Below are 52,142 nucleotides of genomic sequence, written 5' to 3' on the forward strand. Positions count from 1 at the left end.
CAACTATCAATCATAATTATTAATTGATTATTCAAAAGTTTGTGGCTGCTTATATAGTTTGTGGACGTGGTACTCTGCCTTTTCAACACAATTTAATTACAACTTCTAGTCAAGAACTGTAAAGGAAAATTATTTGTCACATTTTTTTACTGATCAGATGGATACCATTAAAATTATAAATGGACCTCGTCGGTCTAATTTTTATCTCGATACAGAGAATTTTAACAGAATAAAATTATAAGATAATAAATTTGGTGTGTTAACGATGGAATTCCTAATACTTTTTATTGTATACGCGTTGAGTATGCTTCATTTACTGTTATATATATAATATTGAATTTTTCTTTTTTTTTTTTTGGGGGGGGGGGGGGGGGGGGGTTTGGGGGGGAGCACATGATAAAACTTGGAAAATTTCATGGATCTTTATTCTGAACCCAAAATGTGAACTACCAAAGGTTGAAAATGATAATCTAATATTTTGATGTTAGATAGAAATTCCTCAAATCTCGAATGGATTATAAATAGCCGCTTAGTTACTAAAAATTATATTAATATCTTTAAAATAGAACAAACGAAAAATATATTTTGACAGTGTTTGAATAGGCGTAATGCAAAAATGCTTTGATTGCGGAGTTTGACAATGAAATTTGAAATTATCATAATTTTCTATTCCGATGAAATTTTGGATGACCAAACACTTCACATAATTGTTGGGAAGGGTTATTGTTTGTTGCAAACTTTCATTATTTTGACCACCATTTTAAGTATTTCTTTCAATTTTTCTACTTTTCAATCAACTTTAGTTATTTTTTTATATTTTCTATAGTTATTTTTTGGGCCTGGCTTTTTTTCAAATTATTGCAATCAACGTTAGGCTATTTTTTGACCAAATTCTGTAGGCTTCTAAGACATTTCAAATCTTAGTGAGTTTCAGGTTTGTTTTATCTAGATTAGTACTTTTTCTATTACATAGCTATTAACTCGGTTAAGAGAGTCATTCATCAATGAAATATTTTACTTTCAATTCGAGTTTTCAAGATTATTGAAAAAGTGCGGTGGTTATTCTTTACTTTCAATTGCTTCTGCTCCATCGATTTCCTACCACTATATTTTCTAGGGATACTTACATTTTCATTTCTTGAGATTTGGTGTAATTATACGTAAACCCCAGTGGTTTGAAACATTACATCTAACACTCCTAAGAATTTCTTCCGACTAACAAATAAGTCATTACATTTGCTAATATTAACAAAAAATAAAAATATATATATATATTTGCCCCTGATTGACTTTTACTAATTTATAATAGGTCAAATAATTTTTTTATAACCAAATTAACCTTATACGTACGTTTTCACGCATTAATGTATGTTAGGAGATATATCTTCACTGTCATAAGGGTAGTTTAGTCCAAATTTTTTTTTTTACCTACAATAAGTCAGTAATAAGTCAAACGATGGTAAATTTCAATTTTCATTCAGTTATTTTATTAATATCAGCAAATTCAGTGAATTTTGATTAATAGAGGGACTTATTTGTTAGATCGAAATAAATCTTGGGGGTGCTAAATGTAATTTTTCAAACTATATGGGATCTACGTATAATTACACCAAGCATTAGGAGATGGGAGTATAATTATCCCTATTTCCTGTTATAAATCTTTCAGGACATCCCAATGTTCAAGGAAACATTATTGTATAAATCATAACCGTAGGAGGTGCAATTTAATTTTTTTTATATAAACCATCATTTACATCATATAATACATAAAAAAAAAATTACGAAACAATAAAGACAATGAACTGCAAATTTTTCACTTATAACTCATAGTCTTTTATATATAGAATCCGTTTAAGTTTTTAGGAGTATTATTGTTATAATAAGTTGAAAGACCAACACCCGTATACGAGGGATTTGAACTCAACACTTTTCAGTTAAGAGTTTCGGGGCCCCAACCTTACAATTGAGTTTTGTCAGCTTAATTTTCATAATTCATGGTCTTTTATATAAATATTTAAATTTTGAGGGGTATTAGTGCAATTATTTCCAATATTTTCTTCTAATGAAGTAGTTGTGGAGTTCTAGACAAGTCCAACCCCGGAGTTGGGTTCATCAGTTTACAATTCTGGTTCTACAGTTTTGACTGGGAAGTAGTTGAACTTCAATTCAGTCAACATGTCTCCAAATTTCCTCAAAGCCGACATTAACATATGATATTTGAAATTACCAGAAGTCTTGCAAGAAAAACAATGGGACAAGAGCACAACATAAAATAGATTAATATTGTATTAGAAATTTTATTTTATTTTTATCAGTTTAATTTCGTTAATGAGCAAACATAATTATTAATAGGAATAATTGAGGTTTCATGTAATTACACGTAGAACCCCCATGGTTTGAAAAATTACATCCAACACCCTTGATGTTTGGTTCCGTCTAATAAATAAGTCCCTTCGTTAGTAAAAATTCACTAAATTTGCTGATATTAACAGAAAAACTGAATGAAATTGATACTTACCCTCGATTGGCTTATTATTGATTTATTGTACGTCAAAATTGTTTTTGGACTAAACTACCCTTATAACGGTGAAATATACCTTCTCACATACATTAACGCGTGAAGACGTATGAGGGTAATTTGATCATAAGAAGATTTATTTGACTTGTAATAAGTCAATCGGGGGTAAATACAGATTTTTTTCCAATTTTTTTGTTAACATCAGTAACCTCAATGAATTTTATCTAACGAATGAATTTATTTATTAGATGGAAGCAAACCTTAGGGGTATTAGACGTAATTTCTCAAATCACAGGAGTCTACACAGAGCAAAACTCACCAGGTTCATCAGATTTAATTTCTCAAATCACATAGAGTGCACAAGTGATATTTAAGAGTTATTTAATGTGATATTTTTCACATATGTATAGCATGTGATATTTTTCTGACAGAAAAACCAACAAAAAAAGGTCATATGTGGAAAATTTTAAATTTCATAAAGTTGAGATGGTAAATTTACACAAAAAAAAAATCGATAATAAAATATATAAACGGGCATAATTCAAATGACAAAATATAATTTACGTTAATTTATAAATGTTAAGAACCAAAATTTAAAACATAGGGACCAAAAGTCCTTTCATGAATCTAGCCCTCAGTTGAGATTCAAACAACAAAGGTTGAATTCAAACATATGCATGGTCGTGGTCCCAAAAATAGAATTATATTTGCATGAATATGTGAATTTAATTCGCCATTACGCATGCAGCCTCTACAACTCAGGAAACTCAATGCTGCCCAATTTAGACTCGCAATCTCTCATATTTCAAGCATTCGGAACTCCCCGTGCAACTTCCCCTTTCCCCTAAATTAATATTGAAATTTTTCGGTATTCATTACAAATCTCCGTGTGCACGGAAAATCATAAATTTATCTTAAAAATAACATTCAGCTTAGCCAGAAAGAATCGAACACACAACTTTTTAATATAAAATTTCGGATTAAATTTATGTATTGCATCTTTTATTTCATTTCACATACATGTATATAAAAAATCATTCCTTAGATAAAATGAATGACGTAAATTTTATACATCTAAATATAAGATGCAACATGAAGCAAAATAGAAAATCCAGCGTTGACTCTCCTGAACTAATATCCACATTGATGGCAAGTATACATACATAAATTCAATGTTCCAACTCTGACGTCTGCCAATTTGAATGGTGCAAATAGCCTCCACTCCCAGTCAAGAAATCCCATAGTATAAATACTCCTCCTTTCCCCAACAATTAACACAACAAAGCCATTTGAACTTCTCAACTCAATTCTCACACATACACATACACCTACGTACACATATATACATTTCTGTTGTTCTTCGTCCAACTCTCTCTTCAAAATGTCCAATGTAGTGAAAAATTCTATCAACTTCTCGATCATCGTCGTCCTCTTTCTGATGCTCAGCTCAGTTTTCTTTGTGACTGAGGCCCGTCGTCTCAATGCTGCCCCAAAAATTCATGGATTTTCCATCAATGCCATCAAGGCGGGGCCGAGTCCAGGGGATGGACACAAGTACGTTAACGTTCACACTCTCGGAGGAGTCAAGGAATCCGGTCCGAGCCCTGGTGACGGGCACAAGTATACAAAAGCTAAGACGCTTGGAGGAATCAAGGACTCGGGCCCTAGCCCTGGAGCAGGACACTAGACAGCTAGTACTCGATAATTCATATATTTATAAATATAAATTTAGATATAGATATAAATATAGACACATAGTTCACACTTACTATATAATTCTTTATTGGAGTTTAATACTTGTAATTATATAGTTTACCATTCTTTCCAAGTCATTTTGGTTTTCTTTATTATTATTATTATTTTTTTATTAAAGTTGTATTTAACAATGAACTACACATTCTTAGGGATGTGTAATTTATGGTAGTAATGATCAATAAAGAACATTTCCATGAGACGAATGTGGTGCATGTCTTGATACTGTAGAAGAGATAATTTTTTTGTTTCATAATTTACATTTATTACATTTAGAGTCACATTGTTTATGAAATTTTTGAAAATGGTTCTATAACTTGCAAAAGTTTAATTTTTAGTCCTTTTACCAACTTCAATTAGAAAATTAAAATGGAAAAACTCTTATGCAAGGAAAACAACCATGTAACTTGCACGTGATTTTTCTCGTCAATTTTCTAATAGAAGTTGGCAAGATCACTAAAAGTGACTTTTTTTAAAAAAATCCAAAGATTATTTTTGAAATTTTGTAAGCAATGGAATTAAAAGTATACATGACTTAAGTTATGAGATGAAAAGTGAAAATTACACATGACTTAAGAGTGTACTTAATGTGGACTGGTGCAGTTTTTAAAAAGTTTAGCCCAAGCCCAACACGTTAAAAACACACTTTGCGGTCTTATTGGTTTGGGATAATTTTTGCGGTCTTTAGTATAAAATCAATCACTTGTATAATTATATTAGTATTTTATGACAAATTATACTTTGATTAAATTATTTTTTCATAATAAATGCATTTTTCTGTATGATAATTAGCAAAAAGAATATAAATATATGAGATATCGGTTACAATGTTTAAAAAATAAACACTTATACATGGTTATTCATTTATTATAGAAGAATACATATAAATAAAAGAACTTATCAATTTTCTTTTTATGAATAATATTGTGAAAAAGTCTTTATTTTGAATTAAACTTCATAAGAAACTGATCATAATAATATATAAATGTTAAACAAACATTATTTGAAATAAAATAAGATTATGAAAAAAAAGATTATAACAGAATAATGATATCATCTATTTCAAGTTCTTACATTTATCAACAGCATAAAAAATATAGAAAATTACCAATAACCAAGAATTAATTAACTAATTGATCTCATTTTTTGGGTAGGAAATTAGGAATCCGAATTAGATTGTCTCTCTAAATTTTATTATAGTTTTGGTTTCATTTAGTATATACAAAATAAGATGTACAATATTTTTAAACAAAATAAATATATAATCTTTGAATATATAGAGTGACATAAAAATAGTAAAGACTTATAACTGCAAAAATTAATTGAATAGGAATGGAGATCTGGCGCACGGTTAGGCAAGATCTATGAGTGTATATCAGAACTTGTTTGGCGACCCGGATGTGCGGGTTCGGGCACAAACTATAGCTATATAAGATTCGTTCCACCCGTCGCCAAATTTGAAACTGGAAAGAAGTGGGAAAGATTGAAGTCTCTGCTCACAGCATGAAGCATTGCAGCAAATTTGGCAAGGAAGGACGGAGAGTTCTCTGATTCTTTCTTGCTTTTCATATCAGTTGTCAGAGGAGAGAAGTAATTTATCGGAGCAAGTCTTTGGGGACGAATAACAAAATTGCGAAGAAGAAAATGGTGAGCAGTTCCAAGGGAGAGTCGGCGAGCGACGGCGAGAATTCCTCCGGGGACGCGCCGGAGTCCGGCTCTAAGAGCTTATTCTCTGAAGGGGAGAAAGTTCTTGCTTATCACGGACCCCGTATCTACGAAGCCAAGGCATGCCCTAATATCCATTTCTCCTAGGGTTTTCGGTCTCGTTAACTGAAGTACTTTTGGATTTTTATTACGGTTGTTTTGTTTATCTTGTGGTAAATTATTCAAGTTCTGTGGTTTTGTTTGGTTTAGCTGGTTTGACCATGACTCTGGAATTTTAATTCTACTCGAAGAGTTGGTTGATTTACTGTTCAATCAATAAAAAGTTAAATTGAATCTCAAATTTTCAACTATTGGTTTCTTTCTGTTAACGCCAGCGATTGTGGATCGTGGGTGTAGAGTAATGTTGTGGGTTTAGAATTCTTGCCTAATTGTTTGTGGTTTGGCTTTTTCCATGCTGTGGATGACTATTGTTTTTGAATGCAATGGGATATGAGTCAATTTCTGAAAGAAGAGAGAAGGAGGCTTGCATATCTAACTAGGAGATATTTGTGCTTGTTTGGGTGGATGCATATCTAAATGTCACGAACCCATGATCAAAAGATTGATATTTATTATGCAGGTTCATCTGCATTTGTGCCGCAACATGTGTTTAATAAGTACGCGTGTCTTGTGCTGGGCCTAATATTATGAGGAATCTCAAATGTGAATAGATATTTCTATTTCTGTTAGCACCAATATCTATGAGTGGTGAGTGTAGAATAGATGTGCAGTTTTCTTTTTAGGATTAAATAGTTTTAGGGTTCAGTATATCCATGCAACATACAAGTAGTTTATTGAATGTATCTCGGGTATGAATCACTTCTTTGAAGGAAAGAGGGTTAGGCTAGCATATGTACATAGAGGACATTTGGACCTGTATATGCATATATACATGTAACGAATTTTGACCTGGATACTTATGATCGTGTATGTTCATCTGCATTTGTGCCTGGACACGTGTTTAAATGTCTAAAACATGTATATATTTTCTGGTGGCCAGTATTTGTTTCCAATTATGTACGAAGTAATGAATGTGATATATAAGTTGTGTATTTGTAATGCGTAAATGTGGCTGGCATAACGGATTTTTTGAGTTGAAGTAATTGCATTATGCTATGTATTTATTCAATTGCTTTGAGGTATCACCTTTTGAGGTATATAGCATCAGAAATGTTTCTAATTCTCACCCCTTAAATATTTTCTGTACAAGTTTCCCCTTTGATAACAACCTTCTTTTGGCATTTGGTAACAATCATGCCTAATCATTGTACCTTAATAAAGGTTCACCCATGTCAAATCAGGGCTGGGAAATTGGTTCTAGGAAAAAGAAACACAGAAGTTGCTTATTTGCAATTATAGAGCTTTCAGCTTATGCACTTTCACTTGGGATATTATGTCCTCCATTACAACGTCTCACAACACATTGCAATTTAGTGATTTGGTTGGTCTCTCTATGTAAGTCGTGTTAAGATTCTGGAGGACCACAATGTGGCACCTAAATTTGCAAAATTTTATAAAGATCCTTTGGCCTTAGATTTTTTTGTAATTGTGATGGAATCTTGTCTTAACCATGAATGTGATTTGTTTACTTTGTTGCTGCTGTTCATATGAATCATGCGTTAATGTATCATTATTGAGGATCTCAGTTTGTTTTAGCATTTATTTGCTATATATCATCTGCATCTTTATATACCTATTTACTTCTATTTTTCTCTGTCCAATATAGTAATGTTTAAATTAATTGCTCTTTGGTGTATGTAAGGTTCAAAAAGCAGAGTTCCGGAAGAACGAATGGAGATATTTTGTCCATTACCTTGTAAGATTAATAACCGGCTCTTCATTTTTCGATCTGGACAATTTGCTTTGTGTTTTCATTACCTGGTATCCTCTGTTTTTAACTTTCTGTATGGTTTTCTTTCCCAATCCTTTATTTGGTCAATCAAAATCATGTTGTCCTGGCGTTATTTTTTAATGAATAACTGCTTTCTTTCTGTCATGGCATACGGTAACGGATTGATTATTTTTTGCAGGGTTGGAATAAAAAGTGAGTTTACTGATGCAGCATACCAAATGAATTTCTGTTTCTTACCAGATGAGAAAATAAAAGTAGCGCTATTCCCCCTTCCCACGCGCTCCATCCATAGGATTTCTTTTTGTTTATCAAACTTCAATATCTGATATCTGTCTCCTTTTCTTATATATATCTTCTCTTTTGATTTTTCTAGATTGATGTGATAACTGATCAGGTATAATACCTCATACTCTTTTAGATAACACTCAAGACAAGTTAGTTTCTTCCTAATGTCATTTTGTTTCATGTGTGCACGTGAGAGGTAATACATCCTTAATTTGTAAGGCTGAATTGAGAAGACATCCACATAGAAGAAGATTAATATAATAGCAATTAAAATGAAAAACTAAGAGGTCAAAGTGAAGAAATATGTGAATAGTTTGTTATCTCATTTCAGTTACAATAGTTTTAAGGAGATCTTGAAAATGGATCATGGTGAAAGCACTTGGTGAGAGGTTCTTGAGCTTCACAATGCTCATGTGAGAAAACCACTAGGTTTAAATTTGGTGGTTTCAGAGATTAGATTCTTCATGAATTGGGAGCAAAATTTTATATGACAGGAAAGATTGATGAAGGAATTGTTGAACTGGTTGTATGAATGAGTAAAATGTAAAATTTTCATTTCTCTGTAGCTTCTTCAGTTGGTTTTGGTGGTTCCAAAGCATGTCTATGTAATATCTTCATTGTATACAGCCTTTGTTCTGATGTTTTTCTTGGATTGATCTCTATGTAAGTACTGGATCGTAACTCCTTAATGCCTTCCACTGAAGATTGCTTGCGCTGGTGTGAAGAAGTATCTCAAGCAAGTAAAAGTATCTTTCAAAAATTAATGTATATGTAGGCAATGATTTATTAGTTTCCCAGGTACTCGATCTGAGGTCTTCCATTGTAGGAAGCTGGTCACTTTATGACATCCACTTGCAATGGCCTAGTTTTGGTGATTGTTAATGTCATAGGTCAATCAGTTCCTGGATTGTCATATTCCATCTGGGTTGTTGGCTGATTTTTGGGATTCATGTCTGTATATTGAGGTCTCACGCACATTGGGGTCCCTGAGAGTTCTTCATGTGCCAGAGGGTTGTCTTAGTGTTCTGAGTGCTTCTTCCAGTGCATTAATTGGTTCTTAGGCTAGCCATCTTGTGACCAATAAATTATGATAGTATTTTAGCATTAATATTGAGCTGGTTTCTCACCCCTCCTCTTTTTCTAACCCTTGATAATTTTTGGTAGGAACCCTGTCTATGAATAGAGTTTCATCATTGCTTTGTAATATAGTTTCCCGATCCGTATCAAACAGACCTTTTCTCCTTGTGTTTCAAAATGTGGACAAAACCTTTATGTTTTTTTCCCCTGGTTAAAATTAGATTTCTTTTGATTAAGTGGCAATCAAGAGCCTAGCAGTAGATACTACATTGATATTAGTATTTATTTTCTTTTTTTATAATCAAATCCTACTGGTAAAGTTCTTTTTAAAGATAAAATGTTGATTGTTCTAGTATGTACAAAATCACCAAGTCTTAAATATCTTGCCAATTAGTTGGGATGAATGGGTAGGCATGGATCGCTTGATGAAACATACTGAAGAGAATATTCAGAAGCAACAGGCCCTTGATAAGAAAGCTGGTGTCGACAAGAATACTAAATCAGGGCGTTCAGCACAAACAAAACCAAAAGGTTCAGCTGGTATGTCTGTTGTCTTTGGTCGGATAATTCTTTAGAAAATCTTGACAGCTGGTGTGTATGGATTAACTTAGTACTGTTGCTCTTGTGGATTTCGCAGATGCTAAAGTTGATAAAGAGGAGGCAAAGAATATAGGCATGTATTAGTTTCTACATTTTCTATACTTATCCTCTTGCACCTTCCATGTCCTCCTGGAAGATTGCTTGTCTCAATCTAGCCAATTTTAATCATGTGCTTTTGATGGGTCATCTTTTGACATTGAAGTAATAGCAGAACATATCTTGGCGCATTTTAAGTAGGCTAAGTGAGAGTGTGAACTCTATTGTTCGTGCAATAATATTAGGATTTAGGTGGAGCCGGCATGTTGACTGAATGAGAACATTTGGCATTATCCACTTTAATTTTCTAATAAACATGTTCCGTGCACAAACTGACCTATTTCTCTCTATGATATTGTAGTTGCCAAGGGGAAGAAGAGAAAGGCTGATTCAGGCATTGAGGTTCGTCCTGACTTGTAGTTGACATCCTTCAAGTTTCGTTCAAGGTCATATGGTTGTTAGGATGATTAAAGATTCGCTGAAACCTGCTTATGCTTATATTGCTCTCAGCTTCGTTGTTTATTTTTTTTCACACCATCAGTTTGAGCTACCTTGCCTTCTTAGCAGTCAATATTCATTAACTTACTGGAAGATAGTGGCTTTGATGTAGGATATCTCCATCTCCAGATGGGTTTATGTTTTGTGTTTCACATTCTAGGCACATACTCCTCATCATCACCTTTAGATCATTATAATGTGGAGACTAAGATAGAACTTATATAAACTAGTATTGTATTTTCAGCTTCAATTGATTTTTCTCCCATTCTCTCTCTAGAGCCCAATTCATCATTTGCACATGGTTACTTATGCTACTTTGCTGCTGTAGCCGTAGCTTAATTTAGTGTAGAGCAATAGCATTATTCTACTATCTAAAGTCATTACATTTCAGCTTCATCTTACTTGCAAAGTTCTGCTCTTCTCTTTTCAAGTGTTAGGCTTTTTACCAGCTCGTCAATAGAATTTTAGCATTGGAGATGCTGTCAAATACTAAAAGTTGCAGACGTATTCTTTGTACTGATTAACCTGTTCTGGTCTTTGCATTGTTAGGACAATCCAGCAACAGAGAAGCTCATCAAGATCCAAATTCCACCAAATCTAAAGAAGCAATTAGTTGATGATTGGGAGTTTATCACTCAGCAGAACAAGGTACTTTTATTTGTTAGCTAGAGAAATACAAACACACACATCCCAAGGGAAAAGAAAGAAATTGCATTAATTCAGTGCAAGCTATGATAGCAAGCAATAAGAAAATACTAATGAAGAAGATTCATGCATGAGAGCAGAAGTTGAAAAACACCCCTTATATTTTTACATATCAATTTGAGAAGGTTAACTGTTTCAAGACAGAAACTAAATTGTTCTTTTTTGGTTTAAATTTGATGTGTAATTGTGACATTAACATGAGAATGAAAATTAGTTTATTGAATATGTGTTTGACAAATTGCACATACTTTCTTTAATTCTGAATTAACCTGGCTAAAGAGTGAAGACTTTCACGAGGTCTTTGCTTGCAAACTATCTAATTAGTGTTTTCCTTCTGTACTTGAAGAAAATTTATTCAACTTAAATTCCTTTTCGAAAAATAATGATGATGGATTATGCTTATATTTGTCTTGCAAAAAAATAACGGACTATTGTCATCTGTTTTTTGCAATATGAAACGGGATGATGTTGTGGCTAATATAAAGTGCTATTAGGATGAAATCATTGTTATTAATGGCCTGATTTTGTTCTCTGTAAATTTTACATAAGCATGCGTTCTTGTGGCTTATCATGAAGCTTTCATGTGTTGAGTGCAGTTCTGGGTTTTGTTCGAGGTCCTTTAGAGAGACTGTGATTGCCTATTGATTTGTCCGAGCGACCTGGTTATTTAATGTTTAGTGTCTGTGTTATGGTACAAGTAAAATGAACATTTGAAGGTTCTTCTTTTCCTGCAGCTTGTCAAACTCCCAAGATCTCCAAGTGTTGATGAAATATTGACAAAATATCTTGAATACAGGTCCAAGAAGGATGGCATGTGAGTCCCTTATCTGCAACTTTCTAGTGGATAAAACATTCTGGTGTATTTCCCTGCTCTCTGAAACATGCATAAGCTCATTTAGAGGTCTAGTTTCAATGGGGTGATAAACTCCTTCCAGTAAATAAAGGGTTGAGCCAAAAACTTTTTTTACTTATTAACTATTTAATATATGTATTTCTTGGTGGCCGGTGTTGATAAAAATAACATGGTCAAACTGCAAGTTGATTGATATGATATTTATTAACTTCGAGGGATTGCATTAGAGACAGAATGCAGGGCCAATTCCGTAAATTCAGTTTTCTCAGCTTACTTGTCATGTTGAGAATTTACCCTCTTGGAATTCGATTAGACTGGATTTGATAATTGGTTTCAATTCTTCAAATATCTGTTTCTGAAGTTTTACTTTCAGTCCCTTAGTTCAATTCCTAATGCGATACTTTCCCATTTGAATCTTCTAGGCGCTAGGTCGGCAAGTAATTCACTGTTTGTTAAAAATGTTCTTTGAAAAATTTCAACTGTGTGCATATGGTAATTCTGGGAATAACCATTCTCATTTTCAATTGGCCTAAATTGATTTCTTACTGTAGTGGTACAAGTATCTGATTTGAGTAACTAAGATTTTGTTTCTAAAAATAGAATTTGAGATGGGTTCCCTTAGTAATGTATTGCATGAATACAGGATGACTGATGCAGTTGGAGAAATTTTGAATGGGTTACGATCTTATTTTGACAAAGCATTGCCCACCATTCTTTTGTACAAAAAGGAGCGGCAACAGTATCGAGAGGCAATTTCAGATAATGTCTCTCCATCGAGTGTATATGGAGCTGAACACTTGTTGCGACTCTTTGGTATGCTTTTCCTCTATTTATTTGAGCAAATTGTATTATTCATGGAGACTTTTGATTTTGAGAATTTTGTTCCTTATCTTGTTAGGCAATTCCTATTTGTTAAGATATAGTAGAAACATCTATTATTCTAAGACAATGTGCTTCTTGTTGAAGTTTCACCTTGTTGACAAGAAAATATCTCTGCTGCTGTTGGACATGGTGTTTATTAGTACTTCTTTTATTGGCAGTGAAGTTGCCAGAATTATTGGGATATGTGAAAATTGAAGAGGAGACTTTGATTCGGTTGCAGCAGAAATTGCTCGAATTTCTCAAGTATGCTCTATAATCTTTTTGTTTAATTCATGTCATTGATTACTCTGGTTCTGCTATTAGATATTTGCCCATGCAGAAAAATAATCAAAATATCATTTCTACCATGACCCTGATGAGATCAAGGTTACTTCAGATTAACTTAATATTTTCTCCTATCAAAAAAATAATATGAATGAAGAATAACCAATACTGAGTCCAGTTTGTTTTCATTAGTCATTTCTAGGAGTATAAGATGGCTTTTCACTGTTTACCTTTTTCTTTTGGATAAGTTTTTTCATTTATTTCAAGGTCTTCCTCTTTTATTATTGGCTCTCAGTCCTGCTTTCCTTGTGAAAAGGTGCACGTCCTTATGGAGAAGAAAGTTATTTCTCACTACCATATGATAAATTTATTTTCTTACACAATACTGCCATTTCAGTCTACCACTGGATTCTACTTGCAGCGACTTTTTGAAACTCATACACAGTTTGTAGTATCATGTAGAACTAGAATCACAATATTTTGGTCTGTCACAAGAGTCACGTCATTGCTTCAAACTTTCGTAGTTGCTTTAGTTGAATTTCTTTTCCTGTTGATGTCGACCTTGGTTCTGGTTCCTTGTTTCAGTTTTCAGATTGATTGTTTCTCTTGAACCTGGGAGTACTTTTCATTCCAAAGCTGAATGACACTATTACTTGGGTTATTCTTTATATGTAGGTTTCTGCAGAATAACCAGAGCACTTTCTTCCTTGCTTCTTATGATGGCCCTGAAGGAGGTGGCAAAGGGAAGGATAATTGACTCAAAAACCGACTGACGTGCCAGTTATAATTCTAGCTTTTGATATTAGGTCTAGCAGAATGGTTGGTATAGTCACTGATAAACACCAATTTGTTGTTGTAACTACAGATCCTTCTTTCCGTCTGTCTTCATTTGACAAGTTGCACTTGTTCTAGGTGGCAGAAGAACGCTTTCCATTTTTAAACTAAAAGCATAAACTGTGTGCATAATATGTTGAAGAGCATCAATTGAGATGACTTCTTTGCATTTTCAGATACTACCTATAATGTATAAAGTGTTTGCAACTTGTGCTGCACCTTTGTAGTCACACATCATTGTTCATTCTTGCTGGTTTTGGAATCGGACAGGTAAAACTTGTACTAAATTTGATTACATTTCTTTGATCTTTTCGTCAATTGATTTATCAAATGTTTACATGTTAGGGTTTTAGATGTTACCCATATCGATGCTCGTGCTCATATTCAAAATATTTATCTCAATAGGTTTGAATTCGTCTATGGATCTGGGTTAGGATCTAGGTAATAGTTTCACAATGGGCCCTAAATCAGACTTATTTAGATGGAAGCCTACGAATTTCGCTTGGAAGACAGTCTTGCTTAGCGTGGTTGAGTACATGTTTTCAACCTTACTATTATTATCTTCAAACTCTAAACTGTGACACTAAAACTCAAACCTCACTGTTGATCAAATTATTTTCCTACATTTCTTAATATATCGATTTTCCCAAATAGTTTCATCTTTCCTTACACTACTTTTGAAACTCTTAAGGTCGAAGACAAGTCCACTTTTCACTTTTTCTTCAATGCTTTCCTTACTTATTTTCATAAGAGGTAATAAACATCGACTTTTAGAGTAAAATTTGATCCAACATATTACCGTAACTGTGAGAAAGAAAGCCCAGAAACTAACAGTTAATGGATGGAATGAAACATCATCCATTTCATCATAACTCAAATGTCCAAATCCAGAAAGAGGAGATGCTCCAATCAAAATTCCATGCATTCTTTCATTTCATTGCACTCACCAAAAAAACAGATACTTTTGACTTTCCTCTGCAATATGTCTTAAATTAATCACAGAGCTCTACAGAACCATCAACCAACCAACCAACCAAAACCTGTAAGAGAAAAATGTACTTTCCATCTCACTAAAATATAATTCATCCTTGCCATTGATAGATCTAAGTCTAACCACCCTATTTATTCAAGGGCCCAGATTCCAGTTTTATCCACAATCCCCCTGTCCTCCACCTATTCTGTTTCCAAATCCAAACTTTATGGTTGTGGACTGGACAGTGCATTGATATTCTACCTCTGTGGTTCTTACAGTAAATTTGAGCCCAGAAACTGTAACCACTAAGAAGTGAATTTGCAAGGAGATGAGAATATTAATTATTTCAAAGCATATTTTCAACCAACCAATTGCAACCCAGATGTAGTGAGTGTGTGGGGATACAAACTACTTCAAATTTCAAACGACAGATGACTGACTAACCATTCTCCAACTTTCAGCATCAGCCAACTTCTTTTCTTGTCTTGATTTCAGCCCCTTTCATCATATGATTCTCCATATTACCATAATCTTTTGTTCACAACCAAAAAGGTTTCGCAAAAAACTACGAAAACAATTATAAAGCAAAAGGGTTGAAATGAAAGCAGATTGAAATTCAAATTAAATTACTTTTTTCATTTCTTGGTTCTCATTTTCTTTTTCCTTTTTTTGTTTTTTTGTCTTTTTTCCTAAAATCTGCTGGGAGATGGACAAAAAAACAGATGCAATCTCTCTTCTTCTCTCTCTTAAACTCTTGGATCCATCTCCTTTCTCTCTCACTGTACAATATGCACCAAAATGATTTCTTTTGGCCATTTTTAAGGTAAAGATCAAGAAGAAAATTCAGACTAAACAAGAAACAAAGATTGTTTCTTTTCCGGCCGTCCATTCCTAAATGATCAATCGATCCTGCTGATTCGTTCACATTGGCTTGTTGAACGCACATCTGCTGATACTGCTGCTGATGTTGAACGTATTGCTGCTGGTGTTGCTGCTCTAACCCCATCATATAGTTCCTCACCTCTGCCCTTATCATATCCTGCATCACCGCCATCAACTCCGCGCTGAATGGCATCTGCGCCGGTGGTGGAGCTGCCGATTTGGGAGAAGATGATTGTGGCGGTGGTGGCGGCGGCGGCGACGAGGGGGGAGTGGGCAGAACTTGAAGCAGTTGGATGGGATTAGGTGTGGGTTGAGTTGACTCGGCCCTCTGATTAGTTGATTCAGTTGACTCCACCCCGGGTAGGGAGAGGCTGAGACCAGTAGGGGGGTCGTCAGCCGACGACGGTACGATGCCGCCAGCTCTCGCCACCGGTTTATAGACATGCGAAGCCGACATCACCGCCAAACTCGAATCACTGACATCGGAGCCGGATGGGCTGCCAGGACTCAAGCAAAGACCCGACCCTGGCACGCCCGACCCGGCGCTGACGGATCTCTTTAGAGGCCGCTCCGATTGACTGAGGAACTCGTTTTTATCATCAAAATTACCTTCATCGGAGCTGAGAGAAGTGCACTTACGCTTGAGGGTGGAGTTCCAATGGTTCTTGACGGCGTTGTCGGTCCGACCGGGTAAAAGGCGGGCTATGGTAGCCCATTTGTTGCCGAACTTGGCATGAGCCCGAATTATGGTCTCGTCTTCCTCTGGTGTAAACGCGCGGTGCTCCACCTGGGGGGATAACTGGTTGCACCACCGCAGACGGCAGCTCTTCCCAGATCTTCCGGGTATGGATTTGCTGATAAGAGACCAGTTTCTGGGACCGTGCTTGTGAACCAGCTGCTGTAACAGGTCGTCCTCCTCCGGACTCCACGGCCCTTTAATCCGATCGACATCCATTTTCCTACCGCTGATATTTGCAGCCATTTTCATAGAAACATGAAACGGAATCAAGATTTGAACTTTGAGTTCCCCTTTTCAGAGGGTTCTTCAGTCTTCTCCTTGGCTATGGAGGAGATGAGTTTTATACATAGATGTATAGAGAGAGGGGAAGGGGGGGATATATATACACATATGAGATAGGAGCGTTATGTGCAGCGGGGCTTTGGGGGGTTGGGGGGGGGGGGGGGGGGGGGTTGGGGAACAATTATTCAAGAATCAAATATTTGTTTTACCACCAAACTACGCTTTCTCTGATGAATGGGATAATAATTAAAAAAAAAAAAAGGTAAATTATAGGTATTATCCATGAGATTTATCATAATTATAAATATTTTTTTGTTATTTAAAAAATTACAAATAGCTCCTTAAAAAAATAATAATTATGTAGCCCTTAGACGGTGAGGCCAGAATTACTATTTTACGCTTATTGAATTTTTTTTTTGAAAAAAGTTTGAGAAATGTAAGGAAAAAAATTGAGGTGAGTAAAGTAAATAATCAATAGAGCATATTATTTCATAAAAATATTTTTAAAAAATTTAAGGAGTGTATAAAATTTTAATTTATAATCCAAAAAAACATTCAAACAATTTACCATAAAAATTGAAGGAATACCAACCAAAACTAATAGAATGGACTTGCTATTAGATGGGTATTAAAATCACATGAATATTTACAATCGTCTCGAATGTAAGGACAAGTAATTATAATTTACTTTTAATTGTATTCCAACCCAATTGCACATAGATAAATTTAATATATATATATCTGATTAAGATGTATGCAACTTTTAAAGTCGAAAAAACATCATTATGTTTGTTTTTATTTTCAAATTATCTCTAGGACGAGTCAAAATATACCCAATATTTGTTATCATTCAAAAACACCTTATTAACTATTTTAGTATAAATACATACATATATACATATATATACAAAATATATATAAAAAGACATGATTTGACAATAAATAGTAATTTTTGTCTCTCAAAATAAAAGATTAAACATACAACACTTATTTTAAATTATTTTTAAAAATAAATTCAAATATATATATTATTTCTAATACACACTTATTTATTTTTATTTTTCTTTTTGTATCTCCGCAAAACATAACATAACACTCAAAGAACAAATCCTAACATTATGCATTATTTTATCAAGATAAAATGTTAAAAATAGACAACAGCATTAATTTACATTACGGAAACTTTTACATAGATAAATCGGTCGAATTGAATAATATGTAATATATTTATCATATACGTAAATATTATTTATTTTAATTTATATATTAACTATATAATAAGTATAATATTGAATTAAATATAAGTTCATTTTTATGAGATTTGAAATAAAAAATTGGAGTGAGACATAGTTGATAGGAAATTACAGAAATGCCACAATAAGACAAACAAAATATTGTTAAATCTGACCCCGCAACCAAGTCCTTAACGATCAATCATACAAATGCGTAAAAACCTAACAACCTCAAAAAACAAAAATTAGATAAATAAATTTTTTAGAAAGAAAAAATAGAGAGAAGAGAGAGAAAGAGGGTATGAGGTTTGACTAGAGAGAGAGAGAGAGAGAGATGCCAGGCTGGAGAGCATTTGCTTTTTCGTGCGTGGGATATTTTTTTTTTTAATTACAATATTTTTGGGTTAATTAATTAATATTGAGGAAGGGAATTAGTGAGGTGGCAGATAAGGACAAGAGCGGGTGGGGCAATGGGAGGGCGAATCCAGCCTGTAAACCCTTATAACAAGCAGCAACGGTCATTCTTGCTTAACCGGGAATAGCCGGTGAAATAGGTGCAAGTAACAGTCCTTTTCCAAGTGTACGGAATTCAGGTATTCACACACTGACACACGCTTTCCCATGAGACGCCCTCCTTCCTCCCACTTTCCTCCTTACCCTTTTTCCCATTCCTATATTATATTATTACTCTAATTAACTCCTAAACATGTTCCTATCTTTTTTAGATTTAGGGACTGTTATCCTATTACGTTTCATAATATTACACATAACTTTTTATTATTTTAAAAATTATATTTAATATTCTTAATCTTTGTTTCTATTCTTTCTAATAAATAGACAACTTTGTTAGTTAAATTATTAATATTAAAAAAAAAGATAATGCATGCGGGGAGGCATATCTTCACCTTTATACAGGTATTTTAGTGTAAAAATATTTATTTGACCTAAAATTAATTAGTAATAAGTTTATTGATTGTAAATATGAACTTTCATTCAATTTTTTTTTTTCTTTTTGTTTGTTAATATCAACAAAGTCGATAAGTTTTAACTAACAGAGGGATCTATCTGCAAGATAAAAATAAATCTTAGAAATATTAGATGTGATTTTTCAAATCACATGAGATTTATGTATTATTACACCAAATTTCAAGAGAAGATAATATATTATCCATTAGATTTTTATACTAATTTGATGTTGTTCTTATCGTTAATTGCTGGTAAATTACACTAGCATCCCACGATGTTAGGTCCAAACACCACTTGTCTTTTTGCAAAATTATAATATATTTATTGAAATTATAGTCGTAACAACAAACAAGCTCTTTACTCGTAACAAAATTTTAACACAAATATTCTATAAAGGTACATTGGGTTAATTATCTAAATATCATTTTAAAAAAATATAAATATAATTTATATAAATTATATAACAAATATATGTCGAGTCACCTATCGACCAAAAATTTTATTTTTTTTATAAAAATAAGCTTGTCGTGGTTGTCACCCACGACATCCTATTTTTATTTTTTTATTTTTTGCTTAGTTTTATTTTTTATAAATTAATTATATTCAATTAATTTTTAACAACATATTAAAATCCAAAAAAACGTAATATCCACCCGTGTGATATATTGGATGAGATACATGGACTCAGATATTATTATGGCTTACGCCGCTGATTTGAACCCTCAGTTATGGAGATCATCATGTCCCTTAATATTCTACGCAATAGTAGAAATGCATCGTTTCGAATGGGTCCTTTACCAATTCGGGATGAAATAGAATATTCTAGAAGTGGCGGATACTTGATATATCAACCTACATCAGATCTCCTAAAAAAAAAAATCATACAGACACATATTGGAACCTGCAACACATATAATACATCAGTAGATGGCAAAAACGATATGACACGATTGTACAAATGATATAACGAGGGTATTAGGAATGGTAGTACAACATAACACGAAATTTTGTGTAGGCATCTATTGACAGACGTATGAAAAGCGGGTACCAACGTGGAGACACACCTATATTGCAAGTTGTGGTATGTTATATAATACTGCATACTTTATTTTAAATATTTTTTATACAACACAACATTCATTATTTTTCTACATTCTTCTGGCAAAAGAGGTGAATGTCCATGAAATTTTGTGTCAATCTAGACCACTAAATTGAAGAGTATAGTCAATTGATGGACATATTCGAATACGGGTTACATATTATCAAGGAAACCATAATCCATCAACCACAATAAATTGCTACGACATCCGATGATGCTCACTCCACATCCCATAGTTAAAGAAAAAATTCTAGCCGAATGTTCAGTTGAACATCATATGATGATGAGGTGGATATAACTGGTCCTTCTACAGTGTATACACCTCAAGATTATTACGTGTATCAACCGCCTCAAGATTATTACGTGTATCAACCGCCTCAAGATTAGTACTCATGCCTCAACTGCCACAAGATGATTGGTTTCATCGACTTCATATATGCCAACCCATACAGAAGATTTTTTTCACACGTATATTTTGACCTTGGCCTTGGCATTAATCAAGCATATGCACCAGGATACAACATTTCACCAATTTCATTTTCATCATTTAGTGCATATCGTGGTAATGTGGAGTTTAATTCTGCAATAATATCAAATCGGTTGGATATTAATCCCGATGGTGTGATAATGAGGCACAAAATGAGTCAATGTAAAATATGGGCGAGAAAATAAGAACACTTCAGCGTCAATGCCACCTTGTGGAACGGGTGAATATTTTTTATATTTGTATTTTCATAATATTTTTTAACAAATTGATTGTAATTATAATTATACAATTTTAACATTATAATTTTTTGAATTTTTATATGTTGTTAAAAATTAATTGAATATAATTAATTTATAAAAACTAAAACTAAAAGAAAAATAGAAAAATATAAAAAGAGGGTGTCGTGGATGCTATCCATGACAAGCTTATTTTTTTTAAAAAAAAATAATTTTTTAGTCGAGTCGCGCATCACATCCACAATTCAACATATATTTGTTATATAATTTATATAAATTATATTTATATAACTTTTGTTTTTAATAATATTTAAATAATTAATCTAGGATACATTATACTAATACCTCTCTTAGGGGTTATACTTGTAATTTTATAAATCTAACTTCATGGAGGTGTCGATGTAACATCCTTTATCACAACGTTGTTGGGATTTTATCTAAAATCATAACTTGACCTATGGCAAAAATAGAATTCACTCGTTGCGGCTCTTACTAATGAAGTTTGCACATGTATGAAAAGGACTAAATTTATCGAAAAAAATTAAATGTAAGGAACAAACTATAAATAGTCCAAACCTAAGGGATTAGAACTCCATGGACGGAACCATTCTTATTGAAATAAAGGGTAAAATATGCTTTGCCCCCTGAATTATTTGTCATGTAATAATTATCTCACTAAACTAACAAATGTAATACTTACCACCTATAATTATATCTTTAAGCAATACTTTCCTTATATATTATATATATTTAGTTCAAGAATTTTTTTTTAGTAATTTTGCATTTTAAGTTTAATTTGAAAAAGTATCATTTATTTATAATAAAGTAAAATATAATAAGTTTTTAGCTATTTATTCTTTTAGATAAAAATGGATAATTACACATCGGTTTTTTTTTTTAACACATTTTTTCTTTAAAAAGTATGAGAAAATATGTTTATTCATTTTTTTCTAAAAATATTTAACTTTCGGTTAAGCTCGCACACACACACATATATATATACTTGTTAATTTCTTTTAAAAAGCATATATGAGTTGTTGGTTATATTATATTTATTGTGTATCTACTATATATACATATTAATTTATATTCTATTTTTTAATTTAAATTCTTCACTTATTAAAAAATAATTTGGTGATAATTTAATGTGTAAAATATTAAAATATATTAAAAATAATATTATTGTTCAAGGCCTTAGGGGCATTTTTGTCCAATCAAGACAACAAGTATTACATTTGTTAATTGAAAAGAATAAACATTAAATGACGAATAATTCAAGAGGACAAAGTGCATTTTACCTTGAAATAAACTACAGAAACTCAACTTCATGAGGGTTGAACTAGATAGAGTAAAATTTAATTAATGATAAGATTGAGGGGCAAAATGTAATTGTCCCAAAAACTGACTTATAGTATATAAACATCCTGCTGTAGCAAGCATATTACTATTGCAGCAGTCTGCAAAAAGTACTGAGGACTTATTAATTAAGATTTAGTAAGCATATACATAATCTTCTGTGCAAATTTTTTTATTAAAAAAGAAAATATTTATGCGGAATTTCAATATTTTAGTATAGGATAATGTAATTTATTTTCTTCGAGATTCACGTACTACAATGAAAATATCAGACGATGAGATTTGATGCGAAGGTAAATGGATTGTGATAATTAACAACGATCATTTATTATATATTATTTGGCTGATGAAATAATATTTTTTGTTTTTGTAACTTTGGGTTTTTTTTTACATTTGATTTAATTGGCTACAAAATTCTCAATTTTGGTCCATAACTTTTAAAAAGTAGTATTTTTGTTCCATGACGCCTTTTTATTATATATTTAATGAAAAAGGCTATGTGGCCATTGACTGCATGACACCAAAAGTGAGAATCTCATAATCAATGGGATTAAAAGTGTTAAGACCCTAGCACGTGGCATCTAATAAGTTTTCGGCTCTCATATGGACTCTACGACCCGTCCTTCCCGGTATACTTCACTTAACTACCTTCGCGTTCTATTCGTAAGCTCTCAGAGCAATCCCTTTGAGATTCCTTACTATTTTTTCCTTCCTTTCGTAGACCCTTTGATCAGTCTTTTGAAACTCCTAGCTGTCTTGTTTTATACTCACAAACCCTTAGATCAACCTTTCATAGTTTCTAATTGCTTCCTTTCCTACTCGTAGATCCTTAGAATAGCCCTTAAGTTTTATAAGCTCAACCAAACACCTTCTAAGATGTTGGACCTAGGTAGTATTTTTGTAATATTTGATCACATACTATACAATTTTTTATTTTTTCTTCTTGAGTTTTGGTGTGCAAGTGACAAGTGTTTCAAAGTTGATTCAATTTCTTATATGTAAAAAAAAAAGAAAAGAAAAGAAAAAGGGACAGGTAGAAATATAATATGGGATGATATTTTCACCTAAGTTCTTTTTTTTTTTTTTTCTTTTTCGTTCTCTTTTTTTGTATAGTATGTAATGTAAAGCTGTAAAAAGCTACTATTACTTTTCTTTTTTCTATAATAAGTGAAAATGATGGGACAATGGATTTTCATACACCCATCATTGCATTCATTTGAACAAAAGATGTAATTTAGTGAACAACATGCAATGTAGAATAAAGTAATGTTTTTTTTTTAAACGATAATTATATGATTATATTAATATTTTAATAAATTGAGCAATTGATCGATTCAATCAATGCATCATTATAACTAAAAACAATACAACAAATTACTAAAAACTCATATAAAGTAAGATAAATACCCACACTTTTAATGAGACTTAAATCTGTGAATTCCAATTTGTTCATAAGATATCAGTTTTACCAGACATCATTAATACTGTAGAATAAAGAAGTGAATATAGATATTTAAAGGAAATTCATAATCCGTTTCAGAGACCTTAATTATATCCAATTTAGTGTTTAAGTTTGTCAGTTTATAAAGTACGAAATGTTATAAAAAATTGATGTTGAATTATCAATTATGTATTTGATCAACATTTAAATATTGAGATATTTGAATCAAATCAATCTGAACCGGAGGCCGAACACACAAATCGGTATTGTGTGTCTGAATATTGGCATATTATATCTAAGAACATTTTGATATTTTCATTCTTCCCAATATTCTCTAATATCCCATTGTTTCCTTTTCTCATGTGTGCCAATCCTAATAGCAAGAAAACGCTAAACAGAAAAAACGGGAAGACATGATGGACAGAGACAAACAAGAGAAAAGCGAGATATAAGAAATCGTCAGTTTTAAATAGACACTTTATAACTGTCACCAATTATAATGAACCGGTTGCTTGAGCATCAACGGCGGATCAACTCAACCGCTAATTGGATTTGCATGTGGGAAAGAGCACATAATCACGTGGTCCTCCAGACCGGATTGAGGAGACACACGTGCGTGTTGTATCCTCTGTGGCAGCAAGCACAAGAATCATATCCCTAGGGATACCATGTTGTTAACGCAATCTCAATCCCAGTCCCAAATTGTTATCCATATCTACTACTCTCCACGTTATTACACATTTGTTCACCTTCATTCATTATTCATGTACTTGTTTATTTCTTCTACTTTCCTGTTTAGGGCATTTCTCGTGTATCAATGAAGTTGTCTTAATTACTAACATGATTTGCAGTCCACAATAAGGTCTAATTAGTTCGACTCTAAATTAATTTTTATATCTTTCATATTGAGATGTAGAGTCTGACTGAATATTATATTTATGGTATGCTCACGAACAATCTGACCTTCTCTCTGATACAATGATTTTATATCTTGTAACAAAATGCAACCAAAACATCCTTTTCTGTATTTCTATGTAGTTGGCAGTAAGTAATAACTCATATATTATTTGAGTTTGTGCTTTTTGTATTTACAATGAAGTCACAGCGACTTGTAACACACTTCAAATTCCTTTTTGACTCTATCATCTTATCAACTGATGATAATTTAATATACTCGTTCATATCCATAATGATTTAATATACTCGGTTCATATCCATATTATCAATCGATGATAAGATCGATTCATTTATATAATTATCTTAATTATGGATAAATATTCAACAACTGCAAATTATGATCTTATTTTATCTTCAAGTTTTCTTAAAAGAAAATATTTTATATTAAAAAAAATTTAAGAAACTGAAGCATTGTGATATTCTTGTGTTGAGGCAATTAATTTTCATTTTTATTTGGAAAAAATATAAGTTATCACATGTGATATTGTAAATAAATAAATTGTTCTCTTACATAAGAAAAACATAGCAGCCCTCTTTGTATTTTTCAAAATACAGCAACTTACCTCGCTGTGTAGCCAGACAGATACATTATTTTTTTAAAAAAAATATAAAAAAATAAATTACTGAAAAGTTTTAAAAGAATAATTTATTCATTTTGTACAATATTAGACGAAGTAAATTATAGTAAACCCGATTGTTATTATTGGGTGGGGTGGTAATAAAGTAGGAAGATGATATGTGAGTGGTAATGAGTCACAAGTCACGTGACAGCGAAGGGTCGCTGATGTTTCTTCGCATTTATTGAGGGGAACAACTTCTGATCTCATCTTTAAATTTAAAACCGCATTATTTGACTTTTCACACCACTCCCCGTATTTCCAATCATTTTATGGACGGTGTGATTTATTGTTGGTGTACAGTGATCAAATCATACAATTATTTCAATAGAATAATATTTTCTTAATTTTAAATAGCTACTTACAAATGTGGTGAAGACCCTGTCAAAAATATCACTCCACTTATTGCTTCTTACGTTACTAAATCAAGATAATATAAATTATATTATTACAGATTTTTTTCATACAATTTTTATAGGTAAAAAGAGTGAGAAAAAACATTCATCACAGTAATATTCGTGGGCCTGACATTAAAACTCTTTAATATTATGAAATATTTCATTAGAATTATAGTTACTATTTTGAAAATGAGTCGGTAGCCACAATCATATTATGTGTTTATTATTATAAATAAATTCGTGTGTAAATCGATTTAAAATCTTTTTTTTCTCTTTTTGCATTTTTACTTTATTTGTTGGATAGTCCAAATAGAGACAAAATACATTAATTGAAAATTATTAAATAAAACAAGAGTATCAATAATTATTTTTATGCATAAAAAATAATATTAACAAAAAAACGCGGACACTAATATAAGTTCTAGCCGTGGACAAAGTAAATATTGTTTTAGAATGAAGGAAGACCTCTCTTGTAACAGACGCTTCGCGAGGTGTACCTTGAGCTGGCTAATTGAAAGATGGTCTGGCAGTTACAATCTCCACCTCAATTATTGGAGAGAGCATTTATAGCACGTGAAGAATAAGCCATATGAGGCAAAACTTAGCAGTCGCATCAACGGCCGGCGACGATGCTAGCGACACGTATACGGCTAAAGTGACTCCACGTGTCAAGTGAACCTCGGACAAAACCTTCCAGCTCAGTCATGTCAGGTCCCCCAGTTGGTTTATGCCACGCAAGCATTTGTAGTTAAACATGGGCCCACTTGACTTGTCTTGTTGCCTGACGTGGCAGGGGAGATAATATACACGAAACCAAAGATAATTGTAAATGAGGAGATAGAAAAGGGCGGAAAGGGTCCCACACCATCAATGAGGAATGTCAGAGTTTACTCTCTCTTGTGTGTAGCCAGCTAAGAATGCATCCAACTTTGTAAAAGTTATTATAATTTTACAAATAATTACAATGTTATTTCTTTAAATTTTACATAATTATATAGAATCTCTTTATGATTTAAAAATTTTTATTTAGTACTCTTAATTTTTTTTATATTTAAAAAATAAATTATTTTGTTAGTTAAAATTTATCAAATTTTTTAATACAAGTAAAATAAATAAATAAGCATTATATCACTTTTGATTGACTTATTACTGACGGTCAAACAAATCGTTTCTGACCACTACTCTTTTTATGGTAAATATACATCCACACATACATTAGTGTATAAAAATGCACAAGGGTAGTATCTGAAAAAAATTTGTCTGACATACAATAAGTTAATTAAAAGAAAATATAGAATTTTCTTCATTCTTCTTTTGCTAATACAAAAAAATTGGTGAATTTGACTAAATAGAGGGTTTATTTATTAGGCGAAAATAAATTTTATGAGTACTAAATATAATTTTTCGAATCATAGGAAATTTACGTATAATTGTATCAAACTTCATAAAAGGACAGTGTAATTATACTTAAATTTATTTTTGTAATGAAAACTCAGAGAAAGGAAGAGAGTGCCTAATACATATGCACATATATCTTATTTATACAGTTTAGGATAAATTACAATGAGCTTGAAATTTGATATAATTATAAATATTTTCTCATTATTTGAAAAATTATCAATACATCATGATTTTTTAACGACCATCTAACAATTAATCCAATCCATTAATATCCACCAGATATTGTTTACATTTTTTTAATTTCTTTTAAGAAAAGAAACAAAATACAACAAAGATAAAGACCTCAATCCAAAAATTACATAATTTTATCAAATATTAAAAGAAATTATAATTTTTTAAATAATAAAAAAATATTTATAATTATATTAAAATTTAAAAAATTTATTGTAATTTTCCCAATATTTTAAATAAAAAATGTACGTGGAAAAAGACAGCAGTCTCTTTAATCTTGGGGGTTCGGGAAGCACTGGTAGAGGTGGAATTCTGTACAGCAGTTGGTACCAACAATGTTGCGGAACGTACTCACCTCCCCCGCCTCTACCTTCCATGATTCCCGCAATTCTTGCAAGAATCTTACATGTGAAAATAAATAAAAACACCCATTTCTCAATAATTATCTTGTCTTGTCGATGCATATTTTTCATGAACTGATACGTAAAGAGATATAAACCATAAATATCTAAACAAATTAAACAATCAGTATATGTTGTGATCCAATAATTAAAAATCGAATGATGTTACACTAAATTCAGGTAGTATGGCTCATCATTTCTTATTTTTAAAGTATTAAATAAATAAATTACATTATTATTAAAAAAATAAATTTATTTCCTACTCTAAAATTATTACGATTTATCTACCACAATAGATAAATACCAACTATCACGATCAAACAAAATTGATTACAGTGAATCAACACATGTCATGGAACATTTTATTTATAGATGGTCAAAATATTTGCTATAATTTTAAATCATAGCTAATGTTTTAGTATCTCTTGAGAAACAATTGTAATTATGCCAAACCTCATGGGTGATCGTTGTAATTACCATAATTTAGTTATGAGGGATAGTTACATTTATACCTCTGGATCTATGATTTATTTACACATATCACTCATATCTTTTGGATAACTACACATATAATCATAAAAGACATTTATATCGTTTACGCAAAATACTCATATTTTTTTGAAAATTACAACCCCACAATTTTAAAAAAAACAAAAATAATTTGTATTAATAGGTGTATATATAATTATTTTCATATACAATAACAATAATTGAGGTGGGAATATGCTAAAACATAGTGTACTTGGAGAATATATTTGTTTACTAGATATTGCATAACTGCACAATCCCTAAAGTCATGTACAAAATATTACTATATTTAGACTTTAGAGGTACCGTATTACTATCGTACAAAGTGATGTAACAGTATTATAGTACTACCAGCAGTAGTGGTAGTACCATGTCCATGTCATGTATTATATATAATAAAGCCAATCTTTATAGTAATTTTTAATTGAAATACCACCAAAGTTGCAGACAGAGGAAGCCACTGTTTTAAGAGAGAGATACACATGACATCAATTTTTGATGTGATGTTCCCCACCCAACCACTCCTTTATCATTAAGCAAAATTAAATAAATTGAAATTCCCATAAAAATATATTCTTTAATCTAACTCAAACAAGATTCTTTTCTAAGTTTAAAATATGGTACTTAATTAGAAAATTTAGATCTGAGTATTTTAATATTTTCCCAATCTTACTTTTTTTCACATTTTTTATTGTTTGCAGCCCATCTTATACTATAGGTGTGATTGAGGAGTTTTTCATCGCCGTAGAATGTCTGGTTTGAGATGTAACTATTATATTTAAATGGCGAATCTATCATTGCAGTTCCAGTATTGAAATGCAACATAGATCAGAGCAACTTTTGATAATCAAGTTATGAATCTGGTACCTCGAAAAAGTTTGTGTTGAAATCGATTTGATCTGATTTAAAAAAGGAAGGGCGTGACTATAGGATTAATAATCAACTAATGTTTGGTTTGAAACGTAACTAGTATTAGGAATTGATTTTCAGACAGTTGTGAATATATGCAAGAAATATGAAAAGAAAAAGTAGTTGCAACACACAAATTTATGTGGTTCGAAAAAGTCTCTTATATAGGTGATTTGCTTAAGATTGATTTTTACTAGAATTATTTCGAGTGAGTTTCAATAATAGATCACCCGTCGACAATTTATACTAGAAGACTTATAAAATATTTAAAGTTACATTTTTACCCCTGACAAAAATTTTTCGAGGGCCAACCCCCTGCAACCACAACCCAACTCAATGCAGAATTAGATTTACTGTCACTGAACTTTAATGTAATGTTGGGTCAGACTTCATCCTCAATTAAAATAAACATATCACTATAGTCTCGTCAAAATAAAAAATAGATAAGAAGTACTCGCAATCAAGTAGTGAATCTACAAGCTTTAGAAAGCACATGCCAAGGGCAATTTTAGCTTGCCCCGTTGTGTCTTTTTGAAAAGAAAAACTAAGTGTAAGTTGGATAAATGTGGCTACATTAAATTATACTTTTCTAGAGCATGTAGTGTACCTTTCGGAGGTGCAGTCCACGTCTCACTTATTACCCTAGATCGACATTTTCATATATACTGCATTTATCATTTATTTTATATGTTGATGGATATATAGTTCAATAAATTAATCCAATATTTCTTGAACTATAATAAATTTATATGTACTAATTATCATAAAAGAATGTACACGTACTCGTGATCTCTTATTGCTACCTTTTTATAATAAATGGGATATTCCCCCTTGTGTCACTAGAGCAAAATCTAATATTAATGAAGAAGATGGTTGATCATAATTTTAAAATTGTTATTAAAAATATATATTAAGTGATGATAATTTTAATTTCGTTACAGCATGGATATTTTTATCGACAAAAGTAATTACAAGATTGTCATTATAAATAATTGATGATACATCTATATTGTAAGTAAACATATCGTGATAATATTAAATAAATAATAGTCATCACTGTACATGTATCAGAATTATTTTAGTGATAATTTTATGCATAATATTTTTTTATTAATTCTTGCTAATCACAAATTTTTACAAAATTATTATTACTATTGAAATTATGAAACTTATTATTGCAACTAATATGCATAAGAGTTCTACATTGATTCCGAACGAGAAGGTTGCGTGGGTTATAAGCCATAAAGCCTCATCTTTCTAGTGAGATGTATTTTTAGGACAAGATCGTGTGGTTTATATGAAGGCAAAGTGAATAACACTTAAAGCAACGAGCACCTGTCGAGTCACAAACCACATCATTTGGCACTTCCTGTGACGCCATGTGTCCGTCCTAAGCCCCTCGTCTGGAAGTTGATGATGCAGGCAAATATCGCATATTAGTTGCAAATGAGAAACTTGAGTTAGCCCTAAAGACTTATCCCCTAGTGAAATGTCTCTTTAGAACAAAATCGTGAAGCTCATACAAAGTCAAAATAAATAAAATCTCGCGCAATGAAACATATACTGAATTGTAAGCCACGTAAGCAGCAAAATAAAAATTATTGATACTAGCTAAATATATGTAATTAGTATCAATCAAATTATCATTTGATTTTTTTCCTCTTCTCTCACAAATTCTGTTTTTTGTAGTGCGTGTTCAAGAGCATTGGTGCTTGTGGTTTTAGTGACAACATTCATAGGTGTTATTTCATAACAATGTATTAATATATTAACAAGTAATATAAAATAAATACATTATAAGATATTAAAAAACCTAAAAATAAATTATATTAATGTATTAACAAGTAATATAAAATAAATACATTATAAGATAATAAAAATTATAAAAAGAATGCATACAACACAAACTACAATTAAATTGATTATTTTTTTAAAGAAACTAGAACTAAATAATAACAATAAAAAAAAATACACTGTATATATAACCACGTATCAACTAAATCATATTACCAGGAATTTCTAGGGAAAAAAAAAAGTGTAGGTTTAATTATTGAACATGTATAATTGTCGACAATAAGACATTATTGGATATTATAATCATAAAAAATATTCTAATACAACTAACAATACTATGATATTGTCAAATATTATTTTTCCTTTTCTTGCTACTAACACTTGTACGAAAAATTTTAGAATAGAAAAGCATATAATATTCTTATTTTTATTTAATAAATATTTTTTAAACCAAACAAATCATAAGAAAATTATTGAAAAACTTTAGGGATAATTAAACTCCCATCTCCTGAGATTTGGTGTAACTACACATGGATCCCTGTAGTTTAAAAAATTACATCTAATACCCCTAAGATTTGCTTCCGTCTTACAAATAAATCCATATGTGTGTCGAAATTTGTCGAATTTCTCGATATTAATAAAAGAGCCGGATAAACACATGATTTACTTCCAGCTGACTTATTAATTATTAATTTATTGCATGTCAAATAAATATTTTTTATGACCAAATCATCTTTATACATCTTCATATGTCAATGCATTGAAGAGGTATATCTTTACCATTATAAGGGTAGTTTAGTCATAAAAAATTTATTTGATCTGCAATAAGTCAGTAATAAATCAATAATTGAAGATAAATATCGATTTTCATTCATTTTTTTTTTTGTTAATATTAAAAAATTTAGTGAATTGACTAACAGATGGATGTATTTGTTAGATAAAAGCAAACTTCAATGGTACTAATTAATGTAATTTTTCAAATTATAGAAAGTCTAAGTATAATTACATTAAATTTTAGGTTGCATTTGAATTGAAGGATTGAAATCATGAATTTTAAATTCTTCATATCAAATCCTTTGGATATGTTTGGACAATTTGAAATGTAAGGGATTTCAAATTCTTTTATTTTAATTTTGAATTAAATTTTGATAAATATGGATGGATTTCAAATTCTTTTCAAATAAAGTCATTTGAAATTCTTTCTCCAAATCCTTCATTCAAATTCAAATCCATTAATCCAATCCCACCCTTAGGGAAGTGGTGTAATTATCCTAAAATTTTATTGGTGGAGAGATAATGGATTAGACAGTTGGAACGGATCATTTATTTCCAAAATATGCATTGACCAATTGATGATATGTTGTTGAACCAGTCGTTTTGTCTGCTTATATAGGAACCTAAAATTATTAGTCTTCTAATAATTGAAGTCCTTTTGAACTAATCCAAAACCAGTTGTTCCTACCAAAACCTAATCTCTTATAGCTTATATATATATATATATATATATATAAATTGATATATCAAAGACAAATTTAATTCTACTTTCTCCTCAAAATGAGGCAGGATATCGGGAAAAGAATAAGCCAAAAATATTATTTAGAAAAAATAATAAAAGATTAGATTGAATATAAGCCGATTTGTGGCTACTCCATTTAAGAAAATATAACTATTGCAAATATTTATTACGATAAATTTTATTGGATGATTAAATTTATTCCAATCTTATACTAAAAAGTAAGTTCAATTTTTACTGGATCAGTCATTAGAAATTAACTACATGTTTTTTTTTCGTATGAAGCAATCTTTTTCACCAGACATATTCATCATCGGATGAGGGCAATGAACAAATTCTACGAGCTCCCCACTCCTTACTTTCCTAGCTTTGGGTACACCAACCACAACCGTCTCACCTAGTATCCATACCAATATTTGCAGTCCACGTATAGGCAAGTGTAGGACCAACCCGACATTTCTTAGGCACTGACTGCTACTAGTTTCTACGATCACTTATGTTAATAGAAGTTAGATTGCATTAAGAAAGTATTAGGACTCTAAGAGGTCTTGGACCAACATAAAAAACTTCCTTTACTGTCCTTCAAAGACGAGGGCCAAAATTCTGCTTCGAGCTCGCTTTTGAGAAGGCTTTTCAACTGCAAAAATCATGAATGAGCTCTTAAGCAAAGTAGTTGTTGTAGCTAGGTAGGGATATTAGAGCTAGCTTATAAACCCAAAAAGTGTGAGGGGAACCCAGCTTGATAGCTCTATAACTCAAGCATCTAACTCAAAATTCATAACTATAAGTACTAGTTCATAGTTCAGAGAGGACAGAAAAAAATAGACATGCTATGTTAATTCTTTCTCTGGTCAGAAAATGCTGATTGAAGAGCTCTCTGGATACTCATTCATATAAAGTGTCGAATTTTCCATCATCTCATTAAAAATTGAACCAAATTTTTAATCATTGTTAGCCGATTACAGTTAGGCCATGATATACCCTAATAAACCGGCAAGTTTTATGTCCTCAATGAAGTTTAAACATGTGATATTCAAGTAAAAAATTAGGAATGTAACTACTATACTATCATGCTAGTGGTAAATATGAGGCAAGCCAATTAATTACCTCTAAATTGGAAAACAAGCAAAGTAGAGGGGTAAAAAAGGAAAAGAATTAATCCCTTTTGCTATTTCCTTTTAGCACATTAGGGCAAGTCTAATTACTTTATTCTACAATGCCAAGAAAGGTCCAGTTTGCCCGGATGTTGCATAATTAATTCTTAGATAATTGATTTTAGAATAGTTAATTTAAGAAAAAATTGATTATGGTATTTGGACTCATTATTTCAAATAATTGATCATACAACTGCAAATTGTTGTTAAGTGGTTTTGGTAGAATGTAATGGATATAATTGGTAACTAGATGGCAAATAATTACGATAATACTAAAAGCTACAAATTGTACCTTTTATCAAAATACGATTTTGGTATAATTTAATTTCAAAAGTAATTTTAGAAAAAGAAACCAAACAGTATAAAAAATTGCATTTGCATTCAAAATGCAGGTTTGACCCGCTCAATCGCAAGGCCAAACAGACACTTACGGTCAAAAAATTGCTAGTTTGAATTTCTTTATTAATATGAGGATCGTATTAATGAATAATTTATAAGTACTCTTATAATCGAAATATGATTTTAAAAATATAGTCAATCTGTTGTGATAATTGAAGTCGAAACCATACGAATTTTTGTACCTAAAGAATTTAATAATTCGAATAGAAGTTAATTTATATACAGCAAAGACCAAAAGCATCTTTCAAACAGACTATTAGAGGATGTTGACTAATTTCGACCTCATGCACTGAAGTTTCTATGGGGAATTGAATTCTCTGCAGATATTTTGGCGAAAATGACTATGCATTGCCTGTTGCAAAAGTTTTATTTAGTGATTGTCCATTTTTTTTGGGAAAAAAAATCTAGATAAAGATTTTGTGTGATGTATAATTAAAGTTGTTACTATTCGCTTTTTGAAACCTGTACTATTTTGTTAAGTAATTATAAATAATTTATTATCGTCTACAAAAGCAAAATAAGAAATCACTACTATATTAAAAATTAATTAATTTACTTAATATTTTTATTAGAATAAAACATCCTATGTGTGTTTAGCATTTAAAGTGGTTGCGAGTGCTGATGTGCAATTAAGGAAGGACATCTATTTATCAGAGTTGTGGCTTACGATGTAATAGTTGTTTTATAACGAGAGATACTGTCAACTTGATTTTTATAATTTTATTTTAAAAAGACACAACACTGAATAAAAAAAATATTGGAGGCTTATAAGTTGCTCAAGGTCATCATTTACAATCTTTATAGAACGTTTGCTTACATTATTAAAGTGAGCTACAAACTGCCGCCAGACTTGTTTTCCAACTTCTTATATAGTTAGGTTTGCTTCAACACTTCAGTAATCAAATTTTTAGGGACACCAAATTAACTTCAAAATAGGATCTTTTTTATACCCAAAAAATAAAATGTGTATATATTTGGACCATTTGAAATGGGATAGACTCAGAAGGCCCACATTACAGAAAGCGCGCTGGATTAAATGATTATCTATCTTAAAGATCCTAAAGTGTATACAGATGTGCATGAACTGGTTGAGGGTCAGCTAAAGCACCAAATTGTATATGAGCGTGCTTGAATTAGATGGACACTGACCCTAAAGGTCCTGTACTATATAAGTGTGCATAATTGGATTGGCTCTGTATGAGGGCGCGTGTGGCTTGATTGGGAAAACCCCACACTGTACAGGAGCGTGCGTGAATCATGTTGAGAATTTTTTAGACTATACTAACGTGTGTGAGTATTTTTTAAAATGAGAGTTGATACAACAAACCTGATAATACTATATAAAGACGTGTATAAATTAGAAAGCCGATTTTTCAGGCTCCACATTGTATTCTTATGGCATTTTTCCTTCTTAATAATTATTTTTTGAAATGTTGTATGGATTATAGTATACAACACTGGGGAGTCAATGATTGACATGGAATGGGAGTTGAAATATTGGGGCATCTCAGCTGGATTATTGATGCAAAAGACAAGTAAAAGCCACAAATACTGATGCATATAAGCAATGGGATTTTGTCAAATTAGGGTGTCTGTGTCTGTGTTTCACTGACTCCTTACAATTTGGGTTGGGTTGAAGGTCATTTTCATGTTAGGGAGAAAGCTTTAAGTTTCACCTATCATTTTCAATTGCATCAACTTAATTTAGGGTTAGTAACAATAATTCAGCTTTCAATAGCTTTCAATCAGATATAGGAAATAAATTCAAAGTTTGGCAACGAGATAATATCATTCCTAAATAAGAATTCCAGAAAAGCAAACATTTAAATCAATTTTATACAAATTTTGAACTCCCAAACTGTGGATGTTTTGATCTCATTTTAACTGTTTCAGACGCGTTTACAACAATTTAATTTAAGTGCTTATTGATTTTTTTGGCTAAAGTAAGTTGAAAAATGTGTTTTTGGTTTACAATTTATGTTTGTATACTATTTAGGGATAATTAACACTCCACTCCCTTAAGGTTTGGTGCTGGTATACGTAAACCTCATTGATTTGAAAAATTACATGTAGTACCATGAGATTTGGTTTCGTCTAACAAATAAGTTCATTCGTTCGTCAAAATTCACCAAATTTGTAATATCACAAATCAGATAAAAATCTATATATGATCAAATTACCCTTATACATATTCATACAGTAATGCATGTGAGGAGGTATATCTTTAGTTTTACAAGGATAATTTAATTTAAAAAAAATTATTTGATCACCTATAAGTCAAACGAGTATATATCAGTTTTCATTCAATTTTTGTTTTTTTGTCAGTATCAACAAATTCTATTTTGATTAACGGAAGGACCTATTTGTCATACAGAAGCAAACCTCATGGGTATTAGATGTAATTTCTAAACCATAGGAGGTATATGTATAATTATATCAAATTTCAGGGTAGGGGAGTGTAATTATCCCTTTAAATTAAATTCATTTTAAGTTAAAAATAAACTCTAAGTTTCTGCCCACAAAATTTTACAAATTACTAGTAAAATTGAACATCAATTTTGAATTTTTCTCCAAAATATTGTACCTTCAATTCTTTCTGCTCTTTATTTTTGTTTTCAAATACTCCCAAGTATTATTATAACTGAACATACAACTTGTTCTCATTATAAAAGTAAAAGGGTAAATTTCTTGTGGCCATTTGCCCCAAGGCTTAATCCTAAGCCCCCTCTAACCTTTCACTTGGATGGCTAAAGCTCAGCCATTATCAAGCAGCCCATTTGAACTCTGGCCCTTTTCCCTGGCTCGTCCCACCTTGCTCCACTCGGTCCGTTTATCCGACCCAGCTCCTATTCTATAAATGTTGGTAATTAGGTTAAAACCCTAACCCTATTCCCCAGTGTCTCCTCGTTCTCTTCTCTTTTATTCTCTCTGGTCTTGGTTCTCTCCTCTGCCTTCTTCTCTTGGTTATCCCCTCTGGCAATTAATATCCTACCTCTATATATACCCTTAGTCTCCTTCTGGAGAAGCAACAGCCTGAAAACTCAGTCTCTTCTTCTCTCTCGATCAAAAGTTCTCTACGAACTTTTCTGTGTGAGCCTTTGTGGTTTTGGATTTTCAACAACCATGAAGGTTGTTGGGGTTCTACTTGCGACAAAGTTACCGAATCTGGTTGTCTCAGCCTATTTTCTATGAGGTCTTCTATTTTCTATTAATATTTAGATCTGTAGATAATATTTATGTATTTCGTTCGATTATTATTGTTTTATAATATTATTTGTATAAGAATTTTTCAAACCCATTTATTTGTTGTAATAATTATATAGGTCGTGCTATTTGAATTCTCTACTATCTAATTGATACCAACAAAAGTTAGTGCAAACAGCACTTATTCCAAAGGCATTTCCTACACATATATATATATATGTATATACACATATACATATGAATAGTCCATTAAAATATAGATTCAAGAACCTCTCGTGAAACTATCAAATAATTACGCAGTGAAAATTGCTCTAATTTCTATTTTTGAGTATAATGGGGGTGGAAAAACCTGTATTTGAATCCAAAATATCTTCTTTAATAAAAAAATTCGATGCTAACTCAATTAAATATTGATGACAAATTACGTCCTGTTTCTATTAATTAATGCTTTGTGGGCAATAGAAAACCCTCTAACTGATCGTTTGGGTCTCACTTGTTTTGTAGTAATGATATGGTTGGGCAGAAATATGCGGAATGGAGAGCAGATGGACGGCGACTTATGCCGCATTGGACGGTCGCTTGGGTCTTGTGGGCCACCGGCCGATGGATTTCGCACTGCGGGCCCCTATTAGAGTACTACTGGCCCATTTGTACTTTTGCCCGCTGCCAGATTGATTCGTCTTTATTGAAATTGAAGTCTTATAATTAAAAGATTGTGATTTTAAAACTTATAGTTATAAGTATTTAATTTATTTTTAATAGTGAAATATTATTTTATTATTTAATTTACATTTATTGATTAAATTAGAGAGGGATGATTACACTTTTCTTTCATAAGATTTGATGTAATTATATATAAATTTCTCATAGTTTGAAAAATTACATTTAGCACTTCTGAGGGTTGCTTCTATCTAACAAATAATTTATTAAATTTTCTTATATTAACAAAAAAAATTGAATAAAAATTAATATTTACACTCAATTGACGTATTACTACTTTATTACAGGTCAAATATTTTTTTTTTTTACTAAACTACCTTTATAACAGTGAAAATATATACTTTGTCACATGCATTAACGTGTGAAGATATATGAGATTTTTTACTAAACTACCTTTATAACAGTGAAAATATATACTTTCTCACATGCATTAAAGAGTGAAGATATATGAGAGGTATTTAGTCATAAAAATATTTATTCAACATGCAATAAATCAGTATAAATTGATCAAAGGTAAATATAGATTTCTTTTCAATTTTTTTATTAATATCAGCAAACTCGGTGAATTTTGACTAATGGAGGAATTTATTTGTTAGAAGAAAGTAAAGATCAGGGATGCTAGATGTAATTTTTCGAACCACATGGGGTCTATGTATAATTCCATCAAACTTTAAAAAATAGAAGTGCAATTATCCCATTTAAAAATATTAATATTTTGCGTACTACATAAATATGTTGGTTGATTTATAATTATAAATAAATATATACATATAAAAAATAAAAATAGTTTAATTGAGATAGAAAGAATTATTAACTATGTATTTGAACATGAGGTTAAAATATAATGATAGTAATTAAAAATAGAATAAAATAATTCTATTTGATATGAATATATTATTTAAAGATGTAAAAATAATATATCCTTTTTTTTAAAAAAAAAATACAAACTAATAAGCAGCTCCGGAAAAAAAATCTTATGAGAAAATGCCTCATTATATCAAACAAGCGATCCAACGGATTTCTTGGTAGGTAGGGCAGATTTTCCTTATTTGTGAAATTATTATACTACCCTCTTTATTATTTTCCTGGTAAGTAGGGTAGATTTTCAGGCATTATTTGGACATTTTTTAAATATATATATATAAAAAAAATTAGGACAAAAAGCATATAAGCATAAGTTGTGTCTCCATAGTCTTTTATTGATGTTAATTTCAATCATACTGAGTGTTCACAAAAACTTAAATTAAGTGATTTTTAAATTATAAATTAAATGAACGTGTCTGAAAATACAGGTTTTGCTTATGTTTATCTTAAAATAAGTTCAAATAAGTAAAAAAGCCGTAAATTGGTGGGAATGTGTTTATTCTAGTTTAAGGGTTTTCGATAAATATGTTGAATTTTTTATGATCTTGTTTGATCTTTAATAAGCGAGTGATAAATCAATTGAAAATAAAAATATGAATTTTTATTTACCTTTTTATTGTCAATATTAATATATTCAATGAATTTTAATTAACGGAAGCATCTATTTGTTAAATAGAAATATAAAATGAAAATATTAAATATAAGTATTCAAATTATAAAACGTATACGTGTAATTATGCTAAACTCTTATAAAGAGCAATATAATTATGTCTATATTTTATTTGTTATGTAATTAATGTCAGGTTGAGCTAAATCAAATTGAAATAAAAGATTTTGGTAGATTGGAAATGCATGATGTAGAGCATTAAATGTTGTGAAGGAGACGTGATATCGATTGCAGAGCCCATACAGAAGAAGTCGTTTTCTTGGAGGTTTAATTTTGGGTTGTTTTTGCGACTTTAGTGCAATTATTCATTTGGGTTTAGGTCAATCGCATAAGCTGTAGTGCAATCAATTATTGGGAAAAGCAAATGGCGCTTTCAGTTAGTTACACGTCTTTGATGCAAGTAGCCGCTAGCCGTTGCTATAGTCAAGTTGAAAATTGTGAAGAATTTTTCCTCATAAAGACTGTGGGGTCCAACAACATTTCCCCAAAATTTGTGGGCCGCTAACCAACTAAGCTTATTATTATACTGAAATAGCTGTCACGACCATATTTAATCAGATTTAATCAACTAAGCTTATTCACCGAATTTGTTGATATTAATAAAATAAATTCATATTATCCTCGATTGATTAATTATCAACTTGTGTAAAAGTTTCCCACTTTGGTTGGTGCTACATTGCATACGGATCCCTTTGCAAGACATTAATGAGAACCTGACTCTGATATCACTAGTCACGAGCCTATATTCATCACTAGAAAACCGATTACTTAGAAGAGGGATACCCTTTTTTATATACACACCCTATTTCATACTTTTGAACAAATAATTCATAAAAATTGGGATTGAAAAAAGAAAACAAACAAACCCTAAAAAGGGTTCCTCATAAATAATGATTTGTAAAACCGATATACTATTTTTTTTTATTTTGTGTCAATAATATTAATAAGTATGTTTTGTTTTCCTTTCGTTTTTTTTATTGAAATGTAAAAGATTATTTATTGATACAATTTTAAATATAAAAATGATTTATTATATATACACATAAATAACGTGCCACGACTATTAGTATAATAAAAATAATGGTTGAGGTGAGAAAATTATAAATATGTCTTTCAATTGACAATATCCAAAAATAAATATATCTTCATATGTTTAAACAAATAAAAGTTGAAAATTAAAATGAGATTAAAAAATGAAAAGGAGTTTGGTGTCCATTTGCAGCAATGACTCAAATAATTAGTGAAACCAATAAGAAACATAAAGTAGTTCCCTTTCAACAGTAAATCAATTAACATATGCATTTTTAGCTAAATCTCATTTCCCCACTAATTACTTTTATACTTCAATCATTACCAATAATAATGTGATAATGACCCCACTATTAGCATTTTCCTACTTCCCTCTTATTTAATAAAATAAAACTACAATTAATTACATAAATTGCGATTATATTATGATATATTTTGAATTTTTGATTGCGGATATTTCATTTGAATAATAAATAATCTTACCAAAAATATATCCGCGCTGTAATTCTCAAATTGGTCAATGTTTCGCCTTTTTTTTTTTTTTTACTAGAAGAAAAGTTTATTTTTATTAGTAGTTAATTACTATAGTTAAAAGTCATTGTAATGATATTACGATCTTTCCTTCAACAAAAGAATAAATGATTAAAAGTGAAAAAAATATGACAAATACTAATTATCTGTAGTTGAGCAATGGCTATTAGCTATTTGAAATGAGGCCGAAACATTAGCCACAATTAAAAATCATAGCAAATGTTTTGACTATCGTTAAAATCATGAAAAATATTCACTAATCTTGGTCAAAATTTAATTTTTATATCAATTTTATTGAATTATGATGAAAATTATTAATTTATCGTGATTTGTAAATCATTGCAATAATGGGAATAATTGTTGTTATTGAAGATGAGAAGTGAATACCTCAAAATCCTGTTTGACAGGGTAGATTTGAGTGCCCATCTTTCCCTTGCTCCTACACTTGTAGTTAAAGGGCTCAGCACTAGTTGGGCCTATTTGATCCAGCCCGTCGGCCCAGTACAGCTATTGCAAGATTCATCCGAATGAATGAAGTCAATTGGGCTACAATTAGTTCACCCAATGGGCCGGTCCAGGCCCAACAACATTGCCTATTTGAGACTGATTTTTGATTTCCTTCTCATGAGGCTAGGAAACTCAGGCATGCTCTTTTATCATTTGGATCTATCATGATTTACCTTTTTATTTTATTATTGTCCGGCGTCCTCTTGCTCTTGCGTGCATATAATAAATAATTTTTTTTATATTTTAAAATATATTATAAATAAAAATAAAATATATTAAAATTCACTTAAGGTATAATCAACCCGACAAAAGAATGAGCGTAGTGGTATTAAAATAAAGGTAAATTACATTTTACCACTCGAGATATGCCTGTTTTTACATTTTACCACTAAATTTTTTTTTTTGTCAGTTTATTCTCTCAACTTTGCAAAATTTGCACTTTGCAATATATGATCATTTTTTTGTTAATTTTTCTGACGAAAAAATATTACTTCATATAACACTTAAATATCTCATGTGCATTGCATGTTGTGATTTTTCGACAAAAAAATTAATTGAAAAATAATTATAAATGACAAAGTATAAAATTTCGTAAAATTAAAATAATAAATTCAAAGTGTTAAAATGGTCATCGTTGGAATTACAAAATAGTAATTGGAGTTAGTTTTGTAAAAATTAGTAGGGTTGCATTATTAATCATCAATTTTAAAATATAAATAAATTTTTTTTATATTAATATAAATATATAAATATTGATCTAAGGTGAATATTATAATTAGATAAGTTTTGGATGGTAGCCTCCAAGTAATTAAACTCTGGGCACTCGTCTCAGGTCATCCCGTGAAGCTTGGTACACAAATTTGGATAAATCCTAATTATTAATTATTAAGTCCCACAATTCTGCTCAGTCACTTACTACTTCCTAAGAATTTGAAATAATAAATAACTTCCTAAGACAATGCTTCAAAGTATCTGATTTAAAATAAATTTCTCCTTTTGATTTTCAAGGAAAATATAAAGAAAATATCTGATTTATCGTTTTTTTTATTCCCACCAACTCCATAATTAGCCAAAAATAATTAAATAAATAAAGGGCCGCTTAGCAAAAATGATTAATTGGTAAACCCATTATTACAGCTCAGGCCATCTTTTTGTAGTATTAATTTGTGTAAACACATAGTTGTTTAATTAAAATAAGGGTATATGTGTTATTTTATCTGAGTATTTGTCTTATTTTATAAGAGTTATCGTAATTTATCATTGTTATAGTTATATATGTGTATTGATCAAATTGATATAATTTGCTATTGTTTTTTGTCATATTGATGTATTAATTTAATTGAATCAACATGTTCCCAAAAAATAAATTACAATAAGGATAAATTACAGTTACTTCTCATGAAGTTTGATATAATTATGAATATTTTTTATTTTTTTGAAAATTATAAATATCCGTCTTAATTGAAAAATAATTATGCAATCTGTAAACGGTGATAAGGTGGAAAACTCAGGGGTTTTATGCAATGTATTCAACAGGAATACTCCACGAAAATAATCAGAATTACTTAATTAATTAAAATAGTAAATACAAACTTAAACTCACCTAACATATAGTTTAGTACCAAAAAAGTAAAAAAAAAAAAAACAAAATGAAACCAAATATCAAAAGATCACCTGTAGTGCCTATCCACCTGATTGGATTTTCTATTGGAGTTTAGCTGTAGTTTTTGTTTTGTTTTATATATATATATATTACATGTACGAGATTCTATTATCATTTTATTTATGTATATTATATATATTAAATAAAAATAAAAGATGTAATATATCTTAGCATTGGCTATATACAATAGCTACCCTTCACAAGCAAAACATCCATAAAAGCAAACATGGAAGCTCAAACGTTTTACACTGCTCTGTCGTTCATCGTTCCTGCAGTACTCTTCATCGTCTACAATATTAATCTATCAAGCCGCCGCCGGAATCTGCCGCCAAGCCCACCGGGCTCACTTCCTGTTCTCGGCCACGTCCACCTCCTGAAAGGTCTCATGCACAGAACACTGCATGACTTCTCCCAAAAACTCGGACCCATATTCTCCCTTCGTTTCGGCCGCCGCCTCGTGGTGGTGGTGTCATCCTTCTCCTTGGCGGAGGATTGTTTCACCAAATATGATCTCCTCTTGGCCAACCGCCCCCTCGCCTCCGTCAACCGGCGGTCTCTTGGGTTCAGCCCCACCAGCGTCATTGGAGCCCCGTACGGGGACCACTGGCGCAACCTGCGCAAACTATGCGACCTGGAAGTGTTCGCCCCCACCCGGCTCGCATCGTTTCTGTCTATCCGGGGGGACGAAGTGGACCGGATGATCTCCGATCTGTGTAAGATCTCCTCCGCCGGTTTTACGAGGGTGAACTTGGAAACAAAAATTGTGGAGCTGACGTTTAACAACATCATGAGAATGATTGCCGGGAAGAGATACTACGGGGAGGCGTTGACGTTGACCAGTGCCTCGAATCCAGGGGAGATTTTCCCTTTTTTACGATGGATTGGGTGCAATGGACTGGAGAAGAAGTTGGCCGTCCATGAGAAGAAGACGGACAGTTTCATGCAAGGGCTGCTTGATGAACACCGGCGAGGGAAGCGGCAGAGCACTATGGTTGATCACTTGCTTTCTTTGCAACAAACCAAACCTGATTACTACACTGATGAAATCATCACTGAGCTCATAGTTGTAAGTACTCTGCCACTTCCACTTCCAGTCCAGCTCACCTAATTTTATTACCACAGGAATGGATTTTCCTTTAAAAAATTTGCATTTTGTGTTTTATTTAATATAAATAAATTATGTATATGAAATATATAATATTTATCCAAAATCACAAGAAAAAAAAAGATGTTATTTTACGAGATTTATAATTTTTATACTTAAAAAAACTTACTTTAAATCATATGTATATAAATAAATAATATTTATAGATATAATTAGAAAAGTATTTTCTATATGGTGTGTCTATATTTCATTGGAAAATAGTGTAGTATCATTTCATAATAAATGTTTATTTTGAACTATTAGAAAAATTATAAATTTAATTCTATGTAAGTATGAGAGGGACAATTTTAATGAAATATAAATTTATTTTGATAATTGTAATCTCTATGTCTCCATTGACTAGTTGACTTGTCAAGCACATCATAAATTGAACAAAATTTTATTTTAGACTATTACCATAATGTTTTTTTTTAAAGTCTTACATACCATAATTATCCCTTCTAAGTACGTAATTAAGTTTGCAAAATTCTGACATAATTATGTTATTAATTAAATTTTCAAATCACAGGCCCTGATAATCGCGGGCACGGACGCATCCGTCGTAGCATCAGAATGGGCAATGTCACTCTTACTAAACCACCCGGAAGTACTCAACAAAGCTAGACAAGAACTCGACACTCAAATAGGCCACGACCGCCTGGTCGAAGAACAAGACTTGCCCAAACTAAATTACCTACACTGCATTATTTTGGAGACGTTAAGGTTGTTCCCTCCCGTCCCGACGCTAGTACCCCATGTGTCTTCCCAAGACTTTGAACTCGGGGGGTACGACATCCCAAGGGGGACGATGATAATTGTGAACGCTTGGGCGATCCACAAGGACCCCAAGATTTGGGATGACCCCCTAACTTTCAGGCCCGAAAGATTTGAAGGAAGACAAGTGGAGACGCACAAGTTATTGCCGTTTGGAATGGGTCGGAGGGCGTGTCCTGGAGCCGGACTGGCCCAGAAGTTCGTGGGGTTGGCGTTGGGGTCGTTGATTCAGTGCTTTGATTGGGAGAGGACGAGCGTGGAGAAAATTGACTTAACAGAAGGTACTGGGATCACTTTACCTAAGGCTAAGACATTAGAGGCTATGTGTAAACCTCGGACAGTTATGGGTAAAGCTCTTGCACAAGTTGTTTCGAGGTCTTAGGCTATGGTAATACTAATACATATGGCGTTATTGGGAAGTGATGAAGTGATTGGTTTGCTTTAATCATACTTTGTCTTGTTTTTGTTGTTGTGTTGTTACTGCCTAGCTACTGATCCAATGTCATGTGGTCAGATCACTTAAAAAAGAATATTAGCAATAAAAAAGTTAGGTTATGATACTAATATTATGGTGGATTTTGTGTTTAATGATAAAGAATTTTGTTCTATGAGATAACAATTTTCATGATTTTGATTTACACAAGATAAAAGATCTTAGTTTTTAGTAATCAAATTTTAGAAAAAGTTCTACAAGATCTTTTAGAATGTATTATATTAAAAAATATATATCAAAAAACATCTGATTGAAAAGTACATTTCGTTAATTTTTAGATTAATATAGTTAAGGTTTAACTTTTTTTCTTTTACTCCTAAGATTAAAATTTACTAACTTAATTTTTTTTTAATTATATTTCCAAATTAGATACGCATGCTTTACAAAATTAAGTCATAAATTTTGATTTCTTTGTAACTTCTGAAAATGGGAAAACAAAAAAGTTACAATAAGTTAATTAAGCAATATATTATTATTAACAATATTTTCATCACTACTCACATAAGATAATATTATCGTATTCAGTGTACAAATATAAAAAGTAATATTTCTATCTAAAAAATGAACTAATCAATTTGATAATTTTACAAATATGAGAAAAACAAACTCAAGAATAGATCCTTTCATCCTCCAGAAAGTCAAAATCAAGTTATATTTTCACCAAAAAAATGATAGAGGGACCAAATTAATAAAAACCAAAGTTTACAAACGCTAAAATCAAAAAATAAATTTAAGAGACTAAAGTGTCCAAACACATATTCAAGGGACTAACTATATCATTTACCGTTATAAGTGATAGTAATAATTTACACAAAATACCTCCCTCTGATTTTTTAAAATGAAAAGCAATTTATCTCCTTAAATAGGAATGTAAATTGCTATATTTTTAAAAAAATATAAAGATGTAAATTGATAATTTTTTTTTATATGAGAGTAATTTACTCATTTGTAATATCACAGGGGATTGTTTGTAATTTTTATCCTTATTAAATTTAAAACTATTACATAATATTATATACTATTAATGTTGTCTTTTGCAGTAGGGTTAATTAAGTGGTTTGTCTAGACGCATTTCGGTCTTCGTCTTATTGTTATCTTATTGAGTAATTGAAGTTTGTGTTTAAGTCACTAATGTTGTGGGTCAAAGATTGTTGCCACGAAAATGTAAAGAAGTGCGGCAGTCTAAGTTCAACGCCGTTGCTCGTCAGGTTCTTCTTAGCCGCCTTATTATTTTAATTTTGTGAACACGATGTGGATGAATTACCTACATGTGTCTTTTCATGACTTTATATGTTGTTTATTATTATTAGGCAAATTTGTAAATTTAGTCATGTGGGAATAGGATCGATAAAATTGGTCTCCTAACTATGAGATTACAATTCTAGTCTTTTATATTTTAAATTTATAGTAATTTTGGTCCTTTTCGACCAAAAGTGACTGAAAATTAATAAATCAAATTGGAGCTTAGGATTTCGGCGATAAATAAACTTCACTTACACACTCAGAGCATCCAAAGAAAAAACATGAGAAGTGAACCAGTGATGACACCATGATGTGGATAATGCTGTTGATGGGAATTGATCGGAGGGATGTGTGCACTGTGGCAAGACGAATACAGGGATGGTGGACCGCTGACGAGATGATCGCTGGTAGCGGAGATACAATGTAAAAATAGTGGTGGGGCGGCAAAAAACATAGAGAGAACCGGCATAATAGTGGACGAAAATGGACGGATTTGGGTGCGATCAACTCATTAGAGGATGGGGAGTCGAATGGTGGTGATCTCGAACAATGGGGAGGTCGAAAGACGGTGAATCGAGAAGAGAAAAAAAATAAATCTAAGTTTTAAAGGAAGACTTTAATTTGCGATTAGGGGTGCGTTTGAACTCCTATTGGAACACATGCTATAAGGTTGGAATAAGCGTCGGAAGGTGAGCTCAATGATGGTGTGCGTGGTCAGAGGCTCACCGAAAAAAATTCCGGCTACCGACCATGTACAGTTCTTTTGTTTTTGGGAAATAAATTGACAATATATAATTACATTATGAATTTAATGAACATATCAAATAACAATATCTAATAATCATTTATAATGGACTAACATGTTCGACTAATGTAGACAAGTAACTATTACTATTAAGATTGAAATTCCACAATTCGGTCATAAATAATTATGGAGAAATTGATTGCCAACTATTCATCTCATGATTTATTTTGAAAAATGAAGTACTTTGTACATGTCATGAGTTCTTTATTTTATAATTTAACAAATGAATCTTTAACGTATTTGGTTACTTTCTAAAAATAGTAAATAGTATAAATTTAAATGTATGATATCATAGTTGTACTAAAAATATTATCAACTTATTATTATCTAAAAATTTTGAACTTTTTAACCATTAAATATAAAAAAAGATGAATATTTCTAAATCCAATCCAAGCCGTTTACAATCTGACCTATTTGAATTTATTAGATCAGACTCATTTTGAACTCAATCCAACCCGTCCATTGACACTCTTACAAGTATGTCTTAGTACTACGTTCATATGATTAACCGGGCCTGCTTAAAAAATTGTTGTTCCGAATGCTAAGAGAGATTTCGTCCTCATTTCTCGGCAATAGTATTATTTCATAGACAAGCCCATTTAAGACCCGATTCAACCATATGACCCGCATCGGGCCTCCGAATTAACTACAATCACCACCTAGACGAATTTCCGGGTTATGGGCCTAAATGAGGTTATCAAAGTTTAACTTTCACTTGTACATGTAATTCCTTTAATTATATTTTTATATTTATTCATTGGGCTCTAGAACTTTAGATTACCCACAAATTGAGTCGGATCCGAGCCCGACCCATTTCTTTTTTATATGTAAATTGTTAAAAAAAAAAAATCAAAATCAAAATTCTCTAAATTATATAAATTAACATGCAAGCCAATAGCCCTGTTGCATCTAAATCAACTGTATATAGTAATAAATTATATATATCATGTGATTAACACAATTACAAAGGATAATCAAATACATAATAAATATAAATAGTACTAAAAATCTAGATTAACGATCATTCAACAAAAATTACCACCTATGTACGTACATTTAATTATAACTAGAATTTTTCTATCAAAAACTCTCTCTATATATATATAATTAATAGTATATCAATTACATGAAAAGAAACAAATCTAACCATTAGCACATGTTTATTTTTTCACAAAAATATGATTTATGATTGTCAACTCATAATACACTTACATCTAAATCACTGGAACTATTCTCTCTTTGCCAAAACTCATAGTAGGGATATTGCTAGCCGCCGCCACTCTACCTACATAAAGTAACCAACTCCATATCTTTAACGAGGCAACAACTCATTACATAAAAGAACTAGATTTAACACCACTAAGCCACCACGATTTTGATCAACTTAGATTGATACAATCATCAAAGCTAGTAACCACTTAGGTCTTGTTTACTTAGTTTACTTGGATTTATGATAGATAATGATAAAAAAAATAATTTAAATCCCATTAGATTTGGTGGAATTTATGATCCCATCAAGTCAATTTTGAGGGGATTACATGTGATTTTACATATTTTCCCCTAGATATGAAAAAATTTTGGGTCAAGATAACCCTAATTTTTCAGATATCTATAAAATTACTTGATTTCTTTCTTTAACTTGTTTTCCAAATTTATATTTATACAGTGTGATAATTTAATTTCATCCCAATTCTATTGATCATTAATCTATCCAAATTTAATCCAATTTTTCAAAGTAAACGAGGCTTTAGTGAAAATTAGCAGTAAGTTGATAACATGTTTAGTAGACATAATTGGGATCCTCCCACTCTTCTTTGCTTCTTAATAAATTGAGAATCATGAACAAATAGGCGGCAAAGCACGTGCACAGTTTCATCAGATTTTCTTGCACACATGATGCCAGAAAGCCCCTGTACCTAAAGTCATCCGACAAGAAATGAAAATCAAGTACTAAAGCAAACTACATGAAAATAATCCCCATGCATGCCCCCACCATGACTTCAGAAGTTCAAACTAGTGTGGTAGAGTCTTGTGTTTTTTGGCACTACTGCTCGCTTTTTTCCTTACAGTTAATAATAATTTAATTGACGATTATTGGTTTATAATACTAAATTTATTAAAAATTTGACTTAATTTTTAACATGTTGGCAGGGTTACGTGTCCGAACTACGCAAAGCTCGGACAGAGATTGGTGAAAAGAACATTTCGTAGTGGTTAGATTTCTTCGGATGGAATAGCCATATCATGTCCGGCCTAATTGCGTCCAAGTATTGGATTCTAAATGCTCATAATCCCTTAGATTTTGTGCTTTTTAACTTTTATCGAAAGGGAGATGATTCTTTTCTTTAGGTCATTTCAATGCTTTCTGAATATGAAAATTATTGAGTTTGGTTGAAGTTTTTATGAATTTCAAATCCATGAATAATGTAAATTTCAATCATTTCTTCAAGCACTATTTTTAGTGGTTTATAAATCACCTTAAAATCATTTTTCGTCTCTCATTGAAAATTTTACATTCAAATTAATTTCGAACAGAAATGTTTGAATTGAGTGAATATATATTTAAATTTCGCATTTTCAAATCAAGACATATAATATATTTATGTGGGTAAATTACCAACTTTGCCCCCTAACTTCACGGAAATCTCATAAAAGGGGCCAACATCTCCGTCTTTTTGTGTGGGTCCGATTGGTCCTAATTTGACTTGATCCGGATCTAGGCCACTGGTGACTTACATGTGGCACCATTCAAGAGTTCTAAAAATGACAATTATATTTGGAAATACTTATATAAATAGTCCCAAATTAAATGTTAATATATACGGAAGAGTGATTGTTTTATTGATCTACTAATAAAAAATTGCATCTAATTTGATGAAGGATAATTTTTGGTTAAGAAGAATCCTAGTTACACCCCTGAACCCTGTTGTAGATTTTAGGTTATCTCATGAGATCAAAAAGTGAGAATATATATGTATACATATACATATAAAAGTAGTATGAAAATATTTGGTAACATAATTAAAGAAAAGTGGTGGTTGCATGGAATAGAAAGGCTGCTATTCTTATTAAATTCGCTCCTGCTTTATGCTTACACAAAAGGGCTACTTTTTCTTACCAAAATGTATGTTTATTATTGTCTTAACTAATAATAGACTTTAATCTAGAAGGTCGACGTGCCCCCTTAAATTACTAAGTTCAATTCTTTCCACTATATATAAAGATATAAATATAAGGAATCAGCATTTGATTTTATTTCTTGGACTTATATCAATAATTCAATCAATATATATATACCTAATTACGATAATATGTGTAATTTAATCTATTGAATGCGGTAAGACCTAATTTGAGCAAAGAATATTATTAATATTGTGCAAGGGCATTCTGGGTACGATTTCCCCCTAATGTGGAAGCTGAGACAACATGAGATCATGACCTGCCTGCCCTAATCCAATTATTAGGCAAATAGGACAGCTTCCAAGCTGGATTTGCAGCTTAATTTTAATCTTGAGGGTGCGTAGCTGCTTCATCACCTTTACCATCAATCTGCTTTTATAATTGTAAATTGCATAAAGCTGATCAAAACTTTCTGAAAAAGGGGACTTAGCATTAATTGAATGAATTTTCCGAGCTACATCACAGGCCCATTTATTTCTACATGAGAAATTTGCTTTGCAAATTGATTGATGGCGGTGTAGTTTCAAAAAGAATTCAGCCATGTGGTATCTTTTAGGGATAATTGTATTTACGCCCATAATCTATGATTTATTTATATAAATTATTTTTTTTATAATTATAAAAACTATTTCTGATAGTCAAAAAAGTAGAAATAATTTATGTAATGATACTAATATTTTTAGAGGGATAATTTTTCAAAAAAATAAGAGGTGATTTGTGCAAGTGATAATGATATTTTGGTAGGTGTATGTATAATTATTTAAACAAATAGGGATGGTTGTGTAAACAAGCCATAAATTGAAGGGTGTACATGTAATTATTTCTATCTTTTATTATAAATTGATATTATATTCCATATTCTGATTTATTTAGACATTTTATGTGATGGTACACTCGAGGTACATAGTGGGTCGAGTTGGCCTAGGACCAATCCATTATTGTTCATAGTTGACCTTGGGACTGTCATGGGCCTCTAAGTGGGCCTCAATTGGATCCATTTTTAAACCCAAACTCAACCCATGAAATAGCCCGACTGAGGCCCAGACGGGCTCGCATCAAACCTGGATGTGCTTGTTTTATTATTTCTTTTATTGAGGTCTCTTATAAACAATTACTTAAATTTATAATTTTATTATAGAAAAAATTAATAATAAACTAAATCACACAAAAAATTTATATAGAAAAATAATAATTAAGAATATACAATGAACTTAAAAAGGAAATGGCCCAACCTAAGCCAGGTCTGGTCCTGGGCCACTGGACTGAGCTGGTCCCAAGTATAGATTCCTAGAATCGGTTTGGTCCCAAGCGGACTTGGACCTAACCAGTCCATTATTTTATTGATTCAATCCGATCCTTGTTGGGTTATCCCAACCCAACAGACTGTATATCTTGATGGTACACAAATCAAATTGACTAAATGTTTGTTAATCGGGGTCAGATTTAGTATAATTGCACTGAAAT

General features: G+C 31.4%; 4 protein-coding genes across 4 annotated transcripts; 3 read left to right on the top strand and 1 right to left on the bottom strand.

The window, feature by feature from the left end:
• LOC105176323 lies at positions 3,801 to 4,473 on the top strand. The gene has a single exon (XM_011099088.2). It carries the CDS (start codon positions 3,900 to 3,902, stop codon positions 4,203 to 4,205), a length of 306 nt encoding a protein of 101 aa, XP_011097390.1. The 5' UTR covers positions 3,801 to 3,899; the 3' UTR covers positions 4,206 to 4,473.
• LOC105176207 (protein MRG1) lies at positions 5,569 to 14,090 on the top strand. Its single transcript, XM_011098936.2, has 11 exons — positions 5,569 to 6,055; positions 7,737 to 7,790; positions 8,005 to 8,018; positions 9,583 to 9,728; positions 9,826 to 9,861; positions 10,186 to 10,226; positions 10,872 to 10,970; positions 11,762 to 11,841; positions 12,524 to 12,693; positions 12,921 to 13,005; positions 13,702 to 14,090. The coding sequence occupies exons 1-11, from the start codon at positions 5,915 to 5,917 to the stop codon at positions 13,781 to 13,783; spliced, it is 948 nt and encodes a 315-aa protein (XP_011097238.1). The 5' UTR covers positions 5,569 to 5,914; the 3' UTR covers positions 13,784 to 14,090.
• On the bottom strand, positions 15,175 to 16,821 carry LOC105176325 (transcription factor MYB44). Its single transcript, XM_020698595.1, has one exon. The coding sequence runs from the start codon at positions 16,701 to 16,703 to the stop codon at positions 15,483 to 15,485; it is 1,221 nt and encodes a 406-aa protein (XP_020554254.1). The 5' UTR covers positions 16,704 to 16,821; the 3' UTR covers positions 15,175 to 15,482.
• LOC105176326 (cytochrome P450 81E8-like) lies at positions 43,212 to 45,490 on the top strand. Its single transcript, XM_011099090.2, has 2 exons — positions 43,212 to 44,106; positions 44,714 to 45,490. Exons 1-2 carry the CDS (start codon positions 43,267 to 43,269, stop codon positions 45,338 to 45,340), a joined length of 1,467 nt encoding a protein of 488 aa, XP_011097392.1. The 5' UTR covers positions 43,212 to 43,266; the 3' UTR covers positions 45,341 to 45,490.

The sequence above is a fragment of the Sesamum indicum genome, linkage group LG13 (assembly GCF_000512975.1).
Source record: "Sesamum indicum cultivar Zhongzhi No. 13 linkage group LG13, S_indicum_v1.0, whole genome shotgun sequence".
Taxonomy (NCBI): Eukaryota; Viridiplantae; Streptophyta; class Magnoliopsida; order Lamiales; family Pedaliaceae; genus Sesamum; species Sesamum indicum.

Coding starts and splice junctions, on each gene's coding strand:
- LOC105176325 (XM_020698595.1), bottom strand. CDS start 16,703: ATGAAAATGGCTGCAAATATCAGCGGTAGGAAAATGGATGTCGATCGG.
- LOC105176323 (XM_011099088.2), top strand. CDS start 3,900: ATGTCCAATGTAGTGAAAAATTCTATCAACTTCTCGATCATCGTCGTC.
- LOC105176326 (XM_011099090.2), top strand. CDS start 43,267: ATGGAAGCTCAAACGTTTTACACTGCTCTGTCGTTCATCGTTCCTGCA. Junction 44,107..44,713: donor TCATCACTGAGCTCATAGTT/GTAAGTACTCTG, acceptor TTCAAATCACAG/GCCCTGATAATCGCGGGCAC.
- LOC105176207 (XM_011098936.2), top strand. CDS start 5,915: ATGGTGAGCAGTTCCAAGGGAGAGTCGGCGAGCGACGGCGAGAATTCC. Junction 10,227..10,871: donor AGGCTGATTCAGGCATTGAG/GTTCGTCCTGAC, acceptor TTGCATTGTTAG/GACAATCCAGCAACAGAGAA. Junction 11,842..12,523: donor AGGTCCAAGAAGGATGGCAT/GTGAGTCCCTTA, acceptor GCATGAATACAG/GATGACTGATGCAGTTGGAG.